A 72,089-nucleotide genomic window follows, 5' to 3' on the forward strand; every position below is an offset into this window, starting at 1 on the left:
CTTTCTAGGATTTCACTTATGCGTACACTACACATGTCTAAAAACACTGGAGAAACCAAAAAGCTCATCATGACATAGACCTAGAAACATTATGCTGAGTGAAGCGGTCAATCTGAAAAGGGCAAATATTGCATGACATCACTATCAACAAATACAAAAAGGCATACGCTGACAGCTGTTCTCAGACTATGTAATCATTTATTATGAAACCCCAGGCAATGTTGTGACATGACTTGTTAGTGCTAATGTACTGGTTATCACTTGCTCAGTGTACATCTTAAAAGAAATACACCTCATATGGGGACATTTTGTCACTTAGCAGGAAATAGAAAAGACCAAATAACTCCTGTCACTCAGCAGCATCTCCAGGTTACCCCAAATTAATAGATTCCCCTAAAATGCTATTATTAAAGGAACTGAACTATTTCGTTAAACTTAAAGCTGAAACTCCCTAGTAGGAGAGGCATAGATGACTGCTACACCAAAGTCATGTCCTTCAGAGTATGATCCAAGGATTCCGAATGATAAAGCCAAGATCAATGGAGAGATGGTATTAGAGGTTCAATTCTGTGACTATCAGTGTTGAAGTTCTCTCTTTGCGTTTCTTGGCTTTGGACTCCACTCTACCACCACCCCCCATCCCCCAAGACACAAACCCCCAAACCTTTTCCCTGATGTTTGAGCACTCTCAGGTGAAATCCAGGGATTATGATATTCGATTATTGTTTGTTATGAAATGGGGCTTTGCTAAAGGGAGGAGTGATTAATCTAATCTTCTGACTTTGCATCCTTCTTACGGGGACATTTTGAACCTATTTCTGGGGTGTGGCCTTAAAAGCATCCATGTTTTTCCCTAAGAGGAAATCATGGACCCGCGAGAAATGTCTGACCCTCTTCTAGGATATGGCTTCTCTCTCCCTCTCTTTTATATTTTTAAACCTCATCTGTTTTAAACCTCATCTCTCTCCCTCTCTTTATATTTTTAAATCTCAGCTGCAGTACTTAACCACATGTGACCATAACTTGCTGTCTATCTATATATGATAAGCAAGACAAACAACCCTGAGGAGAAAACAATGGGACTGACAGCTCCTGGGGGAAGGAGAAAGTTGGGGGAAAAAATGGGGGAAGGAGTCAACAAACCAAAATCAAGGGAACAACAAGAAATCTAAAAAATTGATGACGCTGATGGTGTGGAATGCCAGGTGGGGTTTGATCAAGTGCAATGTAGCAAAAAGGAATTACTGAGAGCCAGATAAAGGTTGAGAATGATAGTGGGATAGGAGTAAAGTATAAGGAAGTAGAGGAAAGAAATAGGAGGACAAAGACAATTATAAAGGTTAAATATAGGCAGGTAGATATATAAATATATTAATATATAATGATAGGGATATAGGTCTATTCATATATTTATATGCAACATATATTTATATGATACGTACTAAGGTAGCAGACAGACATTGGTCCTTTACTCAAGTCCTTCCTCAATGCAAGAACACTTTTTTCCAATCACCTGGCATTCTACAATGCTCACCTTCCTGATTCAATCGCTGAAGACAAAATGGATGCATAAGCTAATGTGCTGAAGAAAGCTGATGGTGTGTGACTATTACAAGATATAGCATCTGGGGTCATAAGGGCTTAAAGTTCAACAAGTGGCTATCTAGCAGGGAAGAAACAAGGCCCACATGGAAGAAGCACACAAGCATGTGTGATTATGAAGTGGTGACAGCATCAAATATCAGACACCAAAAGAGCCCCACACAAACAGTCATACCTATGAAAACAAGGGGGTTTGGAGTGAAGCGTCAAAGCCCATCTGTAGACAATTGGACATCCCCTCAGAGAAGAGTCACAAGGATGGGACAAGTAAGGCAGGGTGCAGTATAGCACCAATAAAATACACAACACTCCTCTAGTTCTTTAATGCTTCCTCCCCATCCACTATCATGACCCTAGTTCTACCTTACAAATCTTGCTTAGACAGGAGCATGTACACTGGTACAGATAAGAGCTCTTGACACACAGAATCCAGGACAGATAAACCCCTCAGGAACAATAATCGAAGTAGGGATACCATAAGGGTAGAGGGAAAGTAGGGGGAGAAAGAAGAGAAAGGGGAAACCTATCATAATGCTTGATGCATAACACACACACACACAAACAGAAACGTGGGTGAAGGGAGACAGCGGACATTGTAAGAGATGAAAATAATAATTTATGATTTATCAAGTGGTCATAGGGATGGGAGGTTGGAAGAGGTATGGTTAAAAAAGGAGCTGATAACAAGGGCTTCTGTAGAAAGAAAATATTTTGAAAATGATGATGGCAACATATATATATATATATATAAATGTGCTTGATACAATTGATGTGTGGATTGTTATAAGAGTTATAAGAGGTCCTGCTATAGTTTATTGTGCCAGCCTGGCCGATAAACACAAGAAGGATTAACTGAAGGGCAGAGGGATAAATGGCTCGGTGAGCCTCACCTTGGTTGTTCTGTGCCTCAGTTTAAAGGGGTACACTACCTGTGGGATGCCTAGCCTGTGGAATGTGTCGCTGTAAGTTGAGGTCTCTTTAAGCCCACACGATTGGAATGTTCATCTCTGGAGCTGGGGACTGACAGTTGATGACAGTTGGAGACCTGCCTTGCTTTTTGCTGCCTGGGTCTATATAGACCAGTTCTCTCTACAGAAGGGGACTGGCAAGTGGGAGCTCTCAAAACTTGAAGGTCTGCTAGTGTCTCAGTGCTTTATAATTTAACTGTTAATTTCTTGTATTATCTATCTGTATATAATTTAACGGTTTATTTCTTGAAATATATATCTATCTTTATAAATATATTTATATATAATTACTAGCAATCTGGTTTGTCTCTCTAGAGAACCCTGTCCAATATATTTTGGTACCAGGAGTGCTTCTAGAGAAATAATCTATAAATATGGATTTCTTAAATTGGTTTTCCAACCTATTTAGTCTTGACGGGGATATGTCTACTACCCGTACTAATCCATGGTGTGAAATAGCAAATATAATACCTAAAGTAGCACCTAAAGTAGATGACGTGCTGGATAAAGGAGATGCTCTAGGCAATCGCATATTTGATATTTTCCAGGAGTTTTGTGATAATGACAAGTATAGGGAAGTTGGTTGGCTGGCCCTTCGTACAATGGAAAGTGTTACTAAGGAGAGTGATGATCTCAGAGCCTCAAAAGCACGCCTCAGGTGCAGGCTAACAGATTTGAAAACTTCCATTTGTGCTACAAAGGAAAGCCTTCTCTCCTCTAGTAAAAGAGCTGACATTGCTGAGAACCAGGTCCAGAGTCTCATTATATGAGTGGCTGAATTACAACGGCAGCTGAATTGCAGATATAGAGTAGTGTATGAAACCAAAGTAAGTGCATTAATTGGGAAAAGTTGGGACCTTGAAACATGGAATGGGAACATATGGGCTGATGATCCAGAAGAAGAGGATATTGAGCTCTTAGAAACACCTGAGCAGATTAGCCAAACTATTCAAGTTGATATGCCAGGTGGGGCTGCATCAGTAGCTTTACCTGAGGAAGATGCCTCGCAAGATATTGCTGAGAGCACCCAGGAAACACCCTCACCACCCATTATTTCCGCTAGACCTGTTGCTAAAATTAAGTCTCAGAAACCTCCTAAAGGTGAGGTTGAGAGGATTATCCATGAAGAAGTGTGCTACACACATAAAGACCTGCTTGAGTTCTCAAATACGTACAAAGCAAAAGCCTGGAGAATACCCCTGGGAATGGTTACTAAAGGTGTGGGATACTGGTGCATGAAATATAATATTAGACCTGTCTGAGTTTCTGGATATGGGACCCCTAAGCACAGACTCTTCTTTCAGTGTCTCTGCGAGACAGGCTAAAAATGGATCTAAGTCTTCATTTGGTTGGTTCAAGGAAGCATGGACTAACAGATAGCCTAGATTAGACCAACTTGAAGTACCTGACCTACCTTGGTACACTGTAGAGGAAGGCATTCAAAAGCTTAGAGAAATTGGTATGTTAGAATGGATCTATCAAGTTAGTCCCATATACCCAAAAAGGGGGTGTCCTGAAGACATACCCTTTACCACAATCATAAGGAACAAGTTTGTGAAGTGGGCCCCAGCATCTCTTAAGACTCCTGTAATTGCTATTCTATGTGCACCAGGATTAACAGTGGGTATTTCCCTAAACGAACTCTGACATTTGCCCTCAATGGGGCTGATTGGTCCCCGTGATGGTAGAGGGCAGGTGTCAGCACTGAATCAACAGAGACAGGGTGGGCATGGTTATAATAGACAATTTTTCAATAATAATCAAAACAACCAGTCTCGTGTGGAATTATGGCATTGGCTACTTAGCCACGGTGTCCCTAGGAATGAAATAGATAGGAAGACTACTAAATATTTACGTGATCTGTACAGGCAAAAGAATGGTAGATCAGGTGAGCAGCAGAATAGACAGTCACGATCGCTCAATCAATTCCCAAACCTGAGCCAGTTTACAGACCCACAACCCCTTGAATGAAAGGGAGGCCAGGTCCCTTGTAAGGAGGACCCTGCTATGTCACTGAAGGTTTATACTGTTAGTCTGTCTTCTAGCCTTCCCCAAAGGGACCTGCGGCCTTTCACAAGAGTGATTGTTCATTTGGGGAAAGGAAATAATCAAACTTTTCGGGGAGTACTAGACACCGGCTCAGAACTGAAATTTATTCCAGGAGACCCAAAATGTTTCAAAGGCTCACCAATCAGAGTGGGGGCTTATGGAGGTCAAGTTATCAATGGAGTTTTAGCTCAAGTACGCCTCACTGTAGGTCCTGTGGGCCCCCGGACCCATCCTGTGGTTTTTTTTTTTCCCCAGTTCCAGAATGCATCATTGGAATAGACATACTTAGTAAATGCAGAACCCTCATATCGGATCCCTAAAATGTGGAATAAGGAATATCATGGTAGGAAAGGCCAAGTGGGCCCCATTAGAACCCCATTACCTAGGAAAATAGTAAACCAAAAGGAGTACCGCATTCCTGGAGGGATTGCAGATATCAGTGCCACCATTAAAGACTTGAAAGATGCAGGGGTGGTGATTCCTACTACAACCTCATTAGTTCACCAATTTGGCCTGTAAAGAAGACAGATGGATCCTGGAGAATGACAGTGGATTATCATAAACTTAACCAGGTGGTGACTCCAATTGCAGCTGCTGTCTCAGATGTGATTACATTGCTTGAGCAAATTAATACTTCTCCTGATACATGGTATGCAGCTATTAATCTGGTTAATGCCTTCTTCTCCATACCAGTCTCAAAGGACCACCAGAAGCAGTTTGCCTTCACCTGGCAGGGGCAACAATATACTTTCACAACGCTCCCCCAGGGGTACATCAACTCTTCTGTCCTGTGCCATAATTTAGTTCGAAGGGACCTTGACCACCTGTCTATTCCACAAATGTCACACTGGTCCATTATATTGATGACATTATGCTGATTGGACCCACTAAGGAGGATGTATCAAAGACACTAGATTCATTGGTACAATATCTGCATACAAGGGGTGGGGAAATTAACCCAACAATGATTCAGGTACCCTCAACATCAGTAAAATTTCTAGGGGTCCAGTGGTGTGGGGCATGTCGAGATATTCCTACTAAAGTGAAGGATAAGCTATTACATTTAGCTCCCCCAACGACTAAAAAAGAGGCACAAGGTTTCATGGGCCACTTCGGATTTTGGAGGCAACATAATCCTCACTTGGGTGTTCTACTTCGAACTATTTATCATGTGACACGAAAAGTCTCCATTTCTGAGTGTGGCCCAGAACAAGAAAAGGCTCTTCAACAAGTTCAGGCTGCCGTGCAAACTGCTTTGCCACTGGGACCATATGATCCAGCTGACCCAATGGTGCTAGAGGTGTCAGTTGTAGATAAAGATGCAGTGTGGATTCTTTGGCAGACCCCTATTGGTGAATCACAGCGTAGACCATTGGGATTTTGGAGTAAAGTCTTGCCATCCTCTGCAAACAACTACTCCCCATTTGAAAAACAGCTGTTGGCCTATTACTGGGCCTTGGTGGAGACTGAACGCCTCACCATGGGCCACCAAGTCACCATGAGGCCTGAATTACCTATCATGAACTGGGTATTGTCTGACCCACGTAATCATAAAGTTGGACGTGCGCAGCAACACTCCATTGTTGAATGGAAGTGGTATATACGAGATTGGGCCAAAGCAGGACCTGAAGGAACAAATAAGCTGCATGAAGAAGTGGCCCAAATTCCAACAGTCTCCCCTCCTGTCACATCGCCTCCTTTCTCCCAGTCTGCACCTATGGCCTCCTGGGGAGTTCCTTACTATACATTAAGTGAAGACCAAAAAAGTCATGCTTGGTTTACGAATGGCTCTGCACGATATACAGGAGCCACTCATAAGTGGACAGCAGCAGCACTGCAGCCCCTTTCTGGGATCTCCCTAAAGGACAGTGGTGAAGGGAAATCTTCCCAATGGGAAGAACTTCGACCAGTGCACCTGGCCGTTCAGTTTGCATATAAGGAAAAATGGTTATATGTGAGATTATATACTGATTCATGGGCTGTGGCTAATGGCTTGGCTGGATGGTCAGGGAATTGGAAGGACCATGATTAGAAAATAGGTGACAAGGAGGTGTGGGGAAGAGGAATGTGGATTGACTCTCTGAATGGGCCAAGAAAGTAAAATTAATTGTATCTCACGTGAACGCTCACCAAAGGTTTACCTCTGGAGAGGAGGACTTTAATAATCAAGTGGATAAGATGACACGCACTGTGGAGACTGGTCCTCCTCTTTCCTCAGCCATGCTTATTATCGCGCAATGGGCACATGAACAAAGTGGACATGGCGGCAGGAATGGTGGTTATGCATGGGCACAGCAACATGGACTTCCATTCACCAAGGCTGACTTGGCCAGTGCCACTGCTGAGTGTCCCATTTGCCATCAACAGAAACCAACATTATGTCCCAGATATGGGACAATTCCTCCGGGAGATCAACCAGCAACTTGGTGGCAGGTTGATTACATAGGACCACTTCCATCATGGAGGGGACAGCGTTTTGTTCTTACTGGAATAGACACCCACTCGGGATATGGATTTGCCTTCCCTGCACGTGATGCTTCTGCCAAAACTACTATTCGTGGACTTATAGATGCCTCATCCACCGGCATGGCATCCCACATAACATGGCTTCAGATCAAGGAACTCCCTTTACAGCAAATACAGCGTGGCAATGGTCCCATTCCCATGGAATCCACTGGTTGTATCATGAAGCTGCTGGCTTGATAGAATGATGGAATGGGCTCCTAAAGACACAATTACGGTGCCAAATAGGTGGCAACAACTTGCAGGGCAGGGGCAATGTTCTCCAGGAAGCTGTATATACTCTAAACCAGCGGCCAATATATGGTGCTGTGTCTCCAATAGCCAGAATTCATGGGTCCAGGAACCAAGGGGTGGAAGCTGGAGTGGCACCACTCACTATTACTCTTAGTGATCCCCTTGCAGCATTTTTGCTTCCTGTTCCACCAACCCTGAGTTCCTCAAACCTGGAGGTCCTGGTCCCGAAGAAAGGAACTCTCCCACCTGGAAACACAGCATGGATTCCACTGAACTAGCAGCTGAGAATGCCCCCTGGGCACTTTGGACTTCTCATGCCTTTGGATCAACAGGTCAGGAAGAGTGTCACTGTACTGAGTGGTGTGATTGATCCTGATTACCAAGGAGAAATTGAACTGGTACTACATAATGGAGGTAAAGAAGAATATGTCTGGAATCCAGGAGATCCCATAGGCCGACTCTTAGTGTTACCAGGCCCTGTTATTAAAGTACATGGTAAGTTGCAGCAACCCAATCCTAACTGGACTTATAATGACCCAGACTCCTCAGGAATGAAGGTCTAGGTCACCTGCCAGGCCAAAAACCACAGCCAGCTGAGGTGCTTGCTGAGGGCAAAGGTAATACAGAATGGGTAGCAGTAGAAGGAAGTTTTACCTATCAATTACGACCACGTGATCAATTGCAAAAGCGAGGCTTGTAATTGTCAATGTATTTTCTTTGTATGTGATTATTGCGTATATTTCCTTTGTTCAAATATGTTACAACAGATATAATTTGACTCAGTGTGTTTTCATTTATATGTATGATAAATGATTGATTATAAGTATAAGTGTGATTTCATTAATATCTGGAAATTATATAAGTATGTATTGGTAAAGAATTGTGTACAGGTGCCAGGCTGGCAAGGGGTGGATTCCTATAGTTTATTGTGCCAGCCTGGCGGATAAACACAAGTAGGATTAACTGAAGGGCAGAGGGATAAATGGCTCGGTGAGCCTCACCTTGGTTGTTTTGTGCCTCAGTTTAAAGGGGTACACTACCTGTGGGATACCTAGCCTGTGGAATGTGTCGCTGTAAGTTGAGGTCCCTTTAAGCCCACACGATTGGAATATTCATCTCTGGAGCTGGGGACTGACAGTTGATGACAGTTGGGGACCTGCCTTGCTGTTTGCTGCCTGGGTCTATATAGACCAGTTCTCTCTACAGAAGGGGACTGGCAAGTGGGAGCTCTCAAAACTTGAAGGTCTGCTAGTGTCTCAGTGCTTTATAATTTAACTGTTAATTTCTTGTATTATCTATCTGTATATATTTTAACGGTTTATTTCTTGAAATATATATCTATCTTTATAAATATATTTATATATAATTACTAGCAATCTGGTTTGTCTCTCTAGAGAACCTTGTCCAATACAGGCCCCAATAAAATGATTAATAAATATTTAAAATGAACTTAAAGAGATAAACTTGAAGCGTGTGAAGAGTAGGTTATAAATACTTATAATATTTTCAACATCTACAAATTTATCTTTAAAAAATGAAAAGAAATAAGATTGACTGTTTTTGAAGATTAAGTCAGTTGGTAAAATATCTAGGTTTCCTGATCATGACAAAGAAGGAGGACCAGAATCCCCCCAAACAGAAACCAGGTAGGAGGCACCATTCCACAGGTTTTCTGGGCAAGTTTTCTGATCAGCTTCATGCACACTGTTTAAAAATATCCCTGAAATATGGAAATTCCTTGAAAAACAACAACAAACTCTAACAATGGCTCCACATAAGTAACAGGTAACAGAGTTGTCTACTATCACCATGTGTATTTACATCTTCAGGGGAATGAGAGAGCATGCACTGTGAGCTCTCATATGACAAAGGTTGTTGTGTATATAATGATGATGGCAACAAGTGTACATATGTTCTTGACACAATGTATGCATGTATGGATTGTGATAAGAATTCTACGAGCCCCCAATAAAATGATATATATATATTTTATATATTTATATATATTCCCAAATTAAGGTACAATTGTATGACTATCAAACAACTAGGAAAAGAAAGTGTAATAAATAAATAATAAAGACTATGTACAAATAAATACTAGATATAAATTCACTATCCCTAGTGGCATGATGGATACTAAGTGGAAGGTCAGGAGTTTGAAACCACCAATCACCCCAAGGGAGAAAGATGAGACTGTTTGCTGCCCCCCAAACCTACAGTGTCTGAAACCCCAAGGAGCCATTCTACTCTGTCCTATGAGATGCAATTCACTTGGTACCATTGGGTTATGGCAACTGAATTTCTCAATATGTATCTTAATTTGGTTCCTTATCTTCATTAGTTTTTTTTATTCTGTATTTGTTTAATCATATTTAATATTATCATCAGGATCTGTTGTATTTCACCCCATTATTCTGGTCTCCATATAATTTCCTACATCATGTTTTAATAGGCCATCTTTTTCTATGCCATATTTTATGATACCCTTTTATAATATATTTATTAACATGTTACTCCTCATAGATGTCAATTATTTTTGTAACTTGCATTTATCCCTATGTTTGTAGTCCATGACACAGCAATCCCTGGGGCCACATGTTTAAGACCATGGATGCTATTTGAAAAGTGAGCAATTACCACCCACCAGTTTGTCCCTGTGCAAAAACAAAAAAACTAACAATCTGGGTCCAAAAGATTACAGTCTAGGGACCCCTATGGGGGCAGTTCCAGTCTGTACTATTACCTGAATATAAATCACTCACTATCATGTCTAGATGTCCCAGAGGAGTTGGGCCTTGGAGGAAGGACAATTCTGACTAGTGACTCAAGTATGATGTGATCTGGATTCTCCCTAAATATATCACCCACATGTCTCCTCCCTACTGCTCTGTATTCTGAATTCTAGTCTTAGTCAACCGTTTTGGATAATGATAAGTTTGCTATCTCTGATACTACTTATGTATCATGAATAATTTTCATTTTGTCTTTAAAACTTCACAAAGTTTACTGGGGTATCTGGGTTCAGGCATTACTTTCTTTTCTTTTTTTAAACATTTTATTAGGGGCTCATGCAACTCTTATAACAATCAATACATATACATACATCAATTGTATAAAGCACATCTGTACATTCTTTGCCCTAATCACTTTCAAAGCATTTGCTCTCCACTTAAGCCCTTTGCATCAGGTCCTCTTATTTTTTCCCCTCCCTCCCTGCTCCCCCCTCCCTCATGAACCCTTGATCATTTATAGATTATTATTTTGTCATATCTTGCCCTATCCAGCATCTCCTTTCACCCCCTTTTCTGTTGTCCGTCCCCCAGGGAGGAGGTCACATGTAGATCCTTATAATCAGTTCCCCCCTTTCCAACCCACTCACCCTCTACTCTCCCAGCATCGCCCCTCACACCCCTGGTCCTGAAGGTATCGTCCACCCTGGATTCCCTGTGTCAGGCATTACTTTCATAATGTTTTCTAAATTGATTAATTTCTATTTTATTTGTTTTATTCACTGCTGCATTTGACTTAGGCTTCTCACTCTTTGTTTGCAGATTTCAATGTGCTCTGCAGAGCATTTTGTCCCACGGTCTCCTCTTCTAGGAAGAAGGGCTCTGTTTCATACAGCACTCCATTTCCAGAACCAAGTGTCTGCACACTTCTGTCGGAAAATCTACAGCAATTAGCTAAAGAATACTGATTGGTTGAGAGATTGAAAAAAATACTTAGTCCATTTTTCAACATAAAATAAAATTTGGAAGCCTTCAATAAGGTTAACGTGCAATATAGCACCAACGAAACAAACACCTTCCTCAGATTCTTTAATGCTTCCTCCCTACCCCCACCCCCCACTTTCATGACCCCAATTCAATCTTTAAAATCTGGCTAGACCAGAACATGTATACTGGTACAGATAAGAGCTCACACGCAGGAATCCAGAGCAGATAAACCCCTCAGTACCAATAAGGGTAGCAGCAATACTAGGAGGCTTAGGGTTGGGGGTGGGGAGTGAGGGGAACACAACGATCAACATATGCCCCCTCTCACAGGACAGCAGAAAAGTGGGTGAAATGAGACAGCAGTAGGTGTAGGACATAAATAAAAGAATAATTTATAAATTATCAAGCATTCATGGGGGAAGGACAGAGGGGGGAAAATGAGGAGCTGGTGACAGGGACTCAAATAGAAAGAAAATGTTTTGATAAAAATGATAACAGATGCACGGATGTGTTTGACACAATGGGCATATGTGTGGATGGATTGTAATAAGAGCTATAAAATAAGGCAAATGTGTTAATGTGAGGTGTCACAATTTGATAAAGATTAAATAATAACTATGCTGAAAATCAATGTCCAAGTGAGGTTGACATATTCAGATAAATGAAAATCTGATCTTACTATTTCCTTGAGGTAGAAACATGTATTTGTCCTAAGAGCTAAGTGTTGTGAGGATCTTTGCAAATCTGGCAGGAGTGAGACGGTATGGATGTTTGCTGTATCTCGTTTGTTTTAGTTCCACAGAGGAGCAGATTGCTGCCTTTCTCCATTGTAACCCACGGTCATTAAGCTGGGCACCTGGATGGTGATGAAGTGAGTGCAGGAAGTGTTCTGTGTGATCTTCTGATTGAGTCTGAAACTTGTTTAGGACCTGGGTGGTGGGGCTCTGACCTTCAGGCCTGTGCTGTGGTTTATATTTCCCCTTGTTAATGTTCTGTTTCTTTAGTGCAGTCTCCCCTTTCTATACGTTTGAAATGTTTATACCTGCTGACTATGGTCCCCACACCCTTAGGTGTCATGGGTAGGAAATGAGGTGTGTGGTTGATAGGGGAAAGGTTTCACCTGCAGCTATGAAAAGTCAATGAAATCGACCTTCCTCTGGTGAGAAATCTTTTGAATTGAGAATGGTCCTCCTCTCCAGGGGTAGGAACATGAGGGCTTGTTTTGAATGTTCCCTTGAGAACCCGGGGGGTTTAAAGTCAAAGCCCATAGAATGTGGGGCTCCAGTAATGAGTGGTCGTAGTAGTTTCCCGCTGTCATGGGAATCAATACTCAGCCTCTAGAAATCTATCACATTTTAATTCATGTATTTGGTCAAATGCAGAGGTTCAGTGATTGCTGCTGTGCCTCTCTTAATGTACCACTTTTAAGATTTTGGATGGCATTCCGATATGCTAATTCACTTCAGCTCTCTGTTTGGGGCATGCTGTGACTCTCAGCATCAGTGCACCATGGCTCACATTGCAGAATAAGGAACAGGTGCCTGACTCAGAGGAGGAGACAGGTCAAGAGAGACAGAGCAGGGGTCCTAAGTGGAACTGGAGTGGTAGGGGTCCAGAGAGGGCTCAGGGTGGGTACATGGGAGAGAGTTGAGGTAATCTCCATGTGAATGGACATTATAGGTGTGCCTCATGGCCCAGCATCAAGAAACTGTGACCTACCGTATATCAACACTTGTGTTTTGTACCTAGATTCTTCTAGCTGAAAACTGGGAAACCATTATCCTGGCTTTTAAATGAAGAACATCCAAAGGTTAATTTGTTCTCACGAGCCTTAATCACTTGAGTTGTTTTAGGACCATTTATGAAAGGAAGTATTTTCTTTGAAAATGTGTACTATACAATTGAAATTTTTCTGAGTTTGTAGTGATATATCCTGATGTATAGGCTCTCTTTCTTTTTACAGCACTGATATTATATTTTGAAATTACAACTTACAACATCAGCTAATCCTGTTAATGCATCTGTAATATATCTTGCAAACTAATTTGATGGATTTGGGAAATAATATGTCAAATAACGTGGTGATAAATATAATATTTCCTTATATTTTAAAGATTGTATTGCTTGGCTGTGTATGGTTTTTGAAGAGTTCACATATTTTTAAATTTTTTCTTACTTTTTGTTTTGTGGGCTTGCTTTTATGTGAGAAAAGGAAATGAGCAAAATGTATGCCTGTTAAAATACATTTAAAAATTATTTTAAATGAATAAGAAAATGTAAGCTTGTGGAAGATATAGCTGACTATAAATGTAAACCCATTCATTCTATAAACAGTAATAGTGAGGGCGATACAGTAAAGTGAGTACGACCCCCCTACACACTCACACACACACACACACACACACACACACACAGAGTCAGAAATCACTACACCTCATGACAGACACAGAGAATTGGTCCCCTTGAATGGTCAGTATTAGTTCTTCAGACTTTTATTTTGTCAAATCTCATCTACGAAGTCGTTTGTAAGTGGATGCATCTGTACCAATCATGACAAGCTGTCAGCCCGCTTGGTGAGATACACCCACCAGTAGTCATCAGGCTCGAGACCACATTTCAGATGTGCAGTTCAGCTATCCCAATGTGTGGTTCTTTGGCGTTAACTAGGATTCCTATTATTTATACCCGTTGTAGACCAGAAGTACATTCATGAATGTGGATTGTATGCACATATAAGGGTCCCTTAGAGTTGAAAGCTGAAGCCATCTCCCCTGGCACAAAATTAAGCAAGGACATTGCATATAGGTTTCACCTAAACCACTGAGACCAAAGTGGGCTGACTATGGAGCTTCATTTTCCCATTGGCTGTTGTAAATTGTATTATTTTCTTGATTTCCTTTTCAGAGCTTTCTAGACTGGTATACAGAATTCAAACTCTTTTTCTATATTGACTTATACCCATGAGATTGCTGAACCTTTCAATTCAATGCAATATTTTCTCATAGGTTCTTTGGGGTTTTTAATATTTCAATTGATAGCAGAAGCAATTAGAGCTTTACTTCTTTGCTGCCATTTTGGATGCCTTTATTTTTATTTGTTGATTGATAGCTGCAGTTAAGACTTGCAGCTGTATATTAAACAAAATTGGTATCAAATGTATCCTTTTCAGGTTCCTATCTGTAAAGGTAATGCTTTCATTACCTCACCATTGAGCAGAATTCTTGTAATAGGCATTGCATTTTGCTAGTTAAGTCCTATTAAGTTATTCTGACTCACAGACACCTTACATAAAGCAGAATGAAACACAGATGAGTCTTGCTTCATCCTCACAGTTGTCAGTTTTGAGCTCTTTGTTTCAGTTACTATGATATTCTATCTTGTTGAAGTACATCCTTTTTGTTTGTTTGTTCTTAGTAACCTTATGCTTCACCATGCATGATGTTCTTTTCCAAGAATTGATCTTTCTGATACATGTCCTACATACTTAAAATGAAATACTCATGTTTCCACTATAAGAAGCATTTTAAATGTACATCTTCCAAGATACAATTGACACACTATCAATTTATTCACCAGCACTATGATTCAAATACATCATTTCTCCTTTAAACTTTCTCATTCATTGTCCAACATTCAGGAGCATATGAGACAATTGAAAATAAAATATCTTAGGCCTGATCCATATTAGTCCTCAAAGAGACATTGTTTTTAACCTTTAGAAGAGGTCTTGTTCATAAGATTTCTCCAAAGAAATGTGTCATAGGTCTCTGTCTTCTGTTAACATTGATTGTAGATCCAAGGAAGGTGAAATCCTTGACAGCTTCAATCTTATCTCCATTTTTCATGGTATTTTCTATTGAACCCATGGTAAGGATTTGGGTATTCTGTAGCTCAACATGAATGAAGCACTCCCTCTTCTTCTTCTTTTAATCATTTAATCTTATCACAATCCATCCATACATCAATTATGTCAAGCATATTTTTACAATCATTGCCCTCATCATTCTCAAAATATTTGATCTCCACTTAAGCCCTTGGTATCAGCTCCTCATTGCCCACCTCCCTCCACACTCCCTGCTCCCTAGCAGTCCCTGTTTGTAATCAATACGTTTTTCAAACCATACTGCCTTATATCATGCAGTATCATATCATCTGCATACTACAGGTTATTATCAAGGCTCGCTCCAACCTTATTTCAATGATCTTCTTTATTTAGGAAAATTACTTAGATTATTTTCTCAGCACAGCATGATGCACAGAAAGCGTGAAACACAGCGAGTCTGCTCTGGTACAGGTTTCCAGAGGTGCGTGTCTTAGGGATTCAGCCATGAAAGTGAGAAGATGCTCCACTTGAACACATGGCCTTTAAAATTTTCCACGATTCTATAACGTTGTCTTGCACAATTAATAATCAAGGAAGTAACAAACATGAAATCACACTTTGGATTGCACTGAGAATATATGCTAAACATGATTCCTAGAAAGTATTGAAAATGCTTTAAGGAAAACATAGCCACACTGTAACCACCTCTTCAAAGAAAAGGTCTTAGGGAAAAAAAACAACATTTCATGTAAACAAACAAACAAAACCAGAGAAGAATAAAAACCCTAAAGTTTGAGTTTCCAGGTGAAAGAGAAAACTGAAGCAGACACAGAAATTTCGAGGGAGCAAGTTTATTCAAAGCGCCCAAGAAAGTGGCAAGTCTTAGGTGGTCCAACAAGGCCATGCTGTATAACTCCTCACCCAGCATTCATTTCCTCAGGATTGAGAGAAAGGGAGAGAGAGAGAGAAAGAGAATGAATTCTCTCCTCCATCCCAACATACTGTGGAGGACAGTGGACCGTCTTCCTCTACTTCTCTCTGAGAGAGCTCACTCAGGGAGAGGGAAACCTGGCTGAATTTATCACGAGAGAGGCTGGAAGTCATGAACCCCTGCAGCTTTGCTGCTGCTCTTTGGTTCCATTCAGTCAGTTGCTACTCTTGGAGCACCTGTGTACAACTGAAGAAATGCCATCTGGTCCAGCACGGTCCTCACAATTGTTCTATATTAGATCCCATTGTTGTAGCCACTGTGTCAATCCATCTTGTGGAGGTTTGTCCTCTTAGTAACTGACCTTATACAGTACCAAGAATGACATCTTTCTTGAATAACTGGTTTCTTATAACAATGCGTCCAACATACATGAGATTAAGTCTCACCAACCTTTGCTTCTAAGGAGAATTCTCGTTGTACTCCTTCCAAGATCGCCCTGGGGTAGCCCACCATCAGTTCCATGTCATAGAGAGAAGCTTGCCATGCACCTGGGGCTTTGCTCTGACTTTCATTTGGGGTGAAGATTAAAAGCTTCAGTCCCTCCACTGGGACATAGAAGGCTAACTGCTGAGCAGCATGAGCTTCTCAAGCTTTAAAAAGTGTCCATATAGCAAATCTCCTGCAGCTGACTGAATTACCACTGAGGCAGATATACCCATTACTGAATGAGAGAAACAGTGAGCAGACTCAGTGTCATCCCACACACAAACTTCACTGCAATAATGGGCTGCACAAAGCACAAGGGCCAGGCTTCTTGGGCAAGGGCAATTGGGGAGTCATTGGAGTGAAGAGCTTCTTGATTGCATGTAGATTTTCCTTTCCCTCTAAAATATTTTCTCCATGGATATGCTCCTCCTGAGTATCTGGCACCAAATCTAATAGACTTTATAATATTCATTAATTCATGTTACATGCATATACAAAATTATGCATGTGCATGCATGCACGAGTCCTGGTGGCATAGTGGTTACTTCCTGGGCTGAAAAACAGAAGCTCAGCAGTTTGAAACCACCAGCTGTTCCACTTTAAAAAGACTCTACTTTCTGCTTCCATAAGGGTACAGTCTCAGAAATCCTCAGGGGCAGTTCTCCCCTGCCCACTAGAGTAGCTCTGTGTCTGCATTCACTCGATGGCACTGGATGAGAGAGTGATGCACACATAGATGTATACAAACAGTATTTGTATCGTTGATAGCTATGACATGGATTTAATGATTTTAACATGCTAATGGCTGTACTGTACTGAATGAAAATAAAAGGAAACACAGCAAACTGGGAGTTTAACTGAGGAAAACTTACAGGGGAATCCATAGCCACAAACATCTGCATAATATGGAGATATATCTGTGAAATTAATTACCTCAGTTCCATCTAATGAAACGAGAAAAGATGAGTATGCCATAGCATAGGTAGCAGGGGGTAAATAAATAAATAGAAGAAGTCAAATCATTGAAATGGAAGGAACACAATTAGTGAGCTGATTAAATGAAAAGAGACTCTTTGAGAAGAGGAAGTAGTGTGATAAATATCCAGTGTTTCCGGTCATGACAACAGAAAGGACACTAGAATCTCCCACATCGGATACCAGAGACACCGTTTAGAATATGTGATGGACATGCTTTATGAACAATTTCATGACCACAGTTTAAAAATGTCACCGAAAAGAGGAAATTCCTTGGAAGACAGAAAAAAATAATGTTCCCATAAAAGAAACAATAAATAGAGTTGTCCACTATCATCACGTGTATCCACATCTTAGGAGGGGGGAAAGAAAGGATAGATGCCTGGTGAACTCTCATACCACAAAGATTGTTGTATATGCCACATAAAGCTTATAAATTGAAATCTACTTTAAAAAAGATAACATAATAGTTAAAGAAATACTTAATAAACAACCCTGGTAGAAGTTCTGTTTCCCTTTGAGAGTGTTTGTGTTTCTATGTGTCTGAAGGAGAACTCTGGCCCATATTCTATATTTATCTTCTTCTAAATATCAGGGGACATGCAAATTCAGCTCTTTGCCTGCTGATAAACCAGCCACAGTCCCTGATGTGGGAGATCTCAGAGGACAGCCCATCTCTGGGGACTCAGCTGTTATAATTTTCTGTCCAGGAGCTTGTCCAAGGGACACATAAGGAATACTGCATCAATCTTGGTTTTAATTTCAGCCATTTAACATGGTAATTGTAGACCCTGCTAGGTGTGTGCATAATTGTGAGTACATTTGTTTGTCTGTCTGTCTGTCTAATCACGGTGCCTTTGTGTTTACAGGTATCCAGTGTGAGGTTCAGCTGGTGAAGTCTGGGGGCGATCTGAGAATGTCTGGGGGGGTCTCTGAGACTCTCCTGTGCAGCCTCTGGATTCACCTTCAGTGACTGTTACATGAGCTGGATCTACCAGGCTTCAGGGAAGGGCCTTGCGGTGGGTGGTAGACATAAACTATGATAGTGATGAGTCATGCTATACAGACTCTGTAATGGGTCGATTCACCATGTCCAGAGACAACGCCAAGAGCACAGTGTGTCTGCAGACTAACAGCCTGAAAGTGGAGGAAACGGCCATGTATTACTGTGCTACTGACACAGTGAGGGAATGTCAGTTCCCTACCAAAGTTCCCAGAAACAAACCCCCCTGCAGGGAGGAGAATGGTCTCCAGGGGGCGCGCAGTACTCACAGAGCACAGGATTCAGACCAACCACTAGGTGCAGATGATTTCAGGAACGGCTTTCTGCTGTGATTTCCAGATTGTTTTATAGCTCACCATTCCTTCGTGAATCTCTCCCTGTATTTTAAAAGTAATTGTGTGCCTATCCATGATATCTGGGAATTCAAAAGTTGTATTGCAATAGCAGAAAACTGTCTTACAGCAACAAACAGCCTGTCCCCTAAAGACAGGAAGTGACTCTGCCGGGGGTTCTTCAGCATCAGAGTTCCGATGAAGCTCAGATAAATACTCTGCCATCAGACTCAGGGCGGATGGAGCCCTGAACAAAACTCACTGTGTGTGTGTGCGTGTGCGTGTGTGTGTGTATTCTTGCTTTCTTTCTGGAAACATATCTGGAAATTCAAGTGCTTACTAATTGTATTTTATTCCCTTGGTGCTAATATTTTGTATCAGTCTTTCCTCCAGGATCTTCAGCCCAGGATGAGTAAAACAGATGCTAACTTATCTATACAAATTCATGTTTCAGGGAGATCTCTAGGGACAAATGGGATCATTCACTTTTACATGCCAGATGCTTTGTCTTTACTTTCACAGTCCCCAAAAATGCACACCCGGTTACAGACTTCACCAGACATTCCACATTTGTCTTTTTAATGAAACCACTCTACTTCCGGGGCTTTTTTATGAGCAAATTCATGCATTGGAATTGTTCCTTATTTCCTTCATTTAATTAGGGTGGATAGTCAATTGGCAGTATGAAGCACTGAAGACTCCATATTTAATATGATATGGGAGAAAGGACTCGTAAGGGTCACATAGATCTAAATTTGTCAACATAACACTTTAGGTTAACTCAGCATATGATTCAGTGTAAAATTTAAGATTAGGAGAGATGAGTCATTTGAACATCATTATTATTTTTTTCTTAGTTTTATTGGGGGCTCTTACATCTCTTATCACAATCCATACATTCATTCAGTGTGTAAAGCACTTTTGCACATATGCTGCCATCAACACTTTCAAATCATTCTCTTCCCACTTGAGCCCCTGATGTCAACTCCCCATTCCTTCCCCTATTCTCCCCTGCCCAGCCTCCTGAACCCTTGATAACTTAAATATTATTATTTTCATATTGCACATCATCCTCCATTGCCCCTAACCCACTTGTCTGTTATTCATCCCACTGGGAAGGGGTAACAGGTGAATCCTTGTAATGGATTCTCCCTTTCTCCCCAACCCTCCTCTAATCCTCCTAGTATCTCTACTCTCCTTCTTGGCCCTGATGGGTTTATCTATCCTGGATTCCCTGTGTTGAGGTTAGGGAGAAGAAGTCAGTGTGATTCCAAGTCTCCAGTTAAGGAAAGGGGTCTGAACTGCACTATGCCCTCAAGGCCACTTAGGAAAGGGTCATGGTGACAAAGATTGGAAAATGGAAGTTCTTACTGGATTTTCTGGTTTCCACTTTCTGCCCAGTGACTCCTTTAGAGAATCTCAACTACATGTTGTTGATAGGTGCCTTTTAGGCAGTTCTGATTCATAGAAACTACATGCACAACAAAGGCAAACACTATCTAGTTCTGTACATCCTCACTGTGGAAAACTTACACTGAGGTAAATATGACTAGGACTGTGTCCCCTAAATTAAAGGGAAACTGGAAAGCTAGTATCCCATGGTAGGAAAGTCACCACTTTGGTGAGTTAGAGATAAAGACCAAGTACATTATCCTGCCTTAAATATCATTCCAACAGCTTCTCCCCTAACAGCTATGCTGCCTTAAAGTGAGCACATGGTTGATTCTTTCTCCCCATAGAAGCAGATATTCTTGCTATCTCCTCCCGCCACAGCACCCATCGCCTGCATGCCTTCCCAACGCAGTTTTTAGGTTTCCTCAACTGTGAGCACAGGGAATTTACTGTGGTTACCAACACCATGTGATGTATGTAATTACCAAATAGGCTTGTCGTATGGCAACCTATAAATATCCTAAGATAAATATCTCTGCATAAACCTGTCTGCTGAAATCATGGCTTTCCTGGAGGTGAGCATGCTACTAGGAAATGTGTCTGACTTCTTTATTTTATCTACTCGCCTATCTTCCTTGATTTTACTATGATCTTTATATATTATAACCATTCAATTGTGCCTACGGACCCCACAGTTGTCAGAGGCTGGGTTACTCTGACAAATGGTGCCCAACGTGTGGCTGTAGGAAAATAACTCTTTTGAGTTATACCTCGTGTAACAATTGCATGGTCTCATCAAACGGAGAGGGTGAATTTGGGGAAATTCGAGTGTTTTTTAAGTCCAAGTGACATATGGGTCAGGCGAAGAGCAAAGGTACTGAATACTGTATCACTCTGAGCAACCTCTTGAAGAAACAAAATGTAGTGGTAACATTAAAAAATGAAATAATTTATTCAAATGGTAAAAAAAATAATAATTCTTCTTTTCCAGAGTCAGGAAACTTTGATAAGGAGATCTGGGGCATAGTCGCTTTTAACTTAGGAAAGGATCACAGTGAAGGACGAAGAACACCCATGGAACCTTCGGCTCTGTGAGTGCAGATTTAACCAGTGCTGGAAGCTCTGTAGGTATAGAAAGCAAAGAAACAAAACCGCAGAGCAGTAAGCAGCCTATAGGCTACCCAAACTTAAATCTGGTGAAAAGCAGACAGGCACGTTATCAGACAGATGTAAAGGTTTTAGACAGAGCTGAGAAAACTAAGCCTGAATGAGAAGGGGGCATCAGTGTAGAAGCATCTGCCACACCACCAGAATATAGTGTAGAAAAGCCTAGGCCTCCTAAGACAATAAAGGAAGCCACTGCAGGAAGGAGAGATGAGATTAGCCCCAAGGAAATGTAAACAAGGAGAGCTAACATAAAAGATGAGGTTTGGGAAGTAGAGTTTAGCAATCTGCCAGTCGAGAAAAACAGCACAAAAAATAGAGGCAATGTGTAGAAAAGCACCTTTAGTTTCAATGGTAGAAGGATTGTGGAAGGAGATTTAGATATTTGGATGACTTTTCCTATTCAAGTCATTAAAAGATAGCGTGACGGGCAACACCCACAAGAAATTCACAGTGTCTTCCTCTTTGAGTTTCTAAAGGATCTCAAGCAGGCGGTCACTGACTATGACTCAGACTCTCATTTTGTAATGACCATGAAAAGGTCTTTGGCAGAGTCTGAAATTTGGATTTCTGCTGACTGAAGATCCATGGCAAAAGCATTCATTTATCTTTCAGAATTCTTACAATATCAGATAAGGTCAATTAAGCAGCCCATGGGCAAGCTCATAAAAGTACTGAGGTTGGAATAGATAAAGGAATTCATCAGTTGTTGGAGGATGAGAATTATATCACAGTTGAGTCACAACTACAATTTACTGAACTGGCATTCCCACAGGTACTTGGGGCCTGCCTAAGGGCCTGGGGAATAATAATACCAACGAAGAGCCACGGCCCAGTTACACACTTTAAGGCAGCAGAATAATGAGTCCTACATAGACTTTGGGTCCCGATTAGAGGATTCCATACACAAATGTGTCAGAAATGCACAACAGTGAAAGATATAGTTCACAACCTATCCTATGACTTTTCTAAAGAGGACTGTAAAAATGTTTTACATCCCTTCAGGAAACAGGGCATATTTTAGATTATCTTAGAATATGCAGGAATGTAGGGACAGATGAATATAAGGCAGACCTATTAGGCACTGCTTTGGCCAATGACATCAGGCATAAAGGTAAATGGTGTGGTTGTGCGAAGATAGGTCATTTTCCAAGGGAGTTCAGCACAGGCCAATCAGCCTGGCCACAAAAAACAGCTGTGGCCTGCACGAGAGAATGGGTTAGGACCAACAAGTTGGGTTTAAAAGAACATGTACTTTGCCCCTGCTGTAGAAAGGGATCTCATTGGGTTAGTCAATGTCACTCAAGATTCAGCAATAAGGGATTGCCATGGGCAAATGCTTCCAGGGAGGGAAATAGAGAATGGAGCTTGATCCAGTCCTTGCCAACAGAGCACAGAAGGCAAGCCTTCTGCCTAACCCAGCAAAAGAATCTTTAAATGGCAATCACAGGTATCACCCAGCCTCACAGCAAGGGACCAGACCTAGCCAAACTTGCAAAAGCCAAGCCTCTGTTCTTCCTGCAATAAGTTTGACTAAGCAAGAAAACGCTCAAAATCCCTGGCAGCTCTCTGTTGATACCAAAAAGCAGGAGATGCTGCTATAAATTAATACAGCTCTTATCGGGGAAAATTAACCTAAGTACTCAAGGAATGCAAATTGATACTGGAGTTATTCAGAGTTGTGAGGAAAAGCCAAAAACTGTAATTAAACCAAAAATTATTAAGAGCAGTACATGGGGTCCACTACATAAAAGAACTACATGACGTTTATTAGGAAGGCCCAACCTAAATTCTCAGTGTTCAGATTGTTACTAGAGTTATTGATCAGGATTTAGGAAGAAGAAATCAGGACAGTGATAAATCTGATATACCATGGTTTATAAATAAAGATAGTTTAAGCCAATTCCTGTTTCCTTGCATTTCTAGAGTTAAAGTTTATACCTACCAGGAAAGAGCATCTTAGAAGTCTGACCACCCTATGAATCAAGATGTCTTTTGGAATGCTGTTGTGGGGAAACAACAGTGCCCTCACGTGGAATCAGAAATTGAGGGAAAATGTTTTTTCAATTCTGGATATGGGGTCTCTTCCCTAGGGCATTCCTGAGGGTCTAAGACCCGCCTACTACCCCCACCCGTAAATCCAGCATAGAGGGAATGAGAAAAGTTACCCAAAACAGAATATTGCAAGACTATAAAATACTACAGTGTAAAAAGCTACAGGGACAATATGGTTTATTAGAGGCTGTAGCCTTACTGGCAAACTTATAGAAAAAAAGTCTATTAGGTATGTTAGTTCAGAAACAGCTATACAAAATTAAGATTCTTTTCAGTCTTTCAAGTTATCCTGAGTATGTTAAGAAGGTCTCACTTCAACTAAGAGCTCTCTTGATTCCCTGAGAGCTAATAGCCGAAGTTCACATAACAATAAGGTCTATCTAACAAGTTTCACTGTCTTGGAACCAGGCGAGTTCTGGGTTTCTTCCCACTCCACATGAAATTGGTGATCAGTTTTTCCAATTCTTTGAAGAAGATTGTTGGTATTTGAATCAGAATAACATTGAACATGTAAAGTGCTTTGGCTAAGATTGTCATCTTTACTATGTTAAGCCTTCTAATCCATGAGCATGGGCTGTCCTTCCATTTGTGGACGTCGCTATTGGTTTCCTGTAGTAGGGTATTGTAGTTTTCCTCATATAGGTCTTTAGTTTTTTTGTTAAATATATTCATAGGTATTTCAATTTTTTCTCAGCTACTGTGAAGGGTACTACCTTCTTGATCTCCTTTTCCATGGACCTGTCCAATGTGCATAGCAAACCTACCAAATTCTATTTGTAGATCTTGTAACCTGCCACTCTTCCATATTCATCTATAACGGTAAGTACTCCTGTTCTGGAGCTTTTGCGGTTTTCAATGTACAGGATAATGTCATCTGCAAATACCAAGAGTTTCACTTCCTCCTCTGCCATCTGGATCCCTCTGATGTTCTTCTGCTGTCTTATGTTGTTAACTAGAACCTCCAGAATGATATTGAATAAAAGTGGGGACAAGGGGCATCCTTGTCTTGTACCCTTTTTTTCAGTGGATTGTTTTTGTCTTTTCTCTATTAACTATGATGTTGGCTGTTGGTCTTTAATAGATAACTTGTATCAGCTTGAGGTATTTACCTTCCATTTTTATCTTCGTGAGTGTCTTAATTAGGAATGGGTGTTGGGTGTTGTCAAATATTTTTCGGCATCTATTGATAGTATCATGTGGTTTTTATCCTGTTTCTTCTCGATTTGGTGTATAATATTGATGGATTTTCAGATATTAAACCATCCCTGCATCCCTGGGATGAATCCTACCGGGTCGTGGTGGATGATGTGTTTTGTATACTTTTGTATTCTGTTGGCCAATATTTTGTTAAGGATATTTGCATCTATGTTCATTAGAGATATCGGTCTGTAATTCTCTCTGCTTGTGTGGTCTTTTCCCTGTTTGGATATCAAAGTTAGGCTGGCTTCGTTAAATGAGTTTTGGAGTTTGCCATCCTTTTCTATGCTATGAAATACTTTGTGGAGAATTTGGGTCAACTCTTCCCTGAATGCTTGCTAGAATTCTGCTGTAAAGTCATCTGGCCTGGGGGCTTTTCTTGTTGGTTGCTTCTTGATGACTCTCTCGATTTCTTCTTTCACTATGGGTCTGTTGAAGTTCTTTACACCTGTCTGAGATAATCTAGGCAGGGACTGTCTATCCAAGTATTTATCCATGTCTTTCACGTTTCTGAATTCATTTGAATACAGACCTTCATAGTACTTTGTGATTATGCTTTTAATCACATTGGGGTCTGTTGTAATTACTCTTGTTTCATCCCTCATCCTGACTGTTTATTTTTTGCTCCTTCCAATATTTCATAAGATACACCAGCGATCTATTTTGTTGATCCTGTTATAGAACCAGCTTTTAGCTGAATTTATCTTTTGCATCTTTCTCTTGTCTCCCCACTGGTTTAACTCTGTCCTGATTTTTATTATTTCTTTTCTCTTTCTATTGGAGGGGTTGTACTGATGACTCTGTTTTAGTTGTTGGAGGTTTTTGTGATAACGTATCTGTCATAAGCCTCTTTTCTTTTTTCATCTATGCATTTAATGATATCAAGTTACCTGTGATAACTGCCTTTGCAATGACCTACACATTTTGATGCATTTTATTCTTGTTCTCATTAGTTTCTGGAGACTTCCTAATATCCTCTCTAATCTGACCCTGTACCCATTCATGTCACAGGAAATCATTTTTCATCCTCCTTTGTTTCCCTTGCTTTTCTGGATGTCCTGTTATTAATCTCTAGCTTTATGTCATGGTGATCTGAAAAAGACATCAGAGTAATATCTATGTGTTCGAATTTACTCAGGCTTGATTTGTGTCTCAACATGTGATCTAGTCTTGAAAATGATCAATGTGTGCTTGAGAAGAATTAATTTTTCAGCATTTAATGGAAATTTGTATAAATATCTATCAGGCCCAATTGCCATCTTTTGTGGACTTCATCTCCTCTATCATTGCATGCTTATTCTGCATTGCTTCCCTCAGCTCCTGTATTACTGTGAGCAGACTTCTGAAGATTTCCTTCTTTGACGGATCCAGATCTGATTCTTCTATGAGACATTAGTTCTGATACTGAGTTTTGTCTCTCTGGATTTTTTTGTTGGGAGTGATGTGGTCTGTTGATATTTCCACGATCCTTTTATAGGTCCCATGTTTCTGGGAGACCAGGAGGCCCTTCAGGGGGCTTCCTATGGCCCACTATAGCGATGGGTCAGACTGCTGTATAGGCATAATTCCTCGACAGCTTAGTGGTCAACAGTGGTGAGAAGTTTCAGTGACTGGAGTGTGGGCTGGAGCCTCAATGCATGCTCCTAGGCTGCTTTGACCTAGTCTGTCAGGGTACACTTAGATGTCTTTTTTCTTGTTTAATTAAAAAAATTAGGAAGAAAAAGAAAAAAGAGAGACGGAGGAAAGGAAAGGGAGAAAAGAGGATAAAAAAGTGATAATAATAATGAAAAAAGGAAAAAGAAAAAAGGGAGAGAAAAGAAAAAACACAACAGAAATTACTTCTCCCCTCCTTTTCCCTCCAATTTCTAGAGATGCCTTATAGAAGGCAGAGGTGGGGGAGGCCTTGCTGCCCGGGAAAATGGTGTTGATCTAGAACTATGGAGCCAGGCTATGGGTGTAGGAGAATTCACTTCAGATGGAGCATGCACTCTCCTGGTCCCTATAGGCCTGTAGTATTAAGCCTGTAGGCAAAGGCTACACTGGCAGGAGATGCACCTCAGCAGTGAGCCTCCTTCACTGGCTGGAAAAGGTTGGGGCAGCAGGGGTGCTATGGGAGACACCAGGCTCAGAGCTGCCTCCTATGCCATCAGGAAAAGGCTGGGACAGGCAGGCTTCGAGGTAAGGCAGCTGGCACTGGGTACCCCACGCCGCAGCACAGTGGCGTGAGCCAGCCTGCACATACAGAGATGGCTCTGGCAGGAAATGCACAGCCATGTCATTACCCTTCTTAGTAGGCAGGAATGATTATTTGACTGCCTGGAAAGAGAGGGCAAGGGCCCCCACCCTCCACTCTGGGTGGAACAGGCTGTGGCAGACAGGCTTAGCTCTCGGATCTGCAGGTGCTGAGAACCCCACAAAGCTACGGAGTGGCATGGGCTGGTGGTAGCAGACAGACAGCCCTGGTGGGAAACAGAAAACCGTGTCGTTAGGCTTCTTCGTAGGCAGGAATGTTTATTTTTCGGCTGCCAGGAAACTGAGGGCAATGGCGCTGACCCTTTGCACTGGGAGAAACAGGCTGGGGCAGGCCAGCTTAGCACTCAGGATTGCGGACACAGGACTCTGTGGTGGCTCAGGCCAGCCTGAAGTGGCTCTGGCAGAAACGCAGGGCAATGGTTAGAAGAGGGATATGCCCTGGTAGTGGGCTCGCACCAGATGGAAGTGCCCAGCGCTGGCGGCTGAGCGGTCTGCAGCACAGCCTCCCAGGAAGGAAGCCGGAGTGGGAGCTAAAGTGACAGAAGCGGCAGGCAAACGAGGGTGCTGGTGGCAAGGTCCCAGGCAGCAATGGGGATGGATGGTCCCTGTGCAGGTCCCCCAGCCAGACACCGGTAGATTGCAGGTCAGTTACCTGGGCCCTGGGTGAATGGAAGGAGGGATTTGAGCCCAAGGACAGATCACTGCCACATGCAGAGAGCCGAACTATAGGAATGGGAAACTTCTCTCCTTGTGGGGTGCCACGAATGGGCTGCTGCTATAGCGGTCTCGCCACAGCTGTGCCTCTTGGCAGTGTAGCCAAGCAACTTCTGGCACGGAGGTCCGGTCTGAGGATGGTGTGGGTCTTTCGCTAATTGTGCTGGGGTCGCTCAACCTGATGAACTGAGATGCCCCAAGAATCAGATCCTGGATCACTGAGGCCCCAGCTCAGGACAAATGAGTGGGGTGGGGATGGGGTACTGTCCCAGGTGGATCTTTCACTCACCAGATCCTTTTCATTATGTCCATAGTGTGTTTATACTTTGTATAACTGCTCTCAAATTTATCCCTATATTTTAATTGTTTGGCTGTGTGGTCTAGGGTTTATATGTAGGTACATGATCTAGCTTAAGTTCTTTTTTGTAAATGGTGTGAGGTATGGACTTTGTTCCATTCCTTTGCACTTGGAAATCACGTTTTTCCAATACCATTTGCTGAAAAGAATATCTCCTCTCCATTTAATGTGTTTTAGTCCTTTATCAAAGGACTAAAGGTACTTGGTAGTATTTCTAGATTCTCAAAGCTAATCCATTGATATTCATATATACCATTGTACCATGCTGTTTTAAATATCATGGCTATATAATACATTTTTAAAATTGTTTTACTTTTAAAATGTTTTATTTATCCTTTGTCTCCTTCCTTTCCATATTAACCTTACTAATTTCAAAGGCTGATGTCTATTCCCCAGGGATACTGTGGCAGAAAACCACATCAAACATCTTGAAGGGAGCCTGACTAGGATAGTTTCCTGACACCTGTGTCAACAATGCAGGTGGAGGGCACAATCAACAGTTTTGGAGCTTATTGGTCAATCTAAAATCTAGTGAAAATGTTTAAAGAGCTGTTTGAAGAACTCTGAGATGGAAGGACATTTTGTGTCTTTGACCTCTTGCTTAGCAATTTAGTGATAAGGCATATAACATTGATAATAAATGAGATCTTTTGAAGGATGTGTTCCTTCTGAATGCAATCCCATGCCGCTAATGCTAACACAGAGATCATGTAATATTGTCTGAAAATTATCTAAACTATTTGTCAAGACCAGAATCTATTATTATTATTTCTAATTTGCTGTTATTGTTTTTAACCTAAGACCCACACTCCATGCCATGTCAACACATCTTAAGTTGCCATAGTTCCATGCAGCTTGGACTATGGTAAGTTATAAATGGTTGTGCCTAAAAAGGGTTGTTTGTTTGAAACAAACTAAATAAAAACTAAATACTCCATATATGGTTCAGTTTTACTTTTTCTCCTTTTATAGTCACTCAGAGTAATGTTTATCTCTTATGAATAATAAATATGGGGAATTTCTAAGGTGAGTTTTCTGTTAATTCTTTTCATTAAGCAGTTTTGGGGGGATAGGGCATGGGTTCCTGTAGAGAAATTTTTAAAGAATCTCCCAAGAAAGACAGAAAAAATTTGCCCCACTAGCCTCCATGTCTGGCTCTCTGGTGCTTATCTTTCTGGCTGTCCACCTGTAAATAGGCTTTTAAATATTGAGTCAAAAAGAAAATACCAATAGGGGTAGTAATAGTTTCTGGGAAATGTAGACCCAAGTCAAGGCTGACTTGTGATTTAATTGAAAGGTGATTCCAGGATTAATTTCACTTCAAAGATTTTATGTGGACTTTGGGCAGTAGCTCTGCCTGTCATTTGACGTTTAATGTTTTGCTGTGTGGTGCTTTGTTGTGCAATTTTTCTTCATTCTCTCATGGACCCACTACTATGGGTACAAGGACAGAATGTTTGGTGGGCTCATCAAGTCCTGCCTACTTCTTATACTCTCTGGCTATGTGATTACTCACATTGTTTTTGACATATATCTTATATGTCAAAATTTCAAAATATATTTTAAGGTATTTTATTAGTCTTAGATACACACTAAGTACAATGAAATTAATAAACATGAATACATATAAATAATCCCCAAACAGTAATAGACTTCATTAGTTCAAAGCTGCATTTTCTACATAAGAAATTGCTTGGTTGGTGGATTGAAGGGTGGCCGTGTCAGAATTTCTGGAGTATGTTAAGGCTTGGATTTCATTAGAAGGTGTAGTTTCATCCACTGGTAGAAGACTGGGTCAGTGCTTCAGAAGTGCAACAGCTGGAGTAAGAGCCTAAGATTCTGATCATCATCCAAAGTTGGCTCAAAATTTTGTGAGAGCTAAAGTTTGGCGGTTTGAATCCACCTCTTCCATTTCCAAAGAAATACTTGGGAATGTGCCTCCTTAAATATTAGCCTCAAGTCAAACTTTGAAACACTGGGTCTTGATCATTGCCATGTGGTTGCCATGTGGTGAGATAGACTGGAAAGCAATGGATTTAAAGATATTTGGGCAAGGTAGTTCTTTTCCAGGACAGCACCCAAGTCTAGGAAGAATCAAGGGACAGGCAGCAGAATTCTAAAGCTCAATCATGGCCAAGATTAGAGACCGGGACCTTCACGGCAAGAAGAAGGAAGTGCTGCTCAAACAGCTCAACGACCTGAAGGTGGAGTTATCGCAGCTGCACATTGCCAAAGTGACAGGGGGCGGTTGTCCAAGCTCTCCAAAATCCGAGTTGTCTGCAAATCCATTGTTCGAGTTCTCACCATCATCAACCAGACTCAAAAGAAGAACCTCAGGAAGTTCTACAGGGGTAAGAAGTACAAGCCCCTGGATCTGCAGCCCAAGAAAATGTGAGCCATGTGCCGCCGCCTCAACAAGCACGAGGAGAGCCTGAAGACCAGGAAGCAGCAATGGAAGGAGCGGCTGTACCCACCGCGCAAGTACGCAGTCAAGGTCTGAGCCATGCACATCAATAAAACAAACTGAGCGGTTAAAAAAAATGAATCAAGGGACACACGTATTTCCAGGTGGTCTGAGAGTTCTTAGAACACACAATAGTGCTCATAGAGTTTGGGAGTCCAAAGGTTGAGCAAGTATTAGGCAACCTGTTAATATGACACTTTTGAGGAGCAAACGGATCACTACAGGAGATTAAAATTTCCTCATTGAAGATTGTCTAGGTGCTTCTGTGTTTCCTGAGGCTGGGGGAGTCCAAGGCACAATCACATTTGACAAGAACTTCAGTTTAGCTAAACTCTCAGCAAGAACACCTTTGCTGGTGACAACCTTCCAGGATTTAGGAAGGGACGCTCCATGGAGTCCGTCCCCAGAGATCATAGTCTGAGGGCAGGATTTTAGAAGCATAAGAGTGGTCCATCGCAATAGCGTTGAGGAGGTCAGAAGGGTCCATACTGTGCTCAGCAGCATAGCTGGAGAATGTTCTAGAAGTCAAAGACTCATTAGGAGGACTCATCACAAGCATGTCCAGCAGATTCACTGAGATGTTGTCCAGTGACAGCAGGCAGGGTCCAGGGTGCATTGGAGAATCAGGATTCAGTGGGGGTCCCAAGGGCTGAAGATCAGGGTCACAGCAGCACCCAGACGCTTTAGCAGGATGCTGGATCTCAAAACTAAAAGGGGCAGGGTCATCTATTGATGGACAATCCTCAGGCAGTGGCTGTGTGGGCAGGTGCACAAGTGGGAGTGCTTTGTGCCTCTTGCCTCTGGGTTCCATGGACTGCTGTTGAGCATCCAGGTCCTGGTGATGCCTAGCTGGAGTCTCCTTTGGTGGAGGCTGGAGATACTGAGCAGATGGAACTGAGGTGAGAAGTGGGGAGATGCTGGACTCCGCAGGAATGCTGTCCATGAAGACAGGTGTCTCAGACCGAACTGCCTAGCTGCCCTCCCAGGAGGGGTGCGTGGGACGAGGACACACCCGGGCACAACCCCCGAACCCACTGTCTGCAGCCAGTATCTGAGAGCAAGGCCTGGCCCTGTGGGGCTTGACGGACCGGAGACGCCCATGAACCATCACACATGCCCGGGCTTCCTTCCAGGCCGTCCACTCTGGGCTAGTTAGTGCTGTGGGCGCCACGTGGTCCACGGAGGTGTGGTCCCTGCCCTGTTTCCACAGTTCATAGTGCCAGGGTTGCAGAATGCGCACAAAGGCGTCCATGGGAAACATGACCCTGGCTTCGGCCGCAGCTGCACTGAGAAGCCGCTTTACCATAATTAACCCACCGCAGGGTGGCGAAATTGATGGATTCCGCGCAGTTGAAGCCGTGATTGAAGCCAGCGTGGTAGCTGTATGGGAATGTGACCATGAACTCGCCTGCTTCCTGCGTGATCCGATCAAAGGGAATGCCGTTCGCCCTGAGGACTCTGGGTGAGCTGAGGGCCACCTTGTGCCGCAGAAAGTTCGCGCAGCCACTGGAAGTGCCAGGGAAAAGCTCCCTGGCCAGTCTCTCCAGGCAGGCTCCGTGCTCAGGGGGCACCGCATACCACGTTTTGGGGTCCCCGAAGTGCAGGTAATTGATGCTGTACAGATCCATGGCCTCAGTGTGCCAAGTGGAGGTGGTCTTCCAGAGGCCAAAGTACAGAGAAGGGGTGTTGACGCCTTTGATGACAACTCCACACTCCTGTTTCAGCAGATCCTGGATCGTTCCCAGGTGCCTGAGGTTCCAATGCTCAGTCTTTTCATTAAACAAAGAGCCACATACACCAGCCCCATAAATGGGAGAATTGTACGGGCGTGTCTTCCAATATGTTCGTTCCAAATCCTCAACATCCAGGTGTGTGGGAGTGCGATATCTGTCAGTGTTGGACAAGTGGCGATACTCCTCCACGGTCATGGATTTCTTCGTTTTATGATACTGCAAAAAGACACCTGCCTGCCCCGTAACTACCTGCTGCACGGGACTGGCTATGAGGATGTCATCCACATCATCATAGTTCTGTCTAGCTGTCCACTGCTTGGGTGGGATTACCTTAGCCAGGCCTGCACGGTGGGCACCTTGGGATTCCATATGAACTATGTACTTGTTGAAATCCTTAAATTCTTCCATGGTAGGCTGAAAAGTCATGACTTTAAAACTTGAGTTCTGGCTTCGATAATCCTGAGACTTCATGGCTGCAAAATAAAAAGGTCAGAAAATCTGGTTCTCATGGATGCTCTGTGTATCTTGGAATGCTGTGCTCTTGTTTCTTTATCTCTCAGAAAATCTCTTGCAGTGTATTGATGTATCCGTGAGAGCAAATGCACTCTCTCCAGGTGTGTTGATTCACCAATAGAATTCTACTATGGTAGACAACTATTGTTTTCCCTCAAAGAGACAGGACTTGTCCACATGGAGTGGGTTTTCCCAGATTGCTCCTGGCTCAGTATGCTGCTCTGGAATTGACTCAATTGGAAGGGTATCTCTATTTTTTAATACTTAATTTCAGTTGCAATCCTAGGCAATTTCCAATTTCACTAACAAGAAGTGCCTCATGGAATTTTTAAAAAGTAAATATAAAGACAATAATTCAGAAACATTCAACAAAAATCAGGGGTGTCAAACTCAATTAAAGCACGGGCCATTTTGTGCAACAGGCAAGATTGAAGTGGCCACATCACATTTACAAATTTTGTTCAATTTTTATTTTGAAGTGAGGATTTAGGAATATGGGTAGGATAATTAAAACACTATATAAATGTTTTTATTTAAACATATTTTATTTAAGGCATTTATAAACCTAAAATTATTCTTTTTAACTTGAGACTTGTTAGCGCTGTCCTCCTACTAGTTTTTACTTAGCTCTTATGTTGTTACTGGAAATTATAACAAAGTAACTAATAAAAAACCCAGAATGTTGTACAGCTGAGAAATGTGATGCACAATCATAATGGCTTTCCTTTAAAAATGTTAAGTAGTGCTGCCACTAGGTATGATTCAGAACAGCACAACCTAGAGTCCTCTTTTAAACCGTTTTGAAATTGGGATCTGTTTATATTAAGCACTGAGAATGGCAGACATATCGCTTTCAAACGTCACTGGAAGTGAGCACGTTTAGACACATCCACCGGTGCCCACCCAGGAAAGGCACTGGGCCACCTGTATAGTGGTCTTCAGTAGTTAAAAGGTTAAAGAGGGAACTGTGTGTACAGTATTGCCTCAATCTCTCACAAGCGCTATTTTCTTTGTAATAATTTTTTCTGTTTTTATTTTATTTCAGAGCATCACGGGCCACAAAATATTACCTGGGGAGCTTCATACAGCCTGCAATTCACCCATTTGACACCCCTGATATAAGTGAATGTTTTAAGAAGTGCTGGGTAATGTAACTAAGAGGTATAGCTGAAACCCAGGTGGGAACGGAGCATGATAGTGGGACAAAAGGAAAGTCAAGGGAAATGGAGGAAAGAGCTGTGAGTCAAAGGGGATTTATAGAGGTATAGACAAAGACATGTACAAATGCAAATATATTTATATATGCACATATATTCATAGGTTTAGTGTTAAGGTGGCAAAAGGACATAGGGCCTTCAGTCAAGTACTCCCTCAATGCAAGAATACCTTCTTCTATTAAAATGGAATTCTATGATGCTCACCCTCCCGACACAATTGCTGAAGATAAAGCGGGTGAACAAGCAAATGTGGTGAAGAAAGCTGATGGTGCCCGGCTATCAAAAGAGATAGCATCTGGGGTCTTAAAGGCCTTGAAGGTAAACAAGTGGCTATCTAACTCAGAAGCAACAAAACCCTCATGGAAGAATACACCAGGCTGTGTGATCATGTGGTCCCAAAGGGATCAGTTATCAGGCATCAAAGAACAAAAAATCACATCATTGGGTGTGAACCTCCAGGATATGATCGCTGAAGACAAACGGGTGCATAAGCAAATGTGGCGAAGAAAACTGATGGTGCCCGGCTATGAAAAGATATAATGTCTGGGGTATTAAAGGCTTGAAGATAAACAAACGGCCATCTAGCAACAAAGCCCACATGAAAGAAGCACACCAGCCTGTGCGATCACAAGATGTCGAAGGGAGCAGGTAAAAGGCATCATCAGAAAAATAGAAATCTTCCATAGTGAATGAAGGGGGAAATTCAGAGTGGAGACCCAAAGCCCATTTGTCGGCCACTGGAGATCCCCTTGGCAGAGGGTTCTAGGGGAGGAGATGAGTCAGGCAGGGTGCAATGTAGCACCAATGAAGAATACAGCTTTCTTCCAGTTCCTAAATGCTTCCTCCTCTCCCATACCCCTAACTATCATGATCCGAAATCTACCTTGCAAATCTGGATAGAGCAGAGGATGTACACTGGTGCAGATAGGAGCTGGAGGCACAGGGAATCCAGGGTGATTGATACCTTCAGGACCAGGGGTGTGAGTGGCGATACTGCGTGAGTAGAGGGAGAGTGAGTTGGAAAGAGGGAACCGATTAGAAGGATCTACATGTGACCTCCTCCCTGGGGGACGGACAACAGAAATGGGGGTGAAGGGAGATGTCAGACAGGGCAAGACATGAGAAAATAATTTATAAATTACCAAGGGCTCATGAGGGAGGGGGATGCGGGGAGGGAGGAGAAAATAAAGAGGACCTGATGCAAAGAGATTGAGTGGAGAGCAAATGCTTAGAAAATGATGAGGTCAAAGAATGTACAGATGTGCTTTACACAATTGATGTATGTATGGATTGTGATAAGAGTTGTATGAGCGTCTAATAAAATGTTAAAAAAATAAGTGCTAGTAAAGGGTTAAGTAAAGAAAATAGCATGACGATGCTAATACCAACAATAATACTTACCATATATACTCATATAAGCTGAGTTTTTCAGCACAAAAAAATGTGCTGGAAACGGGTTAGGCTTATACATGGGTCAGTGATACCCCAGCGAGGTGTAACACCCTGCTGTGGCTCCCTGAGGTAACGGGACGAGCGCTGTTATCTCGTGGGTGATTTCCATTTCTCCACGGTTCATTCAAAGCCCCTCTGACACTGCAGGCCTTTGAATGTTTGTTTACTCACATCTAACCTATGGGAGCTATCCTATGATGTGGGTGGCTCCAATTCGCAGAAGAACCCATAGTGATTCACTTACTCCAGCAGCTGAACTGGTAAGGATGTGTCTGTGGCTGTGCTCCATCTCTCCTCTCCGGTCTCTATGTTAATTCACATCCTGGATCCCCAGCCCGCACGCACTCCCCCACCTCCTCCCGGCTAACATGTTGAGGGTATGTGGGGGGGGGGGCATTACCATGTAGGTTCCTTTTCAAAGTCTTGTTTTTTATCCTGTTAACCTGTTAGAAATGGCTACTCTTGAACCAAAACAAAAACACCGGTCATATGAGGCTGGGTTCAAAATGAAGGTTGTGTCAAGAGCAGAAGAGAGCAATAACAGTATTGCAAGTAGGGAATTCTGTGTTGACGAAAAGCAAGTGAGGGAGTGGTGGAAAATGAAGGCTGACTTGGAACAGATTCTTAAAACTAAAAAAGCTTGTCGTGGTTTAATGTCTTTTTATTGGGCTCTAGAGAGTGTATTGCATAAATGGGTTATGGAGTATCGTCAAAATGATTTCTGCATAACACACATGGGAACCCACATACGTGCTCTACAAATGGCTAAGGATGACAAATATAAAGCACCAGGCATTGAAAATTTTGTGGGTTAGCAGAATGGTGTACCCATTTCATGAATAGGTTTGACCGACTATGTCTGAGATAAAGAACAAAGATTTCCCAGAAACTGCCACAAGACCTTGAAGAAAAAGTTATGTCATTCCAGTGATTTATTATTAAATAAAGAAGGATTTTTAATTGAGACCTAGCAGATATTGGGAATATGGGATGAAACTGCCATGACTTTTGATCTTCCAATCAACAGAACTGTGGCAAGTTTAGGGAAAAACAAAACAAAACATTTTTCTCAAAAACTACAGGAAATGGAAAAAAAAACAACACTTACAGCTGTTCTATTATGTTTCGCTAATGGAATTAAGCTGCACCCTGTCATTTTTTAAAAGGAAATACCTTGCCTAAAAAGATCAATTTCCCACCGAGAATTATTGTGCGTGCACATTTTAAAAGCTTGATGGATGAAGACGTAACAAAAAAAAAATTGCTGGAAGAAATTTGGAACCGACAACCAGGAGCAGCCTTAAAGAAAAACCCATCATTACTTGTTTGGGATATGTTCAGAGCCCACCTATCGGATGACATTAAAAAAATTGGCAAAATCTAGTAAAGTTACTTTAGCTTTTATTCCAGGTGGGCTTACATCTGTACTGCAGCCTCTGGATGTAGCTTTGAATACGCCTTTTGAAGACTGTGTGCGAAAGATGTGACATGAATGGATGTCATCTCGTCTAGCCCGACTAACAAAAGGAGGAAATGTCATGAAGTGGATTCGAGATTCATGGGAAGACATTCCAGAAGACATGGTGTGACGTGACTTCTAGAAATGTAGTATTCGTAATGCTATGGATGGCAGTGATGGCATCAGTTCGGCCCTATAGGACATAGCAGAGATGTCTTTTTGTTTTTCTCAGGCTCTAACCCTTGATAAGTATTAAAAGCCTTGTCTTTCTCCAAGGAGCACCTGGTCACTGGAACTGCTGGGTTGGCAGCCCAATGGGGCTCCCACAGGGCTCCACTATGGGACAGAAAAAGTGAAGATTTCAGTGAACTTAATAGGAAAAATAAAATTTATGTAGAATTACTTCAACACTCAATTTACGATGAATTATCTTTAAAAAAATTATGCAAAACAAAACAGATAATTCATCAAGCACTTAAAGAGAAACATGCAATAGCCACCCTGATTAAAGCTAAAAGCCGAACCTTGGAAAAACCAGTAGAACTACAGAAAACATTAGCTTTGAAAGATGTTTTTGTAACCCTATGTGTTAGACATAACCTGACAGTAGTGTAAGCTCTCTAATATTATGTGGCCATTGGGATATTGCATCTTAAGTACATAGTATTTACAAATAATGACCAGGAGATGTGAAACTCAGTATTAACCATCATAGGCAGTCCTATCCAGTTCTGTCTTTCTCATCCTGCCCACTCCCCACGCCCCCTGCTATAAGCTCAAAAGTAACAAAAAAATTGGGTGAAACAAAACAATTCAGAAGTTGTGAAATCTGTCTTATATTATAATTTTAGTCCAATTCCTAAGTTATACCACCTTTAGAGATATTTTAGTATTATATATTTATATATCCAATTCTCTTTATAAAAGTGAAAGCATAGCTTAAGGAGCCCTGAGTGGGATGGAGGTCAATGATCCACAGCTTCATATGTAACACAGAACCTGGCAGTTCAAACTCCCCTTAAGTGGCATCATTGAAAAATACACTCACTTCATTTTACTAAGACAAGCAAGGTAGCACTATGACAGAATAAACACCCCATAGAATACAGTAGCACTACACCAGAGCATTATCTTTAAGGCTGTAAACTCTATGGAGTCTGACTGTGCCATTTATCTCTAGGCATACCTTTCTAAGTTTCTCCAAGAAACAATTGGTGAGGTTGAACCAATGACTTTTATTTTGCATCTGAGAGCTTAAAATCATTGCCTCTCCTGATTCCATATGCATGGGAATCAGAAAATTGAAACAGAAAGCCAAACATGTCTATGTCACAAATAATTTGCATCATGGATGCATTTATCCTCAGCAGGTGAACATTAGAGAGAGTCAAATTAAAATTTAATTATGACTTGCAATCAGAGGCAAACTATATTTCACTGAACTCAAACTAAAAGCTTTTCTTAGAGAAAACAAACAAAAAAACTGGTTACTGATGTGAAATTATATTGTTTTACTATTTTATTATTTGAAGGAAAAAATATCAAGGAAATGGCATTGACCTCTACTAGACTAACATATCAGTCCTTGGAAAATAACAGGCTTGGTAAATACAAGGTTCAGAGAAATTGTAGGAAAATGTTCATTGATATGAATTGTCATGGTAAGTGCAGGAAGCAGCTGCAACATAACAATTGTGAGGATGACCATGGATTGGACAAAATTTATTCCATGTTGATATAGACTAACTGTGAGTCAGACCTGAGGGTGAGTATGAGTCAGAACCAATTCCAGGGCCTTTAACAGCCTACAACAGCCTGTCAAAAAAGACATTTTAGGATCCATAAATATAATTTAATTCATGAATTATAAATCCCAGTGAAATATTCTCAAAAAAGAAATGCAAATCTCCCAACACAATTCTCATTGGGTTAGCCCCACCCTGATTCTACCATGAAATTCCTGTTACAATCTTCCATTTATTACCAGCTCACCCCCATCCACTTACTAACTGATGTGGTCTTATGACATACCTAGCAATCCTCTCAGAGAAACAGCAAACTAAGAATTTTACCCAAAGCCAAGTAAAACAAAATAAATACAAACCCAAATTCTTCAGAAAAGTGATTTAAATACGTAAATGTGCTATAATCCCCAAAGATATAAAAACATCACAATGTGTCATTTTCCTCTATGAAAAAATGTAAAATTTATAGTAATTCTTTGAACTTGAAGTCCTTAAGAGACACAGATAGTTAATATGGTTAGCACCTAACAGAAAATGTGTCTTCCTTGAGAGACAGGCTTGGTGACCTACCTTAGAAAAATCAAACCTTGAAAATTCAATGAGGCTTTTTCTAGGGAGACAAATAGAGTCTCCCTAAATTAAGATGCACTGAAAAAGCAAGTGCTCTCTTAAACTTCTTCAAACCTGAATGTTAATAGTGCTTGGCTATCAAAAGACATAGCATCTGGGATCTTAAAGCAGGAGTCCTCAAATTTTTTAAATAGGGGGCCAGTTCGCTGTCCCTCAGACCATTGGAGGACCAGACTATAGTTTAAAAAAAGAAGAAGAAGAATTATGAACAAATTCCTATGCACCCTGCACTTTTTTTTTAAGGGTGGAGACAGACCCAGTCATGGACATGGCATCCTGCTGGGTCTCCTTGTTTATTTCCAGCCAATCAGTTCAGAAAGCTGGAGAGGGTGAAGCAGGAAAGGGTGAGGCTGCCACCAGGAGCTCTGGACATACTCTTCTGGGGCAAGCTTGGCAGGTACAGACTGTCGACAAGACCTCCCAGGCCCCACCAGGGACTGGTAGGAAGACCATGGATCAGTGGCTGCTCTCTCACACAGATGGAGACCTGGAACTCAGGGGTGGTGCCATGGGCCTGCATGCCCCAGCAGGTCATAGACCATCAGTGTCCTGGTGAGCCTAGAAGGATTTGACCAGAGTGGTACATGGGGTGACTGGGATGGAGCCCCCGACTGGGACATGTCCTTGTAGTGGTTGCAACTGCTCACACAACTTAGGGGTCAGCATGGGCCCTGGTGAGGGCTGGAGCCCCTTGGGGAATTGGGGCTCATAGGGGTGAGACCAGAGAGGCAGGGAGGGGCTGCCAGGCTGAGGAGAGAAGTCAAGGGTGTTATGTCTTTCAAGACACAGACACCCTAAAAGCAGAGTCCCAGCCTCCAGCCTTGGAGGCCAAGATGAACTAGTCCTTGGCCCCATCCTGGCACAGGGCGTAGCGTCATCAGGAAACACCGTTCCCCACCACCCCATCCAGCCCTCTCTGCCTGAAGGTCTGTAGGCTGTAGTTCTAAAGGAGGGTGACCAATACCTGTGGCTGTTGGGGGTGTGTGGGGGTTGGGCTGCACATTTACTTCCTCTGGGAGGCAGATTTATTGCCTTCAGAGATGTACTTCAGGGTGCTGCTGAATATTCAGAAGCAGGATTGCCCATCCTTGGGGCCATCATTGAGCAACTCGTGGCCAAGCCCGTGGCCAGCCTCATTTACCGCAGGGCATCTTAAAGGCATCAGGCTGATTGCGCTCGGACCGCTTGGCCACGCTATCATTGTGGATGGTCTCCGTGAAGGCTGGCCATGGCAGCAAGTGCTCCTACTTGGAGCTCATGGAGAACAGCTCGTAGCCGCACTTGGCACACACATAGTGGGTTATTCTGGAAAACCTCGCCCCCAGTGAAGCTTCAGAAAGACATAGTGCTACCAGGTTCCTATCCTTCTCTCACACTCTGACAGCTCGAAGTGCACTGACCCCATCAGACATGTCTTATTTTGAAGTAAAAAAAAAAAAAACACAAACAAAAACAACAGGCAAAAACACCTGGCGGGCCAGATAAATGTCTTTGGCCGGCTGCATGTGGCCCGTGGTCCATAGTTTGAGGATCCCTGTCTGAAAGGCTTGAAGGTAAACAAGTGGCCATCTAGATGAGAAGCAACAAAGCCCATGTGGAAGAAGTACACTAGCCTGTGTGATCATGAAGTGTCCATAGCATAGGATCAAGTATCAGGTATCAAAGAACAAAAAAATCTCATCTTTGTGCCTGAGGTAGGGTGGGGAGTGGAGACCCAAAGCCCATCTGTAGGCAACTGGTCATCCCCTTACAGAATGGTTGTAGAGAGATGAACCAGTCAGGGTGCAGTGTAGCAATGATGAAACATACAACTTTCCTCTAGTTCTTAAATGCTTCCTCCCCACCGCCCTGCCACACACACACTATCATGATGCCAATTCTACTTTACAAATCTGGCTACACCAAGGAATTACACTGGTACAGATAGGAACTGAAAACACAGGGAATCAGGACAGATGATCCCTTTGGGACCAGTGCTGAGTGATTATATCAGGAGGGTGGAGGGAGGGTGGGGTAGAAGGGAGAACAGATTACAAGGATCTACATATATCCTCCTCCCTGGTGGATGGACAACAGTAAAGTGGGTGAAGGGAGACATTGATGTAATACATGAAAAAAATAATTATAATTTATAAATTATCAAGGGTTCATAAGGGAGGGGGAGTGGTGAAGGGAGGGGAAAAATGAAGAGCTTATACCAAGGACTCAAGTAGAAAGAAAATATTTTGAGAATATAATGGCAACAAATGTACAAATATGCTTGACACAATGGGTGGATGTGTGGATTGTGATAACAGGTGTACAAGGCCCAAATTAAAAAAAAAAAAAGATAGGCGGTCCCTTGGAGGCACTCCATAAACACAAATTGGTAAACACAATGACATGAAACTCTAACTGGAACAACTAGCTTTCTAAACTCTGAGATGGCAGGTAGCCAGGCTGGGAGACCTATGTTCCTCTGAACAAAGAGGAAGGACAGGCTATGGGAAAGAAAACACTTCTTGTGAACTAGAGAGACTTACATCGATTCTGCCTATCAAATCTCAAACCATATGCACTCTTAAAATATGCCTGCTAATGAATGTCTTAAATCTCCCATGCTTCCCTGGACTGGCCTGAGATTACTAGATGAATAAAGAAATTAAATCTCCCTGGAAACTATCCCTTGACAATGGATCATGTAGAGAAGGTTAAGAAAAGAAAATTTAGGGAGGACATCTTACAGTATTGTTTTGCCTCAATAATTACAGCAGGAATTGAGAAGCCTCAATGTGTTGTTTGTTGTGAATTTCTGTCAGCCGAACCTATGAAGCCAAACAAATTAAAACGCCAGTTTGATAGCAAGCATCAAAGCTTCTCTGGCAAGGATACCAACTATTTTAAAAGCAAAGCTGATGGACTCAAGAAAGCCAGACTTGACACTGTTGGAAAGTACCACAAAGAAAACACAGCAGCCATTGAAGTTTCCTATTTGGTGGCACACAGAATCACCAGGCAGGACTCTGCAACCTCACACCATTGCTGAGCATTTACTGTTGCCAGCAGCCAAAGACATTGTTTGAGTTACGATGAGAGGCGAATTTGTGACAAAATTGCATGCAATTTCTTTATTTAACGACACTGTCTGCAGAATAGATGTCATGTCTGCTGATATTCTTATTAGGTCTTCCAAGAAATTAAATCTGCTCCACTTCCAATATTTAGCATCCAGCTTGATGAATCTACAGACGTTGCAAACTGTTCAGTTACTGGTTTACCTCAGGTATGTTAAGGATGGCAACTTTAAAGTTGACTTTCTTTTTTACAGACCTCTTGAAATGACAACTACTGCACGTGGTAGATTTGATACAGTTGGTTCATTTCTGAAAGAGCATATGATCTCTTGGGAAAAGGTTTGTAGTGTTTGCAAAGATGGTGCCTCTGCTATGCTACGCTGTCCATCTGGACTTCATCATTTTATATTGAAGGAGCCACAAAAAGACATCAAAACTCACTGTATGATTCATTGTCACATATTAGCAATGAAGATGCTGTCACAAGAGTTACAAGAAGTAATGAAAAACGTCATAAATTCTGTCAATTTTCTAAAGGTGAGCACTTTAAACAGTCAACTGTTTTAACAACTGCAATGAGTTGGATGTGCTGTATAATGCTCTGCTATTTCACATAGAAGTGAGATGTTGTCAAAAGGAAAGGTTTTAAAAAGTGTTTTTGAGCTTCGTGATGAACTCAATACATTTTTTAACCAAGACTGCAGTTCAAAATACTTTTCAGCAATAAAAATGAACTGCAGAAAATAGCTTCTTTGGTTGCCATCTTTGCATCTTGAATGAGTTAAATTTAGCACTGCAAGGACCAAATGCAACATGCCTTAATTTTTCTGAAAAGATCTGATCATTCCAAATGAAACTTCAGCTTTGGAAAAAAAATGGGATGAAAATAAAATTTACACGTTGCCTACCTTAACTGCTTTCTTTGAAGAACATGTAATTGAACCAGATGAAAGGATTACGATAATTTCTGTGAAAGAACACTTGCACATGCTTGCAGATGAAATTTTCTAGTACTTTCCAAATCTACCTGACACCCCATTTACACTTCCCAGAAGCCCATTCACAGTCAAAGTTGAAGATGCTCTTGAGACAGCACAAGAGGAGTTCATTGAACTTATTAACAGTGATGCAGCAAGAACTAATTTCTCTACAATGCCAGTTATAAAATTCTGGATCATGTGTGTGCAGTCACATCCTATTTGGTCTGAGACTGTGTTGCACCTTCTTCTTTCATTTCCAACATCATATCTTTGTGAAACAGGGTTTTCCAGCTTGTTGGTTATCAAGTCTAAATACATCAGTACATTTGTTGGGAAAGATGATCTTTATTGGGCTCTTGCAAAGACTGCCTGAGAAGATCTGATCTGGTGAGAGAGAAGCTATCTCAACCTTCACACTTACAGTTGGTTTTTTACGCACACTGTCGCTAAATGTAACAATGTCATTTACTGTTGTTATATTAAGACTGTTACCCATGCTACACCATGCTTCAAGACAAAATTTCATTTATTTGTAATTAGAAATAAATATTTCACAATACATTAAAAAAAGAATTTCAAACTTACACTATGAAAGCAACTGTCACTCACAAGGTAAAGTTACGGTGAAGTAAATCTATTTCTGTGCACCAAGCAATATCTTGATTCCACAGGGGACTTTTCAATCCCAGAGAGTGTATCCAGCAATCCACCAATAAAGTCTCACACATTTAGGCTTTAGATTTCATATTCTGACAGTATTCTAGTCCCATCAGCCTTCGTGTGGTAGGATACATTGTTTCATAGAATCTGAATATGTCTTCCAGTGAGACCAGTCTTGAATAGAACATCTTGCTAGGTTAAGCATGAGACCCAAAGGAGGCGCATCCACACAGTGACTGCAACAACAGGCTAAAGCATAACCACTCTGTGGACCTTATAGCATATCTGTGAGTCCTAAAGGAGGGCCAATATTATCCAGACCAATTTGAGAGCCTCTAATAACACCAAAATAAGGGATAATGACCCCCCTCAAAAAATCATATTTTGGGGAAGAGACAAGAAACATCACAGGATTGGCATGAGAGAAGGTCCAGTAAATGTCATGAGTGGGTCATGCCTATGTCAGACAGAAAGATCATGCCCAGGAAAATAACTTACTGGGGGAAGGAAGAGATAAAAGATGTCTTGATACAGGCATCAAGTAGAGAGATCATATTTGCAAAATAATGACGGCAGCATGTGTACAATTTTGCTTAATGTAGTTGACTTATGGATTGTTGCAATATGTGTAAGAGCCCACAATAAATTATTTTTTAAAAAAAAGGAAAAGAACTTACCAGTAACAGCAGTTGGCAGGTTCCAAATCCTTGAATCAGACTTCAGGGGATTCACCAGTCTAGAGTTGGCACCCAGGAAAGCAATCCGACTGCAGGACCTAAAATGATTAGAATCCAGATATGAAAACCTGTCTGGGCACAGCCTGATGCCACGCTCTCTCAGTTACATTATGAGGCAAACTTATCAGGTTTGTAATGGGGTGTGCTACATAACCATTATATAATTATTTTAATGTAATTTTCACTGGATTTTAGAAGAAACTAATCTAGTTCTAAAGCTAATCCTGTAAATGTGGAAGATAGAAGAATCAATCCATTTGAATTGTGGTGCCAGCCAAGAATTTGAAAGTACCATAAACTGCCAATAGAACACCCACTGTCTGGAAAGTAGGAAGACCCATATGCCTTTAGAGACAAGCAAAGCCAACATGGGCATGTCGTCAAAAGAGAATAGTCTCTGGAGAGCACAGCATATTTGGCAGCGTGAAGGGTCTGGAGAAAAGTGAAAAGCTCCCAACATGATGGAATGCACACACAACAAGACGGATGGACACAGTGGCTGCAACAATGGAATCAAGCAAAACAAGTGTGAGGCTGGCACAGGACTGGGCAGCATTATGTCCTGTTGTATCTGGGGTTACTATGCTTCAGAACACACTCAATGACACCTAGTAACAACACAAAGATGCATCAAGGGCCAAGCACAAAACTGTAAAAGTGTGGACAGCTAGGAGATAGTTTGTAGCCAAATTTCATGATTCCGGGAATTGGGTGTCATATAGTGAATTGCATATTTAAGATGAAAATAACAAGTTGAATGATTACATCAATGGTTTTATAGCACTGATTAATATAAACATTTATTTGACCAGGATTGACATGGTAACTGCAGCAAAGGATCTCCAATATAACAACTGTGAGGATGGCCATGGGTTGTGCATTATTTCCTCCATTTTGACATAGAATAACTATGAGTCAGTCCTGAGGGTAAGTATGAGCCAGGAACAATTCCATAGCCCTTAACAACAACAGCCTAAGACTTACAGTCAAAGTCAGACATTTTAGGATCCATAAATAGAATTTATGAATTTTGCATCTAAAAGCCTCACCACAGAAAAGCAAATCTCCCAGCACAATTCTTAATGGGTTACACCTACCCAGATTCCAATGTGAAAATCCTATCGCAGTCTCTTATTTAGGCCTGTGTTATCTCCACCCGATTTCTAATTGATCCACTCTTATGCCAAGCCTAGTAATCAACTCAGAAACACCAGTAGCAGCAAACTAATTGCAATGCTCCTTTTTCCTAAAAGCTTGGAGAATTTTACTAAAAAATGAAACAAAACAAATATGAATGTCAACCTAAAAATCTTAAATGGAGGAATTAGGAAAAATTCTTTAAAACCTCCAAAATAAAAACATCACCGTGTGCCACTTTTTCTCCTTGAATAAATGTGAAATTCATGGTAACTTCTTTAATGTTGGAACTTCTAATAATTCAAAGAGATAAAATGATTAGCAGCTATTTTAGAAGATAGTTGGTTTCTCCTCAGAGACACTTTCAGAGCGAGGCCTGGTGACTTACTTTTGAAAAATCAATCTCTGAAAACACTATGAGGCACGGTTCTTCTCCGGAAAACACGGGCCACCATAAATTAAAAACAACCAATTATCAAATGTTATCTAAATACTCTTGAAACTTATAATATGAAGACAACTGCCTCTCACAAGCAAAAGATGTCCTGTGAGATTGTCACTAGAACAACCAGGGGCAGCGAGATGAAGGGCCAGCTCTCCTCCATGACTTTCACTGTCTCTCGATATATCTGGGCAACAGCTGCCAAGAACAATGGTGGGGAAATTTCTATTTCAGAGAGGCCATCGGTGAAACCTCACTTAGCAACAAACTCTGGATGGAAAACTCCAAAACACTGTGTGAGTCCCTGAGCTCATTCTGATCAATCTGCTCCAAAAGGTATCCTGGACTCTGAATGATAAGTCATCTGCTCAAACCTCAGGGAGAGCCCAGCCCTCCACAACCTTCATCCCAGAACCCTTACTCACTGGAAGGTATGGAGTCAATGCTGACTCCTAGAGATCTTATAGGAAAGGGGAGAATTTCTCTTGTGGAGTTTCCAAGACTATGCACTGTACTAGATTGGGAAGTCCAGTTTTTCTCCCATCCTGCGACCTGTGTCAGAAATAGTTAGGAAACATTCTAGTCATACTACTCACCTTTTCAATTCAGAGTTGTAGAGGCTGGCAAGTCTCAGATATCAGTCTGGACCCTTCTCTTGACTCAAGTAAGTCGAATGCACCATGAAATAAGAAGGGAAGGTCAAATGGTAGGCTCCTTCCTCATGGCTGTGCAGATTGATGAATCCAAGCTATATATGAAATATGGCAAGATGCTCTCACATCTGGAGATCCACACATCTAGGAAGTCCCCAGACCTGGACAAAAGCTGCAGATAGAATGTACTTGAATTTATACGGGGAAAACCACACCCAACAGGATAACACCTCCCACTACTTGGCTGCTGACAGCAAATCTCTTCATGGAAGTGATGGCATTATATCGAACACTGTCACCTAAGCTCATTCGTAATTCCTAAACTTCTGAGAATCCTGGCCCAGCCAAGTCAGCATAAAACCACAGCCATTAAACATTATCCACTGTGCCACCAACCCAAGTGATTTCAATAACAGAAAAGTGTGAAAGGGAAGGAGGAATGAGCAAAACCCTTCCAGAAGTAGCTTCATCAAACTGGATCTCTTATACGCCATATGGTTTTGACATTTTGAAAACTCAACTCTGGCTCTGGCCCTTAGCACAAATTCACTACCATGATGCCTATTGGACTCAGAGCAGCTTTATAGAAAATAGGGGAAGTTCCCCTTTGACTTAACAAGCAGACTCAGATTCACTGCTTTCCATTCAGTTCTCAGGCCAGACAACCTCATAGGAGGAATGGCGCCTGTGGGATTCTGAGACTGTAATTCTTTACAGGCTCAGGTAGCACTGTCTTTCACCCTTGGGACAGCAGGCTGTTGGGAACTGTAGACCTTGGGATACACAGCCCACCTGTTAACCACTCTGCCACGAGGGCTACTGTTGGTCTTATGATATTGTAAATCATTCCAGGAGTATATGACCCCATATCTGCCCTGGGTATTGGCTGGTAAATTCAAAGCACTGACCTTGTCATTAATAACCCAATACCTAATCACCTCTGCCTTGACTGTGTATTAAAAACCCAATACCTAATGAAAAGAGCTCCATCTCTCTATAGTACAGTAACCCTTACTGCATCCCAAACCAGATGTGTTTAGATTATTGATCTCTGGAAAAGATTCCAGCACATTTCCTTAGTTATTAAGTGTGTTTATGAAGGAAGCATCATTAACTGGTTTTTTTTTCATTCAAAATTAACTTTCTTATAGATTAGGCAGGTAGAATTTCATATCTTTTGTTACATATCCCATCAGTCATAGGATAAGGCTCTCTTATTCTGTTGTGTCTGGGCAAGGTCCTTGTCTGCTTGCAATGTCTGTGGGCTTCATCTGCCCTAGACAGCACCATAGATGTATGCTTCAGCATTACCTTGAATCTGGGAGGTTCACTGCATAGAAACTGCTAGTCCACAGAACTCTGATCCAGGTCTCCTTTCTTGCTGTAATCAGATCAGAGATGAAATGTTCTGGAGCCACACCTCAGGAAAATCCCCTTACATCTAGGTCAGAAAAGATTATGAAGGGATAAAGGATTTGCTATCATAGCCTGAATCCCTTTACCACGGAATGTGATCATACATGATCCCATCCCAACTGATCCATTCTCTGAGGCCACATTATACAGAAATGTAAAATAAACTAAAACCCAGTAATATGGTGTCCATTCTCCCTCACAGTCAACCTATGAACAGATTAGAACAGTTCCCTAGAACTAGTGCTGTCAATCATATGCTCCCAAACTTAGTGGCCCTTTTGCATGCCCCCTAGCAGGAAAATGGAAAAATTACCCACATCCTTGCTGACTATTGAAAACGTTTTTACTATAGCCCATAATCCAGAATAAAGTAATACAAAAAAATCTCACTGCCCCTTGTCGGAGCATACTAATGGTGACTATTTAGGACAGGGTAGAACTGCCCTTGAGTTTCTAAGTTTGTAATTTCTTATGGGAACCACATATTTCTCCCATAAAATACATGTGCACCATTCCATTTCCCCTCAAGGGGCAGTATCTGGTACTTCAGTAAACACTGCACTATGCCCCTATAGGAGCAGACTTCTTATCTTTCTCAATTAGAGACCTACTCAATTTGAAACTGTCAACTCTGGATTAATAGACAAACTCTGCCCACTACTCGACCAGACTTCAAAATTGACACAATTACAAAACTTTCACAGCACTGAGAATTATGATACCAGCAAGTTGATACAGTTAATGTATCTCTGTAAACCAGTAAGATATTAAAACACACCGAGGACCTGGAAAAGGTACTGAGATGTGCAAGAGATAGAGGGTGAAAATACATCCGAATCTGTTTGCCCTGTTTATATTGAATGGAGCAATAAATCCATATCTTCAAAATCCAATATAGAACACACTCAATTCACGCAAAAACAGACTTGCATATCCTATGTTACTTATGCTCATTATTCAAGAAATAAATACAACATATATAATGCTTTCATACGCAAAAAATGTCTATTCTTCCAATTTTGGTGGGTAGAAAGATAAAGTTTTAGGTGACTGGCTGTAAGTGATGGCATTATCTGTTTGCTGTCCCTGAGGCAAGGTCCTTGTCTCTATTTCACATTTAGAGTCTTAGTTTTCATCTTCCTGGTCCCTAAGGAAATGTGTCAAGTCCAAGATATTTCCAGAGAATCTGAGACATCTCAGAGAAACCATCTGGCCCAAATAATGAGAATGCCGTTTGAGGTTGAGCAGATTTCAGCTGAAATCCACCACCACTTCTAGGACATACCCAATTTTTCAGATATACACATCAGTGGGAGGTTAGGAAACAATAAATTTCAGCTACCTACAACACAGGAGCAGTGTGGTTTAGAATAAACTCTGGATGGCCTTGGGAAGAATGGGCATTAGAGAACAGTGCATGGCACCCAAGAGGAACCTGTCCGTGGATCAAGAGGCTGCTGTGCAAACAGAACAAGGGAATACGGAATGGTTTAAAATCAGGAAAGTATGTTACAAGAATTTTTAAAAATAATTTTATTGGCAGTTCTTACAGCTTAAAGATAATCCATATATACATCCATTGTGTCAAGCACATTTGTGCATATGTTGCCATCTTCATTTTCAAAATATTTTCTTTCTACTGGAACCCTTGGTATCAGCTTCTCATTTCTCCTTTCCCCGCCCTCCTTCCCTCATGAAACCTTGATTATTTATAAATTATTACTTTTTGCATTGACTTGCACCAACCGCTGTCTCCCTTCACCCACTTTTCTGTTGGTCCTCCCCCTGGGAGAGGTTTACATGTAGATCACTGTGATCACTTTCCTCTTTCTAATCCCACCTTCCCCTTCCCCTCCTGGTATAGCTACCATCATTATGGGTCCTAAGGGGTTATCTGTCCTGGATCCCTGTGTTTCCAGCTCTTATCTGTATCGTGTACATGCTCTTGTCTAGCTGGATTTGTAAGCTAGAATTGGGGTTATGATAATGGGCACGAGGAGAAGAAGCACTGAATAACTAGAGGAAAGTAGTATGTTTCATTGGTGCCATATTTCACCCTGACTGGCTCATCTCTTACTTGTGACCCTTCTGTGAGGGGGTGTCCAATTGTCTCCAGATGGCCTTGGGTTTCACAGTGATATGGTTTTTTGTTCTGGGTCTTTGATGCCTGATAGTTGATCCCATTGGCACAACATGATCACACAGGCTGGTGTGCTTCTTCCATGTGGGCTTTGCTGCTTCTCAGCTAAATGGACGCTTTTTAAATTTTCAAGCCTTCCTGACCCTAAATGCTATATCTTTTTATATCTGGGCAGCATCAGCTTTCTTCATCACATTTTTTAATGTGCCCATTTTGCCTTCAGTGATTGAGTCAGGAAGGTGAGCACCAAAGAATGGCAAGTTATTAGAACAAACTATTTTTGCATTGAGGGAGTACTTGAATAGATCTATTTACTGATCATTATATATAAATACATACCTATATTTAGACCTCTCTACGTGTCCTTTACCTCCTAGTTCTTTTTCCTATTTCCTTTTACTTTCCTCTTTTCCCACTATCATTTTCAACCTTCATTTGGTTTTCAGTAATTCCTCTTGGATACATTGCACTTGATCAAACGCCTTCAGGCCTCTTGCGCCTTCCTCACCATCAAGTTTACATCACTTGTTGCTCTCCTATCCTGCTTTTGTTGGCTCCCCCCTTTCTTTCCCCTGCCTCCCCATCTCCTGTGTCCCTTCCGGAACCATCAGTCCTGTTGTTTTCTCCTCAGGATTGTTTACCCCGCCTACCTTATCTATATAGACATGCAAGAACAATATTAAGCACAAAAAGAAAACAACAAAACAAACCAACAGCAAAAAAGAAAAGTCTATAAATAGTTCCCGGTTTGTTTGTTGCCTTTTATGAGTGTTTGCCAGTCGAGTCCCATGGGATGTTACACCCTGGCTCCAAAGTCCATTTTTGGGATTCCTCAGGGACTTCATTGCTTTACTCCCCTTGTTGCTCTGTCGAACACCCTCAGTGTTTCTGCCCGGTGTGGTGGGGTCAGATTGGAGACAATTCTCACACCGTGTCTTCGGTGTTATGCCCTGTAGCGCTATGGGTCAGGGATGGAAATCTTGTCTCATGCTGAGGCCAGCCCTATGGTCCTCTCTGTGCATTGGCTGCTCCCAGCAGGAATATCATCCTTGGGCTTGGTGGACCAGGGGTGTGTTCTACTCTCTCTTTCACTCATAGTTTGCTCCCATGTGCTCTGTTCAGAAGTGCCCCTCTCCCAGAACTGTAGCTTCAGTGTTGTCCTTTGTAGTCCATTTTCCTTCAGTGCTCTCCATCAGTCACCCTGGGAACCATCAGACTGATGATTCTTCAGGCAGGGGGGCTGGATATGTAGCTGGGATTGGGGCTTCCCCTGAGGACCTCTCTATTGGATTGCTGCATCATGCTGGTATGTTAAATTCATGTCTTGGCACACCAGGTTGAGGTCTGGTCCCTCTCTCTCACTCCTGTGGAGATTTAAACAATACCCTCCCCTTGGATGTATTAGTGCCCTTTTCCCCTACTACCCATGCCTCCCCCCACTTTTCTTGCTTTCCCCCCACCTTTTTCATTGACTGTCATATGTATCCCTGGATTGGGTCTGGCCCCTGCCATACTAACCTGGACTTCACACCAGGAATGTATGCATATAGTAACTTTCCCCCTATATCTCTTTTGCCTTTTAAGCTTACTTAAGTGGACTTATGGTTTGCTTCTCCTTTTACCCTTTGCTTATTTCACTTCACATAATTTCCTCCAATTTTCCCCATGTGGCAATGTGCTTCATGCATTCATCACTGCTTTTCAGGGACGTGTAGTACTCCAGTGTATGCATGTACCACAGTTTTTAAATCCATTCATCTGTTAATGGAAATTTGGGTTGTTTCCAACTTCTTGCGATTGTGAACTATGCCATGATGAGCATTGGGGCACAGATATCTGACTGTGGTTCATTTATTGCCTCTTCTGAGGATATGCCAAATAGGGGAATTGCTAGGTCCTATGGTAGCTTGATTTCCATCTCTTTTACACTTCACCAAATCTAATTCCATAATGGCTGTACATACATACAAGTCCACCAGCAATGGACCAATGTTCATATATCACCACAGCCACTCCAACACTTGCTACTCTCTGATTTTGTGAATTGATAGAATTCTGGCTATCTTTGAGGGTGTTAGGTGGTATCTCACAGTTGTTCTAATTGGTATTTCTCTGATGGCTAATGATCAGGAACATTTTCTCATATTTACTGGCTATTCAGATTTCTGCCCTTGTGAAATTTCTGTTCAGGTCCTTTGCCCATCTCCTCAGTGGGTAATTAGGTGGTTTTTTTTTAAGCTAGCAGAGTATTATAAATTTTAATAAGGCATTTGTCAGTTGTGTCATTACTAAAGATGTTTTCCCAGTCTGTCAGCACTCTCATTACTCTCTTGCTGAATTCATTCGATGTACACAGGCATTTTATCTTCGGTATACCCCTCTTGCCAATTAGTGACTCAACTGTATTTGTGTCCTTAGCTATATCCGATAGCCTAGATATTCCCTGCACCAAATTTCTCAGGTTGGTCGCAATTCCCTCATTGATTGTCCTAATAGTTTGGGGTTTTACCACAAGGTCCATGATCCACCTTGAGTTTAATCTTGTGCGTGGAGTGAGATAAGGGTCTTGCTTCATTTTTCTGCAGGTAGATATCCATTCTTTCCAGCACCACTTGTTGAAGAGGGCATCTGTTTCCCATTTGATATCTTTTGGTCCTTGTCAAAGATCAGTTGTCTGTATGCTGATGATTTTATTTCTCGGGTTTTAGTTCTTTTCCAATGTGTGTTAGGGTCTCGTCCAGCGAGACCCTCACGCGGTGACCTGGAGAGGCAACGAACCTGGATGGCAAAAAGACACAGAGACTTGGGGCAAGACAAGTGCTGATCAAGCCCGTTTATTTTGCCAAAACTCTGGGTATATATTCACAACAGAGAAGGAAGTGGGAGGCACATATTCCAGTGAAGCACACTGTGTAACAACCGCACACTGTACAACAACTAATCAGCCACATGTTCCCAATAAGGTACAAAGGGTGCACAACAGTACTCAAAGACGTCCGTGGCGATGTACGCATGCAAATCAAGGCTTACCGGGTGAACTTATCACGATGTTCCTAATATGGTATATCTGCAGTTCAATGGGTGCTCAGTACTTTGACTAATGGCAACAAGGTCAGTTATCGCAACTGCTCATGCTACTGAGCACGTAGTTTGGAATGTGGGGGCGAAGTTGGGCAGGAAACAAAGCCTTGCTGTTAGAAAGCGGCCAAGTTTCTGCTACGTGTCTGAGGCCAGGGTCTTAATGGATATCGGCTCCCAACAGGTCCTCCTTTTTTGTTTTATGTATTTAGAAAATGAGAGATTCCCTTAGGGAGTTGTGCCTGTCTTAGGTTGCCAGGTGTGTCTCTGACCCTTACCCGTCTTCGGCTTCTGTGAACTCATCCATCTTAGGTGGAGGCGAACCAGGGCCTGTCTTAGGTTAGTGTCAGGGGCACCCAATTTTACCCGTCATTGGCTATCCAACTCATCTCATAAGGGCAGAGTGTCTTACCGGTGATGCATACTCATCGTCAGATACCGAGCCACCCTGACTAATCATCTCAAGGTGATGGTAAGGGACCTGTATGGGCTTAGCCTGGATGGCTTCTATTTGTTGTTTGATAAAAGACATAAGTTTGTTAAAGATGACGGGCCCCAATGAAACTACAACAAGCAAAACAATTACCGGCCCTATAAAGGGGGCAATAAATGAAAATAACGGCGAAGACCACCAATTCATTGAGTTGAGCAAACTTGGGCGCGGATGTCCGAAATTAAGTAGTTCCTTACTGATCTTATTGAGATTGTTTACCTGCTCCTCAACTAATCCAGATTCATTAATATAGCAACAACATTCTTCTTGTACAAACAGACAAATACCCCCTTTTCGGCTGTAATAAGGTCAAGCGCACGCCGGTTTTGAAGAACAACTTGAGCTAAAGAATTGATTTGTCGTTGGAGAGACGCCAGAGACTATGCAGAGTCATCCAGAGCTTCTTGAAGGCGGGCGGCCAGATCGTTGGTGGCGGTGATAGAATGTCCAAGTGCTCCTCCTCCAAAACCAACAGTGGCAACAGAGGAGGCCAATGAAAGGCCCATTAAGACAGGGAGAAAAATAGCTCTTTTTGACTTGGAAAGGGGGTGAGGAGAAATTTTAGATTGAAATTCAGCGGTGGTATAAACAGTTAATTGGGGCACCAAAGTAACAGGCATACACCATAAGGAAGACGGAAGGGAAGCATTCAAATGTTTTGTGAGGGTATGATTACATCAAAAGAAAAAGCCATTGGGCGCAACTGCTTCTGTCATAAGTGTGAGTTAATTATTACAAAGAGATGAGGACGGCGCGGAGTAACAAAACGGAACTTGGGTTGTGCCAGGAGGTAAATAAAGGGGAACATCATTGACAATTATAGGAGTTTGGGGAGGCGGGGTGGTGTTGGTAATATTAGAAATAGGGTTGGAGGTTGGGACTGCAGCAAGCGGGGGGGGGGGGCGATTGCTGCGATTCTGATTCCAAGACAAGAGGTGAAGGTCCACATCTGTGAGTAGAAGGGTCTTCGGGCTAATATATATTTGTTGAACCTGTAAAAACACAAAAAGAGATCTATTTCTCAGGGGGTTGATTCCTCCCTGGAGGGTATTACTTTAGGTTTATGGTCCATTACTCTGACCAGTCTTTCTGGTAGCCATCTTGCTGCATTGTGCTCTTGAGAATAGACACAAATGGAGCCTCTTCCCCAGATAAGTCCTGGGTCCGGTCCGTGCCATGAATTGTTTATAGGATCTTTCCATTTTGCCATGGCAAATTGTGAGTTAGATTTAAAGTGCTAAAACCGATCTGCAGCTTATTTTCCCGAATCATCAAGGCGTAAGAAATTGAGTATAAATAAGGCATAATTAAGAAGGTTCCGGGGGGTGCCTTTTGTAGGGTACCATTGTCCTATTTTTATTTTTTCAATAGCAAGTTTTAATGTTAGATTTGATCTTTCCACTACCCCCTGGCCTTGGGAGTTGTACGGGATGCCAGTGACATGTTTTGTAAAGAGTTTGCAACAAAATTCTTGAAAGGCTGCAGAGGTGTAACCAGGGCCACTGTCTGTTTTTATTTGCTTAGGGGCCCCAAGTATAGAGAAACAGTGTAAAAGGTGAGCTATAACATGTTTGGTGGCCTCTCCTGTTTGGAGGGTGACGACTATGAATCCACTAAATGTGACCACGCGCATGTGAACATATTTTAAATTACCAAACTCAGAAAGATGGGTTACATCCATTTGCCAGATATCATTTGGCACCAATCCTTTCGGATTGACTGCCAAGTGCAGTACTGGGAGATGCGTTACACAGTTTGAGCATTGTTTTACTATTTGTCTAGCTTGTTCCCTGGTTATTTTATACATTAAGCGTAAAGTTTGAGCATTAATATGATGTAAGGAATGGGCGGCGCGAGCTTTTTCAACGTTATCTGTGGAGGCAAAGGCGACAAAATGGGTGGCCACATCAACAACACCGTTGCCTTGGGATAAGGGACCGGGGAGGCCTGAATGGGCTCTAATATGACCAATGAAAAAGGGGGCTGTCCTGGCATGAATTGTTTTTTGACACTCCAGGAACAGGACCGAACTTTCAGCAGTCTTTTTTATTTGAGGAGCAGTTTCCAGCAAAGGAATGGAATGTGCCAAATAAGTGCTATCAGTGTATATATTAATGGGTTTGTCTGCAAATTGTGATAAAACGCACATGATACCCTTGAGCTCAACCAACTGAGCTGAAACGCAGTCAGTTTGAATTTTAGTAATTATGCCATTTACACAAAAGGCCGCAATTCCTGTTGAGAACCCATCAGTAAAAACTAAAAATGCGGAGTCTCTTTTCCGTGGCGTCGCGGAGGCGGTCGGGTGCTTCACCATGAAGCTGAATATATCCTTCCCAGCCACTGGCTGCCAGAAACTCATTGAAGTGGACGATGAACGCAAACTTTGCACCTTTTATGAGAAGCGAATGGCCACGGAGGTCGCCGCGGAGGCGCTGGGCGATGTATGGAAGGGCTATGTCGTCAGCATCAGCGGTGGGAATAACAAGCAAGGCTTTCTCATGAAGCACGGTGTCTTGACCCACGGCTGTGTCTGCCTGCTGCTGAGTAAGGGGCACTCCTACTACAGACCACGGAGAACTGGGGAGAGGAAGCGCAAATCTGTCCGGGGCTGCATTGTGGATGCCAATCTGAGCGTTCTCAACTTGGTTATTGTAAAGAAAGGGGAGAAAGATATCCCAGGACTAACTGATACAACTGTGCCTCGTCGCCTGGGGCCCAAAAGAGCCAGCAGAATCCGCAAACTCTTCAATCTCTCTAAAGAAGATGACGTCCGCCAGTACGTTGTGAGAAAGCCACTGAACAAAGAGGGCAAGAAAACTAGGACCAAAGCGCCCAAGATTCAGCGTCTTGGGACTCCGTGGGTCCTGCAGCACAAGCACTGGCGCATTGCCCTGAAGAAGCAGCGCACCAAGAAAAACAAGGAGGAGGCTGCCGAATATGCCAAGCTTTTGGCCAAGAGAACAAAGGAGGCCAAGGAGAAGCGGCAGGAGCAGATTGCCAAGCGACGGAGGCTGTCCTCGCTGAGGGCTTCTACCTCCAAGTCTGACTCCAGTCAGAAATGAAAGAGCCTGGAATAAATAAGCTCATCTAGTGAAAAAAAATGCATTGTTAAGAGGGCGTATTAACTACTTGGGTGCCTTGTTTAGGAGTTAATACTGTGTGGGAGGAGAAACAGATGTCCAGTCCTGCACTCCTGTTGTTGCCCTTGAAAGAGAGGCAAGGCTTGTGGGCGAGATGCCAGGTGCTGGTTCTGAGGGAGTTGGTGGCCTTGAGGAACAAACCTGATAGCCCCAGGGGTTTGTCTCGCAAAGGGGGCCCAGGGCTGGCCCTGCTCAGAGATTCCCTGTACCGCAGAGTGAGGGGACAAAGGACTTCCTTGAAAATCGGCCTTGGATCTGCATTCAGAAGCCCAGTGAAAACCACGTTTGCAGCGAGGGCAGACGGTGGAAGGTCTCGGCCTTTCAGGGCGCGGAGCCCTAGGCGCTGGGCAGTCTCAGGAGATATGACCAGGCTGTTTACAGTTAAAGCAGATTTTTTGAGCAAGCGCAGCAGGGCTTTGGATTAGACCTTGAAGAGCAGCTCCTATGGCTAGTCCAAGGTTATGTGAGGGACCAACTCCTGCCCAGTATTTTATAAAGTCAGAAATAGCGCCAGTGCGGCGGTGTGGGTGGAGAATATCCTGACAAATAGGGTTTGCATTTTCATAAGCAAGGTGTTTGATAAATTCACTTTCATTTTCATCCTTGCCAACAAGTCGTTCAGCAGTGGCCTTTAAACGGCTCATAAAATCACTATAGGGCTCCTCAGGCCCCTGCCGAATTTTTGCCAAAGAAGTGGTGGCGGAGCCCTTGGGGGGCAAGCGGCACCAGGCCTTGAGGCCGGCGGTTTGAATTTGGGCAAGCAATCCGGGGGGAGAATCGAGCCTGTTGGTTATTGGTGTCATAAGGAGCAAGGCCCTTTAATTTTTGAATGGTCCAATGCTTTGCCATCCCCTTAGCCTCGGCATTGTGGCGTGTAACCTCCTTGCAGGTTTCTGTATATTCTGATTTCCAAAGAACAAAATCTCCTCCTGAGAGAACAGCACGGGCTAACATATACCAATCATTTGGAGTAAGCCAATTTTCAGTGAGAGACTCAAGGAGGGACATGGTATAAGGGGCTGTTGGGCCATAAAGGCACACAGCAGATTTTAATTCTTTTATGTACTTGAGGCTAATGTGGCAATATTGCTGATCTTTAGTGCTAGCCTCTTGAGGATTGTTAGTACTAACCTCCTCCTCCTCATCTCCACTCTCTGTGTCTGATTGCTCATCAGAGTGATTTCCTTGTATAACATGCTGCAGGTGAGTAATCACCATCTGGGTCGCTATCAGCGCCTGTAGTTTCACTTTCGGCAGGCACCCGCGATTTAGAGCGGGTGACTGGGAATGCAAGCATAGTTTTAGAGGGCTTAATTTTGCCAAGCCTTGGAGCCCGAGAGACAGGCGTTCTTTCTAACAGGGGGGCGGCAGCTCCCTGAGTACCGGGACAGACAGGTCTAATTTCCAGCTGTTGCAAAACATTTTGTAAAGACTGGAAACCTTCGCAACACGTTTTCGTGGCTTCTTTTAAAAGTGCCCAATTATGAGGGGTGTGCGTGATAGGAGCTGAGGTGGCAGCGGCAGGAACAGGGCATGCTTTCCTGGGGTATTGTACGGCAGTGGCCGGCCAGAGAATCCCGATAAGGGAGGCCAATCAGGGTTATGATAACGCTCCGCTGCTTCTTCTAAATCATCCCAATTAATTTCTGGGTCGGCGTTTCGTAGCAGATTTTGCGGGGCTGGAGTTTGTAAGGGCGCCTGCAAGGGAGCTTGAGGGTTATTAGAAGGAGGGTGATTTTTATCTTCAGCAAGGGACGGGTAAAGTAATTTTGGAGGAGTTATCTGTCTCGGAAACAATAGAAAGGGAATCCTGTTCTCTGGATTTTTCTGGGGGAGGAACAGAAGGTGGAGGTGACAAACAAACTGACGGAGCTCGGGAGGGAGGTTTACTGCTCTTATATCAAGTTTTTAAATAATCATGCGACTGGGGCACAACCTTAGATATATCAGGGTGATAATGGTGAATTTGCTAAATTTCCCGTATCAAAGACCAGAGATTATAGGCATCAACAGGCACTTTAGAAGTCCCAAAAGAACGATAATAATCTTGTAAACAATCCCTTACCCGTAACCAATGTTTTTCGTCGATAGTTCCTTCCTGGGGCAACCAAGGACACACATCTTCCAGCAAAAGAAAAACTTTACTAAATCTATCTTTTTAACCCGAGTCCCACATGCCTTAAGAGATGCTTTTAGTTCCTCAATGAATTGCTCGTGTACGGACAATGTTTGTCCCATGATGTGATGTGATGCTTTGCTTACCTTACGAGTGTCGATATCGCAGTTGGGCTGCCTGCGTTGACCTCAATGCGAGTCACTTTCTGCGGCTCGGGCAGGGAGTGGGAGGGAACCACAGCGGACTCAAACTGATCTCCGGTGCTCCTCAGGAGACGGAGATTTCACTGCTCAGAACGGCCATTCTTCGGGGAAGCAGCGTCCAGGATCAAAGACCCCCATCGGGCCCCACGTTTGGGCGCCAGTTGTTAGGGTCTCGTCCAGCGAGACCCTCACGCGGTGACCTGGAGAGGCAACGAACCTGGATGGCAAAAAGACACAGAGACGTGGGGCAAGACAAGTGCTGATGAAGCCTGTTCATTTTGCCAAAACTCTGGGTATATATTCACAACAGAGAAGGAAGTGGGAGGCACATATTCCAATGAAGCACACTGTGTAACAACCGCACACTGTACAACAACTATTCAGCCACATGTTCCCAATAAGGTACAAAGGGTGCGCAACAGTACTCAAAGACGTCCGTGGCGACGTCCGCATGCAAATCAAGGCTTACCGGGTGAACTTATCACGATGTTCCTAATATGGTATATCTGCAGTTCAATGGGTGCTCAGTACTTTGACTAATGGCAACAAGGTCAGTTATCGCAACTGCTCATGCTACTGAGCACGTAGTTTGGAATGTGGGGGCGAAGTTGGGCAGGAAACAAAGCCTTGCTGTTAGAAAGCGGCCAAGTTTCTGCTACGTGTCTGAGGCCAGGGTCTTAATGGCTATCGGCTCCCAACAAATGTGATAGGATTTTATCCTCTCCCCATACTTATTAAATGTATATTCTGACAAAATAATCTGAGATGCTGGAATTTTTTGAAGGAAAACGTGGCATCAGGTTTGGGAAAAAATCATTTTAACCACCTTCCATATGCAAGTGACAAAACCTTGCTTGATTGAAGATTGGCTTGAAACATTTGCTGATAAAGGTCAAATACTGCAGCCTTCAGCATGGACTACAACTCATTATAAAGAAGACCAAACTCCTCATAAGTGGACTAATAAGTAATATAATGAGAAATCAATAATATATTGGTATTGTCAATAATTTCATCTGGCTGGCATGCACAATAAGTGCTCATGGAAGTTAGACATACTAGTGTTAGCCACTGATATGCCATCTTTTGACTGCTGGATGACCTGCTCCATCCCCCTCTCATCTGGGAAAGTCCCACTAGAGAATAATTTTGGAATGCACTAATGTTCTCCGGATCAGAACGTTGTAATTAATAATATTGTTGCTTTTAATGTTGTAACCAGTAGATTCCTATTTTTATGTTATTAAACAGAATGTTATAATCAGTGCTTTATTGTGTAATGCTCACTAGCTTTAAAGAATAATAACATTAATATTGCTTTCTGCTTCTGTCCATGCTTGCATAAGTCCTAGACAAATGATAAATGAGTTTTTGCCTTTATAGATGGACTGAAATGTCTACTCGGGACTCCAATCAAAGAATTGCTTATCCCGGCGTGGAGGACGGAACCGGTGGAGAGGTCTGGGAGGCTGGCCCCAGCACCATAAATTAAGTGGATTCCTGCCCCTCCCCCGAAAAGAACTTGTTCCAAAGGACGACATTGACCCTGCAGCTATGGGAGATGGACATATTTGATCAGAGCACACGGGAGCAGATGAAGGGGCAGGAGGAGAGAATGGAGCACAGCCTGGGCCACCAGGCCGTGATGATGATGTTCCTGAGTAGAGCAGCCAGTCCACAGAGAGAACAACATGGCTGGCCCTACTATGAGACATGATGCCCCTCAGTGACTAAGGGCGATACAGGGGACAGCACCGGAGACACAGTGTGGGAATTGCACCTGACCTGATCCCACCACACCGAGGCAAATCACTGGGGGAGTGCAGCGGAACAGCAAGGGAATGGAGTGGCAAGGTCCCCAGGGAATGCTGAAAGTGGACTTTCGGGCCAGGGCATGGTGCCCCAACAGACTGGACTGGAAAACGCTCCTAAGGGCCAGCAAAGATCCCTGAACTAACTACAAGCTTTTCTCTTGTGAACTGTTTTGTTCTGTTCTTTTTCAGTGGTTTGTTTTGGTTGTTTTGTTGTCTGGTTGTATACTGTTGCTTTGTGTTCCTCTGTCTAGTTTTCGTGCATGTTAGTGACTCCACAGGTCTGTCTGAATAGGACAGGCTGGATGAACTATCTGGATGAAAAACAACGGGACCGACAGTTCCGGGGGGACTTGGGGTGGGGGGTAGAGGGGGTAAGGAAGTGGTGTTAACAAACCCAGGGACAAGGGAAAAAAATGGGACCCCAAAGGGTAGAGAAGGGGGAGTGGCAGGCCTGATGGAAAATGATCGAGGGTAAGGTTGCTTAGAGAAGAGGTATACTCTAGCCCAGGTGGCGATGAAGCATGGTAGTAGGGCAGGAGGAAGGTCAAGGGAGATGGAGGAAAGAGCTAGGAGTCAAAGGGCATTTATGGAGGTCTAGACAAAGACATGTACATGCAAATATATATAGGAGGTTGGGGAAATAGATCTTTGTGTCGATATTTATAGGTCAAGTATTAAGGTGGCGGAAGGACCTTGGGCCTCTACTCAAACACTCCCTCAATGCATGAATACCTTCTTTTATTAAATTGGAACTCTATGATGCTCACTCTCCCGACACAACGGCTGGAGCCAAAGTGGGTGAACAAGTAAATGTGGTGAAAAAAGCTGATGGTGCCCGGCTATCAAAAGAGATAGTGACTGGGGTCTTAAAGGCTTGAAGATAAACAAGCGGCCATCTAGCTCAGAAGCAACAAAGTCCACATGGAAGAACACACCAGCCTGTGTGATCGAGTGGTCCCAAAGGGATCAGTTACCAGGCATCAAAGAACAAAAAATCATATCAGTGACTGCACACCTCCATGATAGGATCGCTGAAGACAAATGGGTGCACAAGCAAATGTGGTGAAGAAAGCTGATGGTGCCCGGCTATCAAAAGAGAAAGTGTCTGGGGTCTTAAAGGCTTGAAGGTGAACAAGCGGCCAACTCGCTCAGAAACAAATAAGCCCACATGGAAGAAGCACACTGGCCAGTGCGATCACGAGGTGCCCAAGGGACCAGATATAAGGCATCATGCAAAAAAAAAAAAGATATAAGTGTGTGTATGTATGTGTATATATGTGTATATGTATATATGTATGTGTATATATATATTATATTAAATGAAGGGGGAAGTGCAGAGTGGAGACCCAAGGCCCAAGTGTCGGCCAATGGAGATCCCCTCATAGAGGGGCCTAGGAGAGGAGATGGGTTAATTAGGGTGTGAGGTAGTATCGATGAAGAACACAGCTTTCCCCCAGATCCTGGATGCTTCCTCCCCCCAACTACCATGATCCGAATTCTACCTTGCAGGGCTGGATAGGACAGAGGCTGTACACTGGTACATATGAGGGTTGGAGGTACAGGGAATCCAGGGTGGATGATACCTTCAGGACCAAGGGCGTGAGGGACGATGCTGGGAGAGTGGAGGGTGAGTGGGTTGGAAAGGGGGAACTGATTACAAGGAGCCACATGTGACCTCTTCCCTGGGAGAGGGACAGCAGAGAAGGGGGGAAGGGAGACCCCGAATAGGGCAAGATATGACAAAATAACGAGGTATAAATTACCAAGGGCATATGAGGGAGGGGGTAAAGGGGAGGGGGGAAAAAAAAAGAGGACCTGATGCAAGGGGCTTAAGTGGAGAGCAAATGCCTTGAGAATTATTGGGGCAGGGAATGTATGGATGTGCTTTATACAATTGATGTATGTATATGTATGGATTGTGGTAAGAGTTGTTGGAGTCCCTAATAAAATGTAAAAGAAGAAAAGAGAAAAAAATGATTAGGGCAAAGACTGTACAGATGTGCTTTATACAGTTGATGTATGTATATGTATGAACTGTGAAAAGAATTGTATCAGCCCCAATAAATTGTTAAAAAAAATTCTAGCAGTCTGGTTATAACCGAATAAAGACTCTTTTAAATTATCGTAACATTATAGTGGCTGTCATTCATTTCAAACCACAACAGAAGCAAAAGTCAAGAAATCAAGTGAACCATTGGATTGGATGAATCTGCTGCATAAGACTTCTTGAAAGTGTTGAATAAAGGGATGTTACCTTGAGGATCCTAAGGTACACCTGGCAGAGATTTGTTATTTTCTGTTTCTTGTTTACCCCCTCAAACTCTTTTATTAGGACATAATCCAGACACTTCATTCAATAGTTGTCATGTCATGTGACTATCACAATCAGCTTCAAGCATTTTCTTCCTTCTTTTATTTGATATCAACTCCCCACTAGCTCCCACATCCCAAGTTGTGCCTTCCAGGACCCCTAATGTAGTTATAGTTTCTACAGAGTCACCCACCCTGGGTTATATATAGCAAAACTACATAGAAAAATATATGAAAGAGTCAAGATGGCTGCTAACTATAACAACAACAAGGACAAACTGCAATTCAAAAAGCAAAAACAGAAAGTATAGAAAAACAAGATTAAGATCAAAGAGTACTGAAAGGGAGAGCAAATGATGTTTTTAATTATTCAAGTCAGAGTTTTTATTTCAATCTACTATCATCATCTCTGACTGATAGCCAGGTTATTCCTATCCCTTAATTATGGTCAGACAGAAATCACAGAGACTTATTGCATGTACAAATCCTGCAAATGTGTTTTGGTCTTTGACTGTCATCCATAGCCTTCTTAAAATCAGTGTTTAAAAACTTGGTAGGACGTGGTCAAGGGTAATGCAACCAAGAGGAATTACTGAAACCCAAATGAAGACTGAGCATGATAGTCGGACAAGAGGAAAGTCAAAGGAAATAGAGGAAAGAGCTAGGAGGCAAAGGGCATTTATAGAGGTCTAAATAAAGGCATGTAAATATTTATATATACATTTATATATGATAATGGGGAAATACATCTCTGTGCATATATTTATAGGTTTAGTATTAAGGTAGCAGATGGACATTGGGTCTCCACTCAAATACTCCCTCAATGCAAGAATATTTTGTTCTATTAAACTAACATTCAATGATCCTCACCCTCTCGACACAATCACTGAACACAAAGCGGGTGAATAAGTGAATATGATGAAGAAAGCTGATGGTGCACAGCTATCAAAAGATACAGCATCTGGGGTCTTAAAGGCTTGAAGGTAAACAAGCAGCCATCTAGCTCAGAAGCAACAAAGCCCACATAGAAGAAGCACACCAGTCTGCGTGATCATGAGGTGCCAAATGGATCAGTTATCGGGCATCAAAGAATAAAAAATCATATCATTCTGTGCTCACCTCCATGATATGATCGCTGAAGACAAATGGGTGCATAAGTATATGTGGTGAAGAAAACTGATGGTGCCTGGCTATCAAAAGATATAGTGTCTGGGGTCTTAAAGCTTGAAGGTAAACAAGTAGCCATCTAGCTCAGAAGTAACAAAGCCTACATAGAAGAAGGACACCAACCTGTGCGATCATGAGGTGTTGAAGGGATCAGTTATCAGGCATCATCAGAACAAAAAATCATATCACTGTGAATGCCGGGGGGAGGGGAGGAGTGCAGACTGGACACCCAAAGTCCATTTGTAGGCCACTGGACAACCCCTTACATTGTCTCAGGGAGGAGATGAGCCAGACAGGATGTCGTGCAGCAACAATGGAGCACAGTTCCTAAATGATCCCCAGACCCCCATACACACTATCATGATCCCAATTCTACCTTACAAATCTGGCTAGAACAGAGGGTGTACACTGGTACAAATAGGAACTGGAAACACAGGGAATCCAGGGTAGATTATTCCCTTCAGGACCAGTGGTGTGAGTGGTGATACTGAGAGGGTGGAGGCAGGGTGGGTTGGGAAGGGGGAACCAGTTATAAGGATCTACATATAACATCCTCCTACGGGGACGGACAACAGAAACGTGCGTGAAGAGAGACGTTGGACCGTGCAGAATATGACAAAATAGTGATTTCTAAGTTATCAAGGGGTCATGAGGGAGTGGTGAGGGAGGGGATAAATGAGGGACTGATGCCAGGGGCTTAGGTGAAGAGTTAATGTTTTGAGAATAATGAGGGCAATGAATGTAAAAATGTGCTTTACACAATTGATGCACGTGTGGGTTTTGATAAGAGTTGTATGAGCCCCTAGTAAAATGATTTTAAAAAGAGGCACAGACAATGGTTATTAGAAAAAAAATTTGAGCTCTTATACCATTCTCTCCTGCAGAATTGGATGTTACTATTGACAATCCTTGGATCACATATGTTGGTGTTATTCTTCCATGTGGGCTTAGTTGATGGTACACTTAGATCACTGCTTGTTTGAAAACAAGACTTAAGGTTCCAGACACTATTCTTTCTGATAGATACCATCTAATTTTTTCACCACACTTTGCTGTAGCAACTACATCTTCTGTATTTCCTTCAAAAGGGAATTTTGTAAGAAGTAACTGTTCTTAGAATGTAGCTAGGGTTAAGTATGAGCTCCACATCCCTCCCTTACTCTGTTTATTCTATTCACCTCTGGTTCACCTTAGAGACATCTTGTTATTTTATGGCAGATAACTTTATCAATCATCTCTTTGAAGCATAAGGTGATTTTGTTTATAGTGACATTGATTCAGTCCAGGATAATATATTTAAAACACAATTAAGAAAAGGTAATTGAATAAATGTACAGCCTTAGTATTTTCAATTGCCTGTGAATGTGAAAGTTGAACATTCTTCAATGCATACAAAGGAAGTCTGAAGAAGAATCAACGTATTAGAATATAGTAAAGGCAAAAGAACATTAAAAGTACCGTGGACTGCCAAAAGTTAAAACAAATGTTTCATTGAAGAAACATGGCTACAGTGCTCCTTAAAGGCAAAGATGGCGATATTTTGCTTATGTACTTTGGACATGTTATCAGGAGAGACCATTCCCTAAAGAAAGACATCACATTGGGGAAATTAGGGCAAGTGAATGATAAAGAAATCTCCTCAATGAGATGGACAGATGCAGGAGCTGCAAAAAATGGGCTCAAACATGAGAACATTGTCAGAATGGCAAAGGACTGAGTCATGTCCCTTTTTGTTAGACACAGGTTTGCTATGAGCTAGAACTGACTCAGTGACACCTATGAAAAATCAACTACATTTGTGACAAATTATTGGTTTACCACATAAGCTCTTCCCTGTTGGACCATTATATAAGTGTCAGAGTATATTCATAATCTATAGCAGAAATTAAACACTCGTCTTTGTGTTCTTTAATGACTTACATCTACCACATGGGACTAAGAAGACCTCTCTAGGACTTCCAATGCTCTAACTTTTAAAGGGAGGTGAATTTTATCTTTCTCTGCTAGAGAGATCACATATTCAAACCTATCAGTTGATTGGTGGGGTTTGATGAGGTCATCCACTCCTGGAAAGATGGCCAGTCCAAAGAGGGACTTAGAAGTCCTAAGTGGGACTTCTACTATTTTTCATAAGTTTGAAGAGGCACAGAGGGCATAAGCTTGAACTACGGAAAATGAGCTACACAGATAAATATCCACAATGACTGAACCAGATTTCATATATGAGCATCTGGGTGATAAAGTCATTTCTTAACCAATTGCTTAATTCAATCTCACCCTCCAACACATTCCTCACAATTTTTTATATTCTTTCAATCACAGTGGGTAAGGTGTGATGACTGAAACTTTGTGTAACATGGCTGAGTCAGGATTCTAAGGCATTGGTTCATGATGATGGAATCTGCCTGGTTGATAAGAGTTCATAGAATGCCATCTCTTTCATGATGAGACCTACTGTGAGCAGCCAATGCGGAGGAAGATAGCTTCCTTGTGGGTGTGGTCTTATCATTTAAAAGGATTCTCTGAATGGTCTTTAGCTTTGTTCTGGACCAGGACACCTCATCTGACCTGAAGGTTTGGGGACTTGAGACAAAATCCTGCAATTATTCTTGTGTTTCTGGAAGTTGTCGGTCTCAAGTTGCTTGAGAAAGAAGTCTGCCATATTACCTCCCATCTTGCATTCATCAGCCACTGGTTATACTTGATCTAGGATAAGAGTCAAGACAGGAATCTGAGCCTTGTCACCCTCTGCAACTGTGAGCTGAAATATGGAGTGACATGAAAACTGTCTTCATTAGTGGGTCTCACCCTGTGGATTGCCACCCCTTTGGGGGTAGAACGACACTTTCACAGGGGTCGCCTGATTCATAACAGTAGTAAAATTATAGTTATAAAGTAGCAATGGAAATAAGTGTATGGTTGGGGGAACTGTATTAAATGGTCATGGTATTAAGAAGATTGAGAACCACTGCTCTAAATGGTCCTGAGAAGCTAAGTTTGGAGGGGCCAAGAAGTTGAAGTCCTGGGTCCTTAAACTTGGCTCTCCTTGAGGCCATTGTGAATTGAGGTTACTCTATTTTGCATTATGAACATATGGATATACTTGATCTACTCAATATAAACAGAGTAACCAGATTAGGGTGTCCTGTTTACCCTCAATCTCTTTAACACCTCAATACCTATTCAGGGACTTGGTGTGTCTTACTATCTTCTCTTTGTGTAATTCTTCATTATGTGTATCAACTTGCTGGGGTCGAGATTATCTGTAGTGTGGCAGGCATGTAAGGATGTCAGTTTTGGAGCTGTGCTCCAGTGTGGGCTTATTCCTCCATTTATCATGAGCTGGAGGCTTCAAAACCACCAGCTTCTGCAATTCAGAGAGATAACAGTTGGCTCCCATAAAGACATACAGCAGTGTTTCCCAAGGTACATGATACTGCTCACTGAAGCAAAATGGAAATGTCCATTCAGTGTAAAAGTGATACCAATGTTTTTTAGAGGGGAGAAAGATGGGGCTTACTACTCCCATTAAGGATTGCAGTCTTGGATGATTACATAAGATTGGCTAGGTCTGTCGTGGGATACACTGTTTCTCTCTGGCTCCATACTCTTGAAGAGGTCCCGGAACCCACAATGGTTGGCCAGCTGAAGATGGAGCCCGGAATGGGCTAGGGGAACGCCATCTTCTGAAACTACACTTGTGGCCCGCTCCTGGACCTCGTCTTTGCCAGCTACAGACTCATGCACACACACCAGGCGGTGGACTTCATCAGAGGGAAGCACGCCCACTTCGGAACCTGCTCCTCCAAAGAGATGACAGTCCTGGAGGCCATAGACCTGCTGGACCAGCTGGTGGACCCGGATGTGGACGTCCCTACCTCCTTCCATGCCTTCCAGACTGTGGAGGGCATCCGGAGGGCACATCTCCACAAGGACTGTGGGGATGCTGCATAACCTGGGGAAGGTGCTGCCCCTGGCCAGGGAGCCCCAGTGGGCCATAGTTAGAAACACCTATCCTGTGGGCTGCTGGCCCCAGGCCTCTGTGGTCTTCTGCGACTCAACTTTCCAAGACAATCCAGGCCTCAGGGATCCTCTATACAGCTCTGAGCTTGGGATGTACCAGCCTCACTGCAGCCTAGGGAATGTCCTCATGTCCTGGGGCCATGATGAGTATATGTACCAAGTGATGAAGTTCAACAAATTTCCTCTAGTTCCACTCCTTCTATGCGTGGCACACCGGTGGTGACTAACGGCAGTTGTGTAGCCCTGAACATGCTGCCCCGGGTTCAGGAGTTCAACAAGTTTGAACTCTACATCAAATTCCCAGACCTGCCTGATGTGGACATACTGCACCCCTATTACCAGGGGCTCATTGGCAAGTACTTCCCCAGAGTCCTCAGTTGGTGACCATCCTGCATGCCCAAGACAACCTTGTGATCATGGAGACAGGCCTGGTCCACTCCACCTCCTTGATAGACCACACCCACCTGGCTGTGCTCAGGTTTGCATCAATAAAGACCTTAAAGTGTCAAAAAAAAGTACAATCTTGGAAACCCATAAGGGCAGTATACTCTGTCCTACATGGTTGCCATTCATCAGCATTGACAGTGACAATAAGCTATTTTTATACATCATTGGGGACTATAGGCTTTATTACAAAAGTTTTCAATTACCAGCAAGGGTGTAAGTTTTCTGTTTTTCTAAGAAGGGGCCTCAAACTAGGGACAAGAAGTGAAGAAACCAATGATGTATAAACTTGAGTGACTTCCAGAGCAGTTAAAATTTGTTCTACAGGATGGCAATGAGGGGAATAGGACTAAATGAAATGGGGCTTGATTTACTTCATTTTAAATGACACAATGTGGCATCCTTGAATGGATCTAGTATGATGGGTCTCTTTTCAACAGTCAAGAGTGCCTATATTTCTGGAGATCTTCATGAATCTTGGCATCCAAGTTTCACTGGGTCTAGAAGATTCCAAGGGCAGGGGCCTTGGTTTTCAAGAACATGCTTTGCTCCTGCCTGTCATTATATGAGGGTACTAGAATCCTATCTGTCTGCTGGCCTCTATTCTCATATTGTGTAGAAGAGAGAAATTAAGCTAGCAAGGGTGGATTGGGGTAAAGCTGTTGATGTCAGATGCATCCTGTAATCTTGACCTCCAAATGGCCACATTATCATACCAAAGATAACTTCATCCTCATGAACCTAATCCAAAACAATCCCATATGCATCACAAACATGAATGTCTTACAAATGACAGAAACACAGAAGCAGAGGTTATGAGGAAACATGGTAAAGAAGAAATGACATTATCTATCTATGTATGTGATGATTGCATCCCAAGGTCTATTAGGATGGCTGTGAGCAAAATGTACAGTCAGAAATATGGTGGTTGCTTATTGAATCAAATAATCAGATGGCTTACTACGCAGGATAGACAAATACAAGAGGAATGACTGTTCACTCATCAAATGGAAATGTTGAGAACTATATTGAACCACAATGCTCCCTGTGATGGAATAACTGTGAAAATACAAGAAAATCTTGCCAATACAGTGAAGAGTCAAATTTACTCACCAATCACTAATGAAGAAATTAAAGAATTCTTCCAACCACTTCAGTATGAAATTGACCTACCATGCAGTCAAGTAGCATAGATAATTATTGGTAAGTGGAATGAGAGATTAGGAAACAGAGGAAAGAAAAGCAGTTGGAAAGCATGGTCCTTCTGATAGAAATTTGGAAATCACATATACCTTTGTAAAAACCACAAATGGCTGCTATACATATAGACTTATACCAATGTAATTCACTGAAGTAAAATCAAGTACGTCTGTGGAAAATGTTTTAGAGTACAAAAGAGACCCCAATCCCAAATATAAATTAAGGACAACATTTACTCAGCCATAAGGACAAAAAGCGGACACAAAACCACAGATACATAATGTGGATGAGGAATGCTATTAGCACAAAGTCATAAGAGCATTAAATATTCAGTCAGGTTGTTACATCACTAAGACATAGAATACAGGACCTTTCAAATTCATGAGTAACTGAAAGTTTATTAATCACAATAGAATGGGGGATTATAGAAGCTCAAAGAGGAGCAAAATGTCAACACATGCTTAGAAGATTAGCCATTCCAAACAAGGCAGTCTGGGAAAGATGGCTAAGTTACAACTTTTGTGTATGCAACCTCGAGTACTGTACTATCCGTCAAGGACACACACTCAATCCGCTAAGGGACTGCTCCTCCTTAGACTGACTGTATAGAGGGTAGAGGTAATCCACTCTCCAATGTACTCTACCTGAGGGCAAGATTATTTACTTCATTGTGACATTATCTCAAGGAATTCATTGATGTGAGTTTGCTTTTTGTTGTTGACTTTGTATGTTATGTATACCCTGACCAAAGTGAAATTATAAAATGTAAGGCCAAACATAATAGAGATTTTGGAGGAGCTTGTTATTTTCAGTCAAAATCAAGCTGGGACCATGCAGCTGAAGACACGAGTCAAAGACATGAGAGCACAAATATAACCTTTGGTACATCACACATGAATGTCAAGACCATCTCACGTACAGATATGATTAATTGAACGCGAACAACAGGAAACTGGATTAGCTGTAAAATGGCATCAATAGCATTATGTATGAAGAAAGCAACATCATTCCCAAGACAGAAAAGAAAGAATGATCGAGGTGATCATCAAGGAGACTGATACCTACCACTGGTAGAAATGTAGGTAAAGCAAACGGAAGAAATGATGAAGGAAGACCTGAACAGAACATTTTAAAGAGCAACTTAAGAAGACATTGAAGTACTGAACTGAAACACGTTACTCACGGGGAAAACCATCAAAATTATCATAGTGAGCACAAGGAGAATTTCATTCTGTATATGTGGTAGAGAAAAGAGAGGTGGGAATAGGCTCACACCCCAAGAAAGCTTTGCCTGAGATAATCTAAAGAAAAATACTGGCAGAGCCATTTATAAACCGAATTGTTTGTGGCTTTCTTTCACCAGGGAACCTAAACATATAGTCATTTCTGCAAAGCTCTTTATTAATATCTCTGTAATCAAGAGTGGATATTTTCATCCATCTGGACAGAATTGAGGACAGGGGACTAAGCTCACTCTCTTTAAATGTCTACAGGGGAATTCCCTTAAGTCTACCCTCCTTAAAATCTCTTCTTTTGGGGGTTGGGATTCTACCCTCCTTAAAATCTCTTCTTTTGGGGGTTGAGATGAAAGGGTTGGGGACTAAGCCTTAAACTTGCTCTTCATACATTCGACTTTTGGCAGAAGTGTTGTGGCATCAAATAAATGATGGACACTATAATGCCTTGATAATTTAGAAGAGACTATTTGGTTATCACTGGACTGCTAGAATCTAAAAGTGACTCTTTGATTGCAGTTCTAAGTGGATATTTCAGTCAATCTTTAAAGGCAAAAGCTCATTTATCATTTGTCTAAGTAGTAAGCCAGCATGGACAAAAGCATAAAGTAAAACTAATGTTATTCTTCTTTAAAATGAGTGAGTCCTACGGGGTAC

General features: G+C 42.3%; 2 protein-coding genes and 1 pseudogene across 2 annotated transcripts; 2 read left to right on the forward strand and 1 right to left on the reverse strand.

Moving 5' to 3' along the window:
- Positions 1-29,904: 29,904 nt before the first annotated feature.
- Positions 29,905-30,275, forward strand: LOC142430511 (large ribosomal subunit protein uL29-like; annotated as a pseudogene).
- A 934-nt stretch (positions 30,276-31,209) lies between these two features.
- LOC142430512 (lysine-specific demethylase 4D-like) lies at positions 31,210-32,443 on the reverse strand. Its single transcript, XM_075535582.1, is given in 2 exon segments — positions 31,210-31,491; positions 31,493-32,443. Coding segments are annotated over 2 exon segments (1,233 nt in total).
- A 23,610-nt stretch (positions 32,444-56,053) lies between these two features.
- Positions 56,054-56,881, forward strand: LOC142430334 (small ribosomal subunit protein eS6-like). Its single transcript, XM_075535395.1, has one exon. It carries the CDS (start codon positions 56,093-56,095, stop codon positions 56,840-56,842), a length of 750 nt encoding a protein of 249 aa, XP_075391510.1. The 5' UTR covers positions 56,054-56,092; the 3' UTR covers positions 56,843-56,881.
- The last annotated feature ends 15,208 nt before the right edge of the window (positions 56,882-72,089 follow it).

This window comes from Tenrec ecaudatus, chromosome 17 (assembly GCF_050624435.1).
Source record: "Tenrec ecaudatus isolate mTenEca1 chromosome 17, mTenEca1.hap1, whole genome shotgun sequence".
NCBI classification, from domain to species: Eukaryota; Metazoa; Chordata; class Mammalia; order Afrosoricida; family Tenrecidae; genus Tenrec; species Tenrec ecaudatus.

Excerpts from the sequence above, each read along its gene's own strand:
- LOC142430334 (XM_075535395.1), top strand. The coding sequence starts at position 56,093 with ATGAAGCTGAATATATCCTTCCCAGCCACTGGCTGCCAGAAACTCATT.